The sequence below is a fragment of the Apodemus sylvaticus genome, chromosome X (genome assembly GCF_947179515.1).
Source record: "Apodemus sylvaticus chromosome X, mApoSyl1.1, whole genome shotgun sequence".
NCBI lineage: Eukaryota > Metazoa > Chordata > Mammalia > Rodentia > Muridae > Apodemus > Apodemus sylvaticus.
Window position 1 is genome coordinate 106,563,678 of NC_067495.1, and position 72,089 is coordinate 106,635,766.

At 37.8% G+C, this 72,089-nt stretch overlaps 1 pseudogene; it reads left to right on the forward strand.

The window, feature by feature from the left end:
- Nucleotides 1–3,052: 3,052 nt before the first annotated feature.
- LOC127674636 (prohibitin 1-like) lies at nucleotides 3,053–58,494 on the forward strand (annotated as a pseudogene).
- Nucleotides 58,495–72,089: the final 13,595 nt, after the last annotated feature.

The window sequence follows — 72,089 nt, forward strand, 5'->3', positions numbered from 1 at the left end:
AGAAAATTGCTTGCTTTGACTGAGGCAAAGCTCATTTTGATGAGACCATATCTTTGAACTCATTATGACTGATACTCATTGTGTATTTAAGAATTCCCATAAACTTCTTTTTATGCCTATAAAGGCATTACTTATTATTCATTTTCTTTTACCACTATTTGAGCATCGATAGTCTGTTTTAGTTTACCTTTCTCCTACTGATAAATAATTCAAAGAGAAATTTATTTATTGTAAATAGAGGAAAATATAAATAACATGTCAGGAAGACTATAACTTTTCTAATACCACAGTGGAAGGGAAATCTTGTCCTTAAACCTTACTGGATCATTGATCATAAAGGTGCCTTCTGGTTTTCTTCAGGTTAGGCATATTGAAATTGGTCCATTATTCTTGCTTGAATGTTTTTGACAGAATTCATATTTTGTTATATCATTTCAAATAACAGCACAACAAAAATGATTACAAATGTTAGTATTACACTCTAGCATTTATTTTTAGCTGCACATTTTGTGTTTACTTTTTTAAGCAAATTTATTTTAAGCAAATGAAAGAGCAAATCCTTTTAACTATAATTTCTTAAGTGAGGTTTCCATGGTTAGAGCTGTTAGCATTGCAGCTACATGAATGGTGTGTAAAGAACAGCAAAGATGTGGTACATGCCATTTGAGGCAAATAAATTCGGCCTTTCAGTTTTTCTTAGCCTTTCAGACTTTTCATTTTGTGGTATAGCATGAAAGTCTACCTTATGAGTAGCCATGGAAACTGTAATTTAGCTAAAAAGTAGATCTGATTTAGTTAAGTCTTTCTTAAAAGTGTTGTAATCCTGGCTGATGTTTTGTTGTTGTTGTTGTTGTTTTGTTTTCTTCAAGTTCTATTGATCTAATTCTGTCTCAGCCTTTCTTTACCATTTGATGTTGGGTTCTCTGTCCAGTTAATAGAATGAATGAGAACAACGTCTGGAGTTACAAAGTGATGTGTGTTTAAAAATCTGTGTATGAGGGTGAAGATGATCCAGTTTCTCTGTCTGATCTTCCTGTGTTGCCAAAACATAATTTTTGAGTACAAAGCATGCTATGTGGAGGCATATTTTGTCTAGAACCAGAGTCTATAGAAAAGAGTCAATGTAAAAATTGTTACAATGAGCTTATGAATCACGTTTCCATGATTTTCATCATTGTATCAAGTAGCTACATTTTACCAATTCTACCTATTCTCTAGACATTATAAGATTTCTTATGCTTTTGATGTTTACATTCTGCATTAAAAGATTAGTTTTTAAATTTTTCATAAAATGTACTTTAATAAAATTTTATTTCTCCCAAGCCCTCGCAGATTCCCCCCACATACCTATATAGGATGAAGATATTGGTACTGGACAATGAATAAACAAACAAACAAAACTATAAAACTGAGACAATAAAATGAACCCTAATGATATTCTGCTATACTCATGGATCAGTGGCTTATGCAACTATCATCAGAGAGGCTTCCTCCTGTAGCACACTGGAACACATACAGAGAGCCACAGCCAGATATTACACTGAGGGAGACCTTGAAACATCACTTGAAATGGATGTCTCCATCCAATACTTCCCTTTGGCATTCAGAGAACTCTGCAGAAGAGTTGAAAAGAGTATGAGAGCCAGAGGGGATGGAGGACACCAGAAGAACAAATCCCTCTAAAGCAAGTGAGCAAAGCTCATATGAACTCACAGAGACTGGAACAGCAAGCAAGGGCCTACGTAGGTGTGCACCAGATTTTCTGTGCATATATTATGACTTCTAACTAAGTATTACTATGGGATTTCAGGCTCAATGAGTGGATCTCTTACTGCTTGTGCCTTCTCTTGGAGCTCTTCCCTCCTTTCGGAACTCCACGTCCAACTTTGATATGATAATTTTTGCTTCGTCTGAGTATAGTTTGTCCTGTTTAGTTGTTATCTCTTAGAAGCCTGTTCTTTTCTAATGAGAGACAGAAACAGAATGGATCCAGATGGGAGAGGAGGTGTTCAGGAACTTGGAGGTATAGAGGAAAAGGAAACTGTAATCAGGATATTATGAGATGCTATGAGAAAAGAATCTATTTTTAATTAAAGGAGAAAAAAGCTGTTTATACTGGAAACATGTTACAAATGTTAAGCCTGGTTATATTTTGATCTAAATATACACAAAGAGATCATTATTATGGGAAGAATTCTTATAAACACACAGAATGTGGCAAAAACTCTGAGTTATTTCTCAAAGAAATTCAAGGTCAAAGATAGAGCAGACTGAGCGAATGGCTGACCAGTGACTGGCCCATTTTGAGACCCATCCCAGGCACAATCCCTGGCACAATTAATCATGCTATGTTGTTCTTGTAGACAGGAGTCTAGCATGGCTGTACTCTGAGAGGCCCTACCCAGCAGCTGACTGAGATAGATGCAGATACTTACAGCTAACCACTGGACTGAGGTTAGGAACCCTATGGAAGAGTTAGGGGAAAGATTGAAGGAATTGAAGTGGATGGCAACCCCATAGGAAGAACAATAGACTCAATTAACCTGGATTTCTGGGCGCTCCCAGAGACTAAGACACCAATGGAAGAGCATACACAGGCTGGTTCAAGGCACCTGGCACTATGTAACAGAGGGCTGTTTTGTTTGGCCTCAATGGAAGAGGATGCATCTAATTGTTGGACAAAACCCTGTGGCTATCAGTCACATAGGGCCATGCCTCAGGTCCCTAGTGTTCTGCCTGGACTCCACCTCCACAGTCACCTGGCTACAGTCAAGTTTGCCCCGCCCCACAGTTACCTGGCAATAGCTAGGTAGCCTGGCCCACTATAAAAGGGGCTGCATGGCCCCTCCTCGCTCTCTTTCCCTCTCTCTTGTCCTTCTTTCTTGCTCTCTTCTCTCGCTTCCTTTCTCTTTCTCTATTCTCTTCCCCTTCTTTCCACATGGTCATGGGAAGCTTTTACCTCTCTACCTCCCCTATCTCACTTTATTTCTCTACAATAAAGCTTTAAAATCATGAGCTGTTTATTCCTATCTAAACCCACCATATTGGAGCAATGGAACAGGCCTCTCAGTGTTCCAAGCCCACAGGACTCTCCCACCTGGCCAAGCTTCCACCACAGGTACATGGACCTGCATCAGAATGGGCCCACACCTAATCCTGCAGAAACTTGATGCAGGAGGGTGGGGAGATCACACCTCTCTAGAGGTGATGGGAAGGGGGATGGGGGAGGAACGCTGTGACAGGGGACTGGGAGGGGAGCAGCATTTGGGATGTAAATAAATAAATAAATAAATTTTAAAAAGACTATAGGTTTGTTATAAATTCTACTTTATTAAATCATGTCACCACTAAAAATATTATATGAGACAGCTTCCTGAGTCACCTTAGCCTGTACTGTGAAATACTATACAGAAACTCTATATTGTAAAGGAACTCTGTTTTAGTAAATTAAATTTCCTCAAAGTTATTGTCAACTTAAGCAAAACTTACTGGCAAAATTTAAAGCAAAAGTGGACCTTTTCTGAATATTTTATGACATCATTTGTAAATTACAAAATCTCACTGGCCCTATGTGCTTAGGAGCGAACTAATAAAAACCTTGCAACTATAACTGTGTTCAAACTGTTCACCTAGCATTTGTTTATAAAAAGCCAAGAATAACAATGATACATCAAATAGAAAATCAACTGTATCAGGACTGTGAAATACTCTAATTATATGTCCAGCACATTGTTAGCAGGACAGAAAGACATATGGGTGGTAATTTGTCTCAAAGAGGATTTCTTAGGTTTCTGTTACTATGATAAAACACCTGACATAAATCAAGTCAAAGGAAACAAGACTTTCCCCCCACAACTGTGTTTTTATTTGTATAGAGATATTTCGGCTGGAGAGATGGCTCATTTGTTAAGAGCACTGACTGCTCTTCCAGAGGTTCTGAGTTCAATTCCCAGAAAACACATGGTAGCTCAAAACTGTCTGTAGTGGGATCTAATGCACTCTTCTGGTGTCTGAATATAGTGATAGTGTACCCACATACCAAAAAAAAAAAAAAAAAACTAAAAAGAATCATTAAAAAAAGAAATAATGGTCTGTGATACTTCATTTTTCTCCTTTATTGAAAACAGATTCTCTTCTCATGTAGCTGATCCTGATTACAGGTTCTCCTCCCTCTCCTGGTCCTAGTCCATCCCCACCTTCCCTCTCACCCCCTCTCCTGGTCCTAGTCCATCCCCACCTTCCCTCTCACCCACATCCACTCCTTTTCTGTCTTCCATTATCCAGAAACAAGCTTCTAAGAGATAATAACCAAATAAACCTAAAATATAATAAGAGCAATTTAAAACATCTCATCAAAGTTGAACAAGGCAACCCAACAGAAGGAAAGGAGTCCAAGAGAAGGCAAAAGAATCAGAGACTCACTTGTTCACACACATAGGAGTCCCATAAAAAGCTAAACTGAATGCCATGATATACACAGAGGACTTATTGGAGATCCTTGCAGGCCCTGTGCCTACTGCTCTGTCCCTGAGTTCAGAGGAGCTTTGTTCATGCTGATTACAGGGCCTTGATCTCCTGGTGTTCTCCATTCCCTCTGCCTCTTACATTCTTTCTGCTTCCTCTTCCATGGAATTCCCTGCGCTTTAAGGGGAAGAATTCCATGTATATATCCCATCTAGAACTGAGTATTTCAAGATCATGCGCTCTCTCTCTCTCTCTCTCTCTCTCTCTCTGTATAATGTCTGCTGTGGGTCTCTTTGATAATGTCTGAATGAAGCATCAATCCATGACTATAGTAGAATATACTCATTTTTATCACTACTTTGCTTTTTAAGACCTGTTGTATTTGGTTTTATCTTAGGACTCTGAGCTATCTACTCCCATGAGCTTTGTGTCACTATTGCCTTAGCATAGTTTGTGAGCAGAGAAGCATAGATCAAAGGTTTTGTGGCTCAGCTGACTATTATGTTTCTAGTACCTTCCTATACAAACTAGTAGCTAGGACTGAAGGTACTATACAGGAACCAACTTGACCTCTCCATGGTCAATGAGTTGTGTGGGCATTTGCCTTCAGCAATGGGAACTTGATATCAGTATTTGGAGAGCAAATTATTATCATGGCACCAGCCTGGGTTATTTGGGAATTTCCACAGGACCCATTTGCCCAACAATTCAAATGGATATAACCCAGTCCGATTACTGAAGTCTTCATTTGGTGACAAGTGATGGCCAGATGGAACTCTATCTCCCCCATTTTTGGAGATTTCATTAGGATTACCTAAGTTATTGTCAACTTAAGCAAAACTTACTGGCAAATTTCAGAAAGTTTTCACTGCATTAGGTTTTCATGCTACTACTCAATTGCCTCTCAGTTTTAACTGCCTCTCCCCACATTCCCTCCTATTCCCCATCTGATCTTCTTGGTGCAGTCTTTCCCATCCCAAGTCCACTGATAAAATATATTCTATTTCCTTCTCCCAGGGAGATCCATGTTTTCCCCCTAGTACCTTCTTGTATATACAATCTCTCTTGGTCTATGGATTATAGCTTGCTTATCATTTAATGAATAGCTAATATCTTCATACAAACAAATGTAGACCACATCTATTTTTCCAGGTTTGTGTTTCCTCACTCAGTGTGATTCTTTTTCTTTAGGTCCACAAAGGAAGGAAGAATAATTTTGATGCAGTATTTATTCCAATGGTTATTGCCTATGGTCATTTGCCTTGGTTGCTCCTGTGCTGCATGTACTGAGGCTCAACATTCTGCCAGATATATTTGCAATTTTTCTGTAGCTTTCACAAAACACCATGACTGTGACAACTTATCGAAGAGTTTATTTGGGTTTACAGTACCAGAAAAATAAATGTGCATTATGGCAGGAAGTCATGCAGCAAGGGGCTGGCAAGATGGCAGGAGCAGGAAGCTAGGAGCACTAAACAGAAAGTAAAACAGAAGTGGGTCAAATCTTGAATTTTTTGAAGTGGCATATTCCCCCCATTACAGCTGCACATCCCCACAAGCTTTCTAAACAGTGTTACCAACTAGGGATCAAGTTTTCGAATGCCTGAGTATATAAGGTGAGAGTTATCACTCAAATCTTCACAACATGAAAGCTTTCATAGAACAAAACTCATATTATGACTTTTTGTGTGCAGACGGTGGGGGGTTGTGAAAAAGGAAGGAAGGTACATGGGAGAAAGATAAATAGGAGGGAGTGATCTCAGTATACCATTTAAGGAAATGCCATCAATGACCTACTTCCTCACTTGGTCACGCCTTCTGCTGTTTCTATCACTTCATACTAGTGCAATTACCTTGACATCACTAAAGTATCACAAGAGAACTAGAGGTAGGTCTAACTAGATTTATGGGTAGGAATGATGAAGCATGCTGTGTATCAGCATAATAACATGTGCTTGTCTTATGAGTTGTAAAATACCTAGTGAATGACAAGATAAACACAAGCTAGAACAATTAGAAAATTATTTCTCAGCATAGAGAGTAATGTTAGGGTATAAAGAGATGAAATGTGAGAAAAACACTGGCATCTTAAGTTCAAAGTACAGTAAAGAGGCATGCTAGGAATAAGGACTTTCATGAGTTTCAGAAATAGAATTTTTACTCCTAGTAGTGATAGTTAATTACTAGTTCATTTTGGATGAATTTAGCAAATTTGAACAAATGATTTAAAGTAAGGATTCTGAATGACTAGAGATTGGTAGGTGAGAAAGAGGGACACACAGAAACACACACACACATACACACACACACAAAGAGAGAGAGAGAGAGAGAGAGAGAGAGAGAGAGAGAGGGGAGAGTTTGTAGAGGCCAAAGGTCTTTAATCACTTTCATTCATATTCTTTCTTTTTATAAATTTTAATTTATTTAATTTTCAAGTGTTATCCCCTCACCTGGTTTCTCCCTCTCCCAGAAACACTTTCTCTTATCCCTTGCCCCCCTACTTCTGTGAGGGTGTTCCTCCACCCATCCACCCATTCCCACCTCCCTGCCCTTGATTCTCCTACACTGGGGCATCTAACAAACGTTCATAGGACCAAGAACTTCTCCTCCCATTGATGCCTGACAAGGCTGTCCTCTGCTATATATGCAGCCAGAGCCATATGTACTCCTTGGTTGGTGACTTAGTCTCTGGGATCTCTGAGGGTACTGGTTGCTTGATATTGCTGTTCTTCTTATGGGATTGCAAACCCCTTCAGTTCCTTCAGTCCTTTCTCTAACTCCTCCATTGGGGACCCCTCACACAGTGCAATAGATGGCTGAGAGCATCAGCATCTGTATTTCTAAGGCTGTGGCAGGGCCTCTCAGGAGACAGCTGTATCAGGCTCCTTTCAGCAAGTCTTTCTTAGCATCCACAATAGTGTTGGAGTTTGGTGATTACATCTGGGATGAATCTCCAGATGAAGAAGTCTCTGGATGGCCATTCCTTCCATCTCTGCTCTGTACTTTGTCTCCATATTTGCCACCCCCTGTGTAATTGTTCTATAATGGATACACCTATGATCCATAGAGACACTTCTCTTAACCCTCACACCATTAGAGGTTAATATACACAATAAAAAAGGGTGAAAACATTGCATTTGGCAGCAAAAATCATTAATAGCTCTCTATGGATCATAGATGATTATCTAATAGGTTCTGGAACATAAAGAAAAACATGGTTTCCCACTGTCTTATAGTTTATCACATTTACTATCCATTCTAATAATTCACTTGACTAAAATTAGCCTTAATATGCTTCCCACTCCAAAATGCGTTTAAAAAATCCATGAACAATTACTCTTACTTCTGTCTCTTCACTGAAATCAGAAGCCCTTCTAGTGTAAATAAACAAACTAACTCACCGAGCACTGAGTTATTTCTTTTCTTCTCCCAACTTTTGATAATAACATTGATTTAGCCAAACCTACACAAGAGGATAAAAGTTTAGTTGTGTGAGATGCAGACTATAAGATTGTTGCTCCATTTTGCTCTTGACTGTTTTTGGCTGCTTCTAGGTTAACAGAATCTAGCTATTATATTAACTAGCCAGTTTTCCTCTTTAGGTATTTTTATTTGTACCAGGGAAGAAATGATGTATGCAAAAACTTTGCATATATGTCCACTAAGAATAAAATATCTTCAGTGGGGTTTGTAAAAAATGAAGGCAAGTAGATAAATATTTCAGTTCTGCTAAGTGCTTATCTTTTATCTGGAGCAATGCAATGGCAGCAATATTTTTCCCTGAAGCACTTATCAATACTTTTCATCTGTATCCATTATAAATACTTTAAATACTTTTGTAAGTGGAATCAAAGGGTCCTTCTTACATTAAAAAAATTGAAACTATCCTGGGTAGATATTTTTTTCAGTTATAATACAATTATATGAGTAGACAGTAAGATTTTTCTCCCCATAATTCTAATACAATTTTAAGTCTTGACTAATCATTCCAAAACAATTTCCAAGAAATTATTCTTAGTTTCTTAATTACAAGAACAATGAGGTACCAGGATTTTTCTAAACACTCACAGGAGAGCATTTTTTTTCTTTATAAGAGACAATAAAGTCACTTTTTCCTTTCATTCCACCATCAGATTATTTGTCACCTTCAAAGACCATCTGGAATTGCCCATCATGGTACATTTGAAAATTTTAGAAGGGATAATAATAATAATAATAATAATTCACAGTTTGTTTCATTCTTTATGGTATGAGACTACATAATTTTATTATCTATTTCAACTTTTCTCTTGAATCCTGTTGCCTTTGTAGTTGAAGGAACTAAATAAACTACTTAAAAGAAACATATTTACAAATATATTAGCATCACTCATATGAACCAAGCTTTCTAAATCAAAAATATGTAGAAAGAGAAAACTGAATCCATAATGCTGTCTTCTCATAAATCAATAAATAAACAAACATCTAAAATGATAAAAATGCATTTTAGCTATCCAAATGTAATTCTGTATGTAAAGTTATTATTTATTAATAATTTGATATTTATTGAGTTGATAACCATTAGTATTAGAATTTGGAAAAAAATTTTTTGTTAATAATTTCTATTTCACTTTCTTATTTGGCAGTATGCAATGTACTGTGATAGATATTGAAGGCTCAAGAGTTGGTAATACATGTACAGTATGTAATCTTACAGAGTTTACATTTACTGGTGAAACCCAGCAATACACATATGCTTGTAATAGTATAGACGGTGATTATAAAACTAGGAGAATGTCAGGATGCTATGGGTTTGCATAGTCAGCATCTTCCAGACTCTAGAGCAGCAGTTCTCAGGGTATGGGTTGTGACCCATTTATGGGTCTAATAACCCTTTCAGAGGCATCATCTAAGACCATCAGAAAACACAGATATTTCACAACAGGAGTAAAATTACAGTTTTGAAGTAGCAAAGAAAATAATTTTATGTTTGAGGATCACCACAGCATGAGGAATTGCACTGAAGGGTCACAGGACTAGGAAGGTTGTCAAAAGATTAGTCATGGTATGCACTCACTGATAAGCAGATATTAGCCTAGAAACTTGGAATACCCAAGACATAATCCACATATCAAATGAGGTACAAGAAGTACGGAGGAGTGGTCCCTGGTTCTGGAAAGACTCGGTGTAGCAGTATAGGGCAATACCAGAACAGGGAAGTGGGAAGGGGTGAGTGGGAGAACAGGGGGAGGGAAGGGGGCTTATGGGACTTTCGGGGAGTGGGGACCCAGAAAAGGGGAAATCATTTGAAATGTTAATGAAAAATACATTGAATTAAAAAAAAAAGAACCACTGCTTTAACTACTTACTTTATAGTATCTGAAGATAAAGCATGGCCAAAAGAACATCGAAGTTGTAAGAATGACTGTTAGAAACCTTTAGGTAAGAGAGACAATGGCTGTCTGTGAGTTGAAATTCTGTATGTGTTTCTAGTGCAGACTGTCATGTAAAAAAAAACAAAGATATTGCTCATTATCAAAGAATAAGTATTAACAAGTAATGACAAATGTCTAACAAAGGGGATATTCTTTTATACTAATGGTAGGAAAGTAAATTGGTATAAGAATTATGAAAAAACATGGATTTCATTCAAAAATGTGAAATATAATTGCCATATGACTCAGAAGTTTCTGTTCCTAGTCTGTATCTGTAGGGTATGAAATCAGTACTTTTTAGAGATGTTTGGATACCTATGTGTATAACAGCACCATTCGCCAGGGCTGAGAATTGAAATTTCTGGGCAGAAAATCATCTTCATGGGGTTGTTCTCAGCTGTCATGCTTTGAAGGGAGTCAAATATGGCATAAACAAAATTAGTTCTTTATCCTCAAGTTCTATGCTCCAAACTCTGAAGTATATTTTTTTCCTAGTACACAAGAACATTGACAATATCAATGTCAATATTTAAAAAACTATTTATATTTCTGATTTCTGAAGTGTTCTAACACATAGTAGGTGCTCAAATGCTTTTTTTAGGGACTAGAAAATTATATTTATTTTATTTATAGGGAAAATAACACATTCAAAATCGACTAACACATTCAAAATCCAGAGATTGCCCCACATGGGGATCCATCCCACATACAGTCACCAAATTCAGACACTATTGTGGATGCCAAAAGTGCTCACTGACAGGAGCCTGATGAAGCTGTTTCCTCATAGGCTCTGGCAGAGTATGACAAATGCAGCGGCAGATGCTCACATATCTAAATTTATGGGAAACAATGAAAGCACTACCAAGTGGTAAGTTCATAGCACTAAGTAAGTGCCCTCATAAAGATATTGGTGAGTTCCCATACTCCGGAATTAAAAGTACATCTGAAGGTTCTAGGAAAAGAAAAGCAAACATATCCAGGAGGAGTAGATGGCAGGAAATAAGCAAACTCAGATGTGAAATCAATCAACTAGAAACAAAGAAAACAGTGCAAAGAATCAATGAAACAAAGAGCTGGTTCTTTGAGAAAGTCAACAAGATAAACAAACTCTTAGCTGAAATAACAAAAAGGCAGAGAGATGATACCCAGGTACCCTAATTAACAAAATCAGAAATGAATTTGATTGGTTAACTTCTTTTGGGTTTGATGAAAGGTTACTATCTTGCTTTTTCCAGGGTGAAGTTTCCCTCCTTGTATTGGTGTTTTCCTCCTATTAACCTTTGTAGGGCTGGATCCGGGAAAGGGGAAATCATTTGGAATGTAAACAAAGAATATAGAAAATAAAAATATTAAAAAAATAAATAAAAATAAAAAATAAATGAAAATGGAGACATAACAATGGACACAGAGGAAATTCAATGAGTCAATAGGTCTTAATTTAAAAGACTTTACCCCACAAGATCTGAAAATCTAAATGAAATGGATGTTTTCCTTGACAGATATCAATTAACAAAGCTGAATCAAGGTCAGCACAGAAGGAGATACAGAGACAAAGTGTGAAGCAGAGTCTGAGGGAAAGATCAGAGACTACCCCACCTAGTGATCCATCCTATATATGGTTACAAAACCCAGACACAATTGTGGATGCTAACAAGTGCTGGCAGAACAGAGCTGGATCTAGCTGTCACCTGGGAGGCTCTCCTAGTGCTTGACAAACACAGAGAGGAACACTTTTAGCCAGCAATTGAACTGAGCACAGGGTCCCCAATGGAGGAGCTAAAGAAACGAAACATTGATGTAAAAATACTCAATAAAATACTCACAAAGAGAATGCAAGAACACATCAAAGACATCATCCATCAAGATCATGTAAGCTTATTGCCAGGGAAGAAGGAATGGTTAAATATATGAAAATCCATCAAAGTAATATACCATATAAACAAACCCAAAACAAAATGATCAGCCCACTAGATGCCTTAAAAACATTTGACAAAATCCAACACCCTTTATATTAAAAGTCTTGGAGAGAACAGGGATGCAAGGTGCGTGCCTAAACACAATAAAGGCAATATTGAGCAAGCCAAGAGCCAACATCAAATTCAATGGAGAGAAATATAAAGCATTTCCACTAAAGTTAGGGACATGACAAAGATGTCTACTCTTCCCTTATTTCTTCAATATAGTATTTGAATTTCTAGCTAGAACAATAAAACAACTAAAGAAGATCAAGCCATTCAAATGTGTAAAGGAAGAAGTCAAAGTATTGCTATTTGTAGAAGATATGATAGTATACATAAGTGACCCCAAAATTCTACCAGAGAACTACTATAGCTGATAAACACCATCAGCAAAAGGGCTGGATACAAAATTACCTCTAAGAAATTAATAGCATTCCTCTACACAAGTGATAAACAGGTTGAGAAAGAAGTTAGCTAGATAGTACCCTTCATAATAGCCACAAATAATATAAAATAATTTGGTGTAACTCCAACCAAGGAAGTCAAAGAGCTGTATAACAAGAGCTTCAAGGCTCTGAAAAATGAAATTGAGGATGCTATCAGAAGATGGAAAGATCTCCCATGTCATGGATCCATAGGATTTACATAAGTAAATATGGCCATCTTACCAAGCAATCTATAGATTCAATGCAATCCCCATCAGAATTTCAACACATGTCTTTACAGACTTTGAAAGAACAATTGTCCACTCCATGTGGAAAAACAAACCCAGGATAGTTAAAACAATGCTGAAGAGTAAAGGAGCTTCTGCAGGTATCAGCATCCCTGACTTCAAACTGTACTTTAGAGCAATAGTAATAAAAACTTCATGGTACTGCTATAGAAACAGACAAGTGGATCAATCAAATTTGAATCAAAGACCCAGAAATCAACCCACACACATACAGACACTTGATTTTTGACTAAGAAGACAAAATTATACAATGGAAAATAGCATCTTCAACAAATGGTATTGGTCTAAGTGGATGTCTACATGTAGAAGACTGTAATTATTATTAATAATAATATTTATTATAATATTTATTATCTTGCACAAAACTCAAGTATAAATGGATCAAAAATGTCAATGTAAAACAGATGGACTAAATCTAATTGAACAGAAAGTGGGAAACAGCCTTGAGATCTTTGGTACAGGAGATAGCTTCCTGACTACCCCCTCCCCCCCCAAAAAAAAACCCATCAATAACTCAGGCACAAAGGTCAAGAAAAATGGGACCACATGAAACTGGAAAGCTATGGTAAGTCAAAGGATACCATCATTAAGATAAAATTTCAGCTTCATATTCGAAAAAGATCTTCACTAGCCCTCATCTGACAGAGGGCTAATACCTAAAATTTATAAACACTCAAGAAATTAGACGACAGCCATCCAAACAACCCATGTACTAAATCGATACAGAGCTAAACAGAGAATTCACAATAAAGGAATCTCAAATGTCTGAGAAGCACATAAAGAAATGTTCAAAGTCTTTAGCCATCACAGAAATGCAAATCATAACAACTCTGAGATTCTGCCTTACACCCATCAGAATGGTCAATATTAAAAGTTCAAATGATAGCACATGCTGGCAAGGTTGTGGAGCAAGGGAAACACTCCTCCATTGCAAACTTTGTAAGCCTCTCTTCAAATTGATTTGGCAGTTACTCAAAAGATTAGTAATAGTTGTACCTCAAGACCCAGTTATACCATTTCTGGGCATATACACAAAACATGACCTACCATCCCACAGTGATACTTGCCAACTATGTTCATATCAGCTTTATTCATAATAGCCAGAAACTGAAAAACAACATAGATGTTCATCAATAGAAGAATGGATAAAGAAAATGTGATTCATTTACAAAACAGAATACTACTCAGCCATTAAAACCAAAGAACGTCATGAATTCCACAGAAAAATGACTGAATCTTGAGAATATTATCCAGGGTGAGGTAACCCTAGATAATAGGAAAAGGACACGCATGGTAAGTACTCACTTATAACTGGTATTAGTCATAAAGTACAAGATAACCGTGCTAACAAAGATAATCAATAGATCCATAGAAACCAGATAACAAGGAGGACCCAAGGGAGGATTGTTTAATGTTTCTCAGAAGGGAAAAAAAACATAGATGTTGGAGGTCGATGAAAGGATGAAACTGGGTGGAAGAGGGAATAGGGACGAGAGCAGATCAGAGGAGGTGATATCATATGGAGCAGAGTAGGGGAGAGAGAGGGGAGATCAGAATTGGGGGGCAATCTCTAGGACGTGCCAGAGACCTGGGTTGGACGAGGCCCCAGAGGATCTTAAAATTGTGACTCTGAGATGCCTAGCAGTGGGGGATATGGATTCTGAATGTGTCACTTCCTGTAGCCAGGCAGGACGACCAATAGAGGGATAAGGACAACAACACACCCACAAAACATTCCGTCCAAAATGTGTCTTGCCTATAAGATGTGCAGGGACAAAGATAGAGCAGAGACTGAGTTTATGGCCTACCAATTACTGGCCCAAATTGAGACCCATCCTACAGGCAAGAACTAATATTCACATTAATAATGATACTCTGTTATGCTTTCAGATAGGAACCTACCCTAACTGTCCTCTGAAAGACTCTATCCAGCAGCAAATGGACAGAGATGCAGAGACTGACAAGCAAACACTAGCTCAGGAGTCTTATGGTAGGTCACTCGGGAGAAGGAATGAGTGGCCTGAAGAGGACAGGCACTCCACATGAAGATCAACAGAGTCAACTAACCTGAACCCTTTGAAGCTCCCAGAGTCTGAATCACCAACCAAAGAGTAAGCATTAGCTGGACCTAGTCCTCCTGGGTGTATGTAGATGATGAGTAGCTTTGGTTTCATGTGAGTCCCCCAACAGCTGGAGCATGGGCTGTCACTGAGCCTGATGTCTGTGGATGCCAGGCCCTTAATTGGACCATTTGATTTGGTCTCTGTGGGAGTAGATGTGCCTAGTCCTGCAGCAAGTTGTTGTATGGTGGTTGGGTGAGGGCATGATATCTAGGGGGAAGGTGGAATGGGAAGGACTTGTGAGAAGTGTAACTAGGAGGAGAAGTGGGGGCTATTATTGGGTTGTAAAGTGAATTAATTAATTAATTAAAAATAGGTTATTAGAATTATTTCTAAGAAAATTCAGATTTTGACTTTACTGTTTAAAAGTAATAAATGGGGTATATATGTCCAAATACCTAAAAAGAAACTCTCTCTCTCTCTCTCTCTCTCTCTCTCTCTCTGTGTGTGTGTGTGTGTGTGTGTGAAGTATGAAAATAATGGCTCACTAAAATGAGAATGTAACAAGAACTTGCAAATTCTTTAAAAGTCAGAAACATTAGGACATAAACATACGGTAGTTGGGGTCTAGCACAGTGCAAGCTTCTTAGTTTGTGCCCTAGTTGCACTCCCAATAGAAAAGACAAAAGGAATATATAATAAGGAAAAATCATTAGAGTTGTGTATATTGGTCTTTCCATGCTGATAGATAAAAGCTTACAAACTGGATGGATTAAAAATCATTTATTTTTTGCAAGCCCGGAGGCACCAAGCCTGAAGTTAAGCTGCCATTAAAATCTGTTTCTCCCGAGATTTCTGTCCTGGCACAAATTTCAGTCTTTAAATCTTTAGAACCTACAAGTCTTTGCACAAATTCTGTGTGCGACAGTGTAGTCATGTATACATGTAGTTACGTAGATTGTCAAAAATATGCTAAAACTTTTCAGTGAGCTCATGAAATTGTAATTTCATTATTTTAAATTTTCTCACTAGCTGCTTGCTTCAACTGTTATCTCTGCTTTAGACAGAAAATTTAAGCAATAGGCACTGATGGTTTTCAGTAAATACCCTAGGAAAATGAAAGTTATTAACAGGCGACTTCAAGACAAGTCAAGTGAAGAAAAACCCTTTAAGCAAGGTTTCTAAGTAACTTTCAGACAGGTCCAATCATGCTCAGTAATGGGAAAGTAATCAAAGGTCGAAATGCTATTCTGACTGTTCCTGTGGCTTCTAAAGGGAAAGCAAAAGGATTAAGGGAAGTAAAATTGGCACAGATTTGTCATGTCTCTTGTTTTGAAGAAACACCACTGAGATGTGCAGGTTTTGTTAATTTCAAATTTTGTTAATTTTAAAAATGTTGATGTTCAAAGTTTCTTAATATAATCTTATTGATTTCATAGGTAGGGGAAGGTAATTTCAGTGTCGCTACTTTCTCATAATCTCCGGACATTATCAATCTGATGACATTATTACTTTCTGAATTCTGGTTTAGGATAGCTGTGATTGTACAAGCAATTTTTTTATTCTTTTTTCGATGTATTTTATTTTATTCGATATATTTTTTATTTACATTTCAAATGATTTCCCCTTTACTGGTCCCCCACTCCCTGGAAGTCACATAAGCCCCCTTCCCTCCCCCTGTTCTCCCACCCACCCCTTCCCACTTCCCTGTTCTGGTTTTGCCTTGTACTGCTAGACTGAGTCTTTCCAGAACCAGGGGCCACTCCTCCATTCTTCTTGTACCTCATTTGATGTGTGGATTATGTTTTGGGTATTCCAGTTTCCCAGGCTAATATCCATTTATTAGTGAGAGCATACCATGATTGATCTTTTGAGACTGGGTTACCTCACTTAGTATTATGTTCTCCAGCTCCATCCATTTGCCTAAGAATTTCATGAATTCATTGTTTCTAATGGCTGAATAGTACTCCATTGTGTATATATACCACATTTTTTCATCCATTCTTCTGTTAAGGGACATCTGGGTTCTTTCCAGCTTCTGGCTATTATAAATAGGGCTACTATGAACATAGTGGAGCACATATCCTTATTACATGCTGGGGAATCCTCTGGGTATATGCCAAGGAGTGGTATAGCAGGATCTTTTGGAAGTGACATGCCCAGTTTTTGGAGGAACTGCCAGACTGATTTCCAGAGTGGTTGTACCAATTTGCAACCCCACCAGCAGTGGAGGAGTGTTCCTCTTTCTCCACGTCCTCACCAACACCTGCTGTCTCCTGAATTTTTAATCTTAGCCATTCTGACTGGTGTAAGGTGAAATCTCAGGGTTGTTTTGATTTGCATTTCCCTAATGACTAATGAAGTTGAGCATTTTTTAAGATGCTTCTCCGCCATCGAAGTTCTTCAGGTGAGAATTCTTTGTTTAAATCTGTACCCCATTTTTAATAGGGTTGTTTGGTTTTCTGGAGTCTAACTTCTTGAGTTCTTTATATATATTCGATATTAGCCCTCTATCTGATGTAGGATTGGTGAAGATCTTTTCCCAATTTGTTGGTTGCTGATTTGTCCTTTTGATGGTGTCCTTTGCCTTACAGAAACTTTGTAATTTTATGAGGTCCCATTTGTCAACTCTTGATCTTAGAGCATAAGCTATTGGTGTTCTGTTCAGAAACTTTCCCCCGGTACCGATGTCCTCAAGGGTCTTTCCCAGCTCCTTTTCTATTAGCTTCAGAGTGTCTGGCTTTATGTGGAGGTCCTTGATCCATTGGATTTGAGCTTAGTACAAGGAGACAAGGATGGATCAATTTGCATTCTTCTGCATGCTGACCTCCAGTTGAACCAGCACTATTTGTTGAAAAGGCTATCTTTTTTCCATCGAATGTTTTCAGCCCCTTTGTCAAGGATCAAGTGGCCATAGGTGTGTGGGTTCATTTCTGGATTTTCAATCCTGTTCCATTGATCTGCCTGCCTGTCACTGTACCAATACCATGCAGTTTTTAACACTATTGCTCTGTAGTATTGCTTGAGGTCAGGGATACTGACTCCCCCAGAATTTCTTTTGTTGTTGAGAATAGTTTTAGCTATCCTGGGTTTTTTTTTTTTTTTTTTTTTGTTATTCCAGATGAATTTGATAATTGCTCTTTCTAACTCTATGAAGAACTGAGTTGGGATTTTGATGGGTATTGTATTGAATCTGTATATTGCTTTTGGCAAAATGGCCATTTTAATTATATTAATCCTGCAGATCTATGAGCATGGGAGGTTTTTCCATTTTTTGAGGTCTTCTTCTATTTCCTTCTTCAGAGTCTTGAAGTTCTTGTCATACAGACCTTTCACATGTTTGGTAAGAGTCAACCCAAGGTATTTTATACTGTTTGTGGCTATTGTGAAGGGGGTCATTTCCCTAATTTCTTTCTCAGCCTGCTTATCCTTTGAGTATAAGAAACTACTGATTTGCTTGAGTTGATTTTATAACCAGCTGTAGGAGTTCTCTAGTGGAGTTTTTTGGGTCACTTAGGTAGACTACCATATCTGCAAATAATGATAGTTTGACTTCTTCCTTTCCAATTTCTATCCCTTTGACCTCCTTATGTTGTCTAATTGCCTGAGCTAGTACCTCAAGTACGATATTGAAAAGATAAGGAGAAAGGGGGCAGCCCTGTCTAGTCCCTGATTTTAGTGGGATTGCTTCAAGTTTCTCTCCATTTAGTTTGATGCTGGCTACCGGTTTGCTGTATATTGTTTTTACTATGTTTAGGTATGGGCCTTGAATTCCTGTTCTTTCCAAGACTTTACGCATGAAAGCATGCTACATTTTGTCAGATGCTTTTTCAGCATCCAATGAAATGACCATATGGTTTTTTTTCTTTGAATTTGTTTATGTAGTGGATTGCATTGATGGATTTCCATATATTGAACCAAACCTGCATCCCTGGAATAAAGCCTACTTGATCATGGTGGATGATCATTTTGATGTGTTCTTGGATTCGGTTGACAATAATTTTATTGAGTATTTTTGCATCGATGTTCATAAGGGCAATTGGTCTGAAGTTCTCTTTCTTTGTTGGATCTTTGTGTGGTTGTGGTATCAGCGTAATTGTGGCTTCATAGAAGGAATTGGGTAGTGTTCCTTCTGTTTCTATTTTGTGGAATAGTTTGAAGAGTATTGATGTTAGGTCTTCGTTGAACGTCTGATAGAATTCTGCACTGAAAGCATCTGGTCCTGTGCTTTTTTTGGTTGGAAGACTTTCTATGAGCCCTTCTATTTCTTTAGGGGTTATGGGACTGTTTAGATGATCTATTTGGCTCTGATTTAATTTTGGTATTTGGTATCAGTCTAAGAAATTGTCCATTTCCTCCAGATTCTCCAGTTGTGTTGAGTATAGGCTTTTGTAGTAGTATCTGATGATTTTTCGAATTTCCTCAGTTTCTGTTGTTATATCCCCCTTTTCATTTCTAAGTTTGTTAATTTGGATACTTTCTCTGTGCCCTTTGGTCAGTCTGGCTAAGGGTTTATCTATCTTGCTGATTTTCTCAAAAAACCAGCTCCTGGATTCGTTGATTCTTTATATAGTTCTCTTTGTTTTCACTTGAATGATTTCAGCCCTGAGTTTGATGATTTCCTGTCTTCTACTCCTCCTGGGTGAATTGGCTTCTTTTTGTTCCAGGGCTTTCAGGTGTGTTATTAAGCTGCTAGTGTATGCACTCTCCATTTTCTTTTTGGAGGCACTCCGGGCTATGAGTTTTCCTCTTAGCACTGCTTTCATTGTGTCCCAAAGATTTGGGTATGTTGTGCCTTCATTTTCATTAAAGTCTAAAAAGTCTCTGATTTCTTTATTTATTTCTTCTTTGGCCAAGGTGTCATTGAGTAGAGTATTGTTCAGCCTCCAGGTGTATGTGGGCTTTCTGTTGGTTTTGTTGCTATTGAAGACCACTTTTACTCCATAGTGATCTGATAGGAGGCATGGGATTAGTTCGATCTTTATATATTTGTTGAGGTTTGTCTTGTGACCAATTATATGGTCGATTTTGGAGAAGGTACCATGAGGTGCTGAGAAAAAGGTATATTCTTTTGTTTTAGGGTGAAATGTTCTATAAATATCAGTCAAGTCCAATTGGTCCAAAGCTTCAATTAGTTTGATTGTGTCCCTGGCTTGTTTCCTGAGACCATTGGCTTGTAAAATTGTCTTCCAGCCTTTTACTCTAAGGTAGGTTTTGTCTTTGAGATTGATGTGTGTTTCCTGTATGCAGCAAAATGTAGGGTCCTGTTTCCTTATCCAGTCTGTTAGTCTATGTCTTTTTATTTGGGAGTTGATTCCATTGATGTTAAGAGATATTAAGGAATAGTGATTATTACTTCCGGTCATTTTCGATGTTATTTTTATATTTGAGTGGTTATCTTCTTTTGGGTTTGATGAAAGAAGGTAACTATCTTGCTTTTTCCAGGGTGTCATTTCCCTCCTTGTATTGGAGTTTTCCTCCTATTATTCTTTGTAGAGCTGGGTTTGTAGAAAGATATTGTATAAATTTGGTTTTGTCATGGAATATCTTGGTTTCTCCATCTATTGTGATTGAGAGTTTTGCTGGGTATAGTAGTCTTGGCTGACATTTATGCTCTCTTAGAGTCTACATGAGATCTGCTCAGGATCTTCTAGCTGTCATGGTCTCTGGTGAGAAGTCTGGTGTGATTCTTATAGGTCTTCCTTTATATTTTACTTGGCCTTTTTCTCTTACTGCCTTTAATATTCTTTCTTTGTTTAGTACATTTGGGGTTTTGATTGTTATGTGACAGGAGGTATTTCTGCTCAGGTCCAGACTGTTTGGAGTTCTGTAGGCTTCTTGTATATTCATGGGCATCTCTCTCTTTAAGCTAGGAAAGTTTTCTTCCATAATTTTATTGAAGATATTTGCTGGCCCTTTCAGCTGTAAATCTTCATTCTCATGTATACCTATAATCCTTAGGTTTGGTCTTTTCATTGTGTCCTGGATTTCCTGGATGTTCTGGGATACAAGCTTCTTGTATTTTGCATTTTCTTTGACTGTTGAGTCAATGGTTTCTATGGTATCTTCGGTAACTGAGAGTTCTTTCATCTCTTGTATTATGTTGTTGATATTTGCATCTATGGCCCCTGATTTCTTCTCAAGGTTTTCTATCTCCAAAGTTGTCCCCCTTTGTGATTTCTTAGTTGTTTCTACTTCTGATTTTAGATCCTGGATGGTTTTATTTAGCTCATTCACTTGCTTGTTTGTGTTTTCCTGTAATTCTTTAAGAGAATTTTGTGTTTCCTCTTTCATGACTTCTGCTGTTTGACTCACTTTCTCTTGCATTTCTTTAAGTTTGTGTGTGTGTGTGTGTGTGTGTGTGTGTGTGTGTGTTGCTTCTTTGTTGGCTTCTATCTCTTGAGCCTTATTCTCCTGCATTTCTTTAAGTGATTTTTGTGTTTCCATTATAGGGGTTTCTAGCTTATTCATGTTCCCCTGTATTTCTTTAATAGATTCATATATGTCTTTTTTTGTGTTCTTCTAGCCGCATCATGAATAGTGATTTTAAATTCAAATCTTGTTTTCTGGTGTGTTTGTGTAACCAGGACTTGCTGATGTTGGAGAGTTTGGTTCAGACGCTGCCATATTGCCTATATTTCTGTTAGTAGCGTTCCTGCATTTGCCCTTTGCCATCTTGTTATTTCTGGTATTAGTTGGTCTTGTCTCTGTCTGGTATTTGTGCCTCCTGTGAGGCTGTAGGGCTATTTCTGCAACACTGGATGGCTGGGTTTCCCCTGTTACAGATTGCTCATGTGCTGTCCTCCTCTTGTGTACCCTTGCAGCCCTAGAGTGCCTTGCCCCAGGCTGTCTGTATGAACCAGGTGGTGCCCGTTTGCTCCTTCAGTGAGTGCTGATGGTTTATGCTGTTGGACCTTTCCTGAGTGCTGGTCACTCTGCTGGGCAGCTGATCTCCCAACCGAGTTGGTGCACACAAGGCTAGCCTAGCTGCTGAGGCCCTGAGTCTAGGCAAAAGCCTGGCAGTCTAAGGCCTGAGCAAAGTTCCCCTCAGGCTATGACTGTTAATTGGTTCTGTCAGGGGGCCAGGATGGCAGACTGTGTACATGCTCCCTGGAAGTGCTGGGAGAGTCTGCTAGGCTAACAACCTGCTAGCTGGGTTGGCACACAGATGGCCCACTGAGCAGCCCATGGCCTGGGGTCAGTCCAAGACCTGTCCGGCTTAGACCCCCCGCTATGTTAGCCTTGGGCTATGACTCTTAGGTGACTTTGCCTGCTAGAATTCTCTGGAGTCCTGTAGTCAAAATGGTGGCCAGCGCCGGGCTGGGCAAACAACCTCCTGGCCGGGTTTGCACACCGATGGCCCCCGAACAGCCCAGGGCCTGGGTGCATGCAAACACCAGTCGGTCTTAGACCCCTGAGATGTTGTCCTTGGGTTATATTTGCGAACCTCACTCTGTCTGATTTCTCTGGCGCCCAAGATCCAAGATGCAGGAGAGACTCTCATAACTGACTGGCGGGCGGCAGAATTCTGATGTAGCTTCTGTGGGGTGAAAGGAGCTGTAAATCCGCCACTGCTTGCAGCCCGGCTGGCCAGCAAAGGTCAGTGGTAGTGGGCGCAAGGCCTGCCTGGACCCTGTCACCTTGGTTCCATTGCTGATAGCCCTTCTGCTGGACCAGTTGCTGCTGCTGCTGCTGCCTCTGCTGCTGCCTATAATTTGTACAAGCAATTTTTTATGTCAGGAAGTTAGTAACATTAATGTACACATTATTATATGATAATTTTGGTGAATATATTGTAGAATTCATTTTTGGTTTGGTTTTGGTTTGTCTTGGGTTTTTGGTCATTTTAAATACATTTTCGTTCAAATAAAATTATATCAAAAAATAAAATAAAATTATATCACTTTCTCTTCTCTCTTCCCTACAAACCCACCAATGCTTCTCATGGTATCCCAACTCTCAAACTGATCGCCAAATTTTCGTGTGTGTGTGTGTGTGTGTCTAAAAATATAAATATGGCCTACTGAGTTTGCTTCTTCCGTGTGTGTGTGTGTGTGTGTATACAAAACTAATAATAATGTCAAGTCTACTTCCCACTCCTGATGCTCCATCAGTAAGTATCTTCCTCATTTTCAGAGAGGAAAGGGGCACTGTGAGTCACTATCTCTTCCATGAAGAAAGCAAGGCTTCTGTACCATGACCACTATGCTCCCTGCATTCCACCTTCTACCTCTCACTCCCAGCAGCTAGGAAATATCTTCGGCTCCCTCTTTAGTGATGTTCCCTAGGTCTTAAAGGGGGTGGCATAGATGTTCCATTTAGGACTGAAAATTAAGCGTGCATTCATTCTCTTTATGCTGACCGCATTTGAGTCTCTGGCAAGTGCTTCACAGTATAAAAATGGCTCACTGAGCAAAGCAGTCCTAATCTATGTGAATCACTGAAATATTTAGAATACGTTTTGATAGACACAGCATGCTCATTAATCAAAACAACAGTTTTATCTTTCCTATTATTTTTTTTCATTTGGGCAACATGGTCTTGAGGATCTCAAACTCGTTCATGATCCTCCTACATTTTTTGCAGCAATTTCTAATGTTCAGTTGGTGTCAAATAGATCAAGTTTATTTATATTATTATGGAAATAAAAATATTCTAGACCTTAAAAATTTATTTGCTATATCACTTTATTAACAGGACTACACAAATCCTTTTGATTTTAGATTCATCAAGTGTTTCGGTTTGGATTTATGCTTCTTTTTTTTTAAATGAAGACTGCAATTATTTTATCAGTAAAAATAATTAATTAAATAATTTATTAAGCAAGTAAGTAAGTCTGAGAAATGAAAAGTTTCTAACACGGAGCTTTTTCTTTTCTACATCTGTTGCTCATTCTTTTCTGGATGGCACCATGAGTTGGCTGTGGAAATTAAGAGGGGGGAACAAGCAAGGGTCTTCAATGCCTAAAGGTACATTCTTTTTTGGTATACACTGTCTTATAACTCCTATTATATCTACCCACACTCCTTCTTTACATTTCTTTATATCAAAAAAGAAACAAAAATTTCAACAAACCAAAACCTACAGCCTAAAAGTTAACACACACACACACACACACATGGTCTTGAGGATCTCAAACTCGTTCATGATCCTCCTACATTTTTTGCAGCAATTTCTAATGTTCAGTTGGTGTCAAATAGATCAAGTTTATTTATATTATTATGGAAATAAAAATATTCTAGACCTTAAAAATTTATTTGCTATATCACTTTATTAACAGGACTACACAAATCCTACTCAAAAAAAAAAAAAAACAAATGGAATTCATACATATTGTTTTGGCCAGCTCTTCTCAGACAAAGGCCTAACTTATTTAGTATGACATGTCATATATCAAGTTACACTCTATTGGACAAAACTAATTTCTCTTTACCTAGAAGCTACTAATTACAAATGGGTTCTTTGAATTCATTCATGCATATGAATATATAGATACATTATTTAAACATAGATGTGCAGTGTATGTTCTAAAAGAAAGCATACTAGCTGCATCGTGCCTTCAAAATGATACTTTCCCATTCTATTTAAATCTCAGCTAGGTATTTGAAGCAACTGTATAATTTTATTTTTTTAAACTTTATTAGGTGTTTTCTTCATTTACATTTCATATGTTATCCCCTTTCCTCATTTCCTCTCAGAAAACCCCCTATCCTATCCCCATCCCCCTGTTCACTAACCCAACCACATATGCTTCCCTGTACTGGCATTCCCCTACACTGGGGCAACTGGCCTTCACAGGCCTCTCCTCTCATTGATGTCCTACAAGGCCATCCTCTGCTACATATATGACTGGAGACAAAGGTTCCTCCATGTGTACTCTTTAGTTGTTGGTTTAGTCCATGGTAGCTCTGGGAGTACTTGTTAGTTCATATTGTTGTTCCTCCTATGGGGCTGCAAACCCCTTCAGATCTTTGGGTCCTTTCTCTTGCTCCTCCATTGTGGATCCTATGCTCAGTTCAATGGATGGCTGAGAGTGTCCCCCTCTTCATTTGTCAAGTATTGGCAGACCCTCTTAGGAGACAGTTATATTAGCTTCCTGTCAGCAAGCACTTGTTGGCCTCCACAATAGTGTCTGGGTTTGGTAACTGTATATGGGATAGATCCCCAGGTGGGGCTGGCATTGGATAGCCTTTCCTTCAGTCTCTGCTCCACACATTGTCTCTGTATCTCCTCTCATTGATATTTTGTTCCCCCTTCTAAGAAGGACTGAAGTATCCACACTTTGGTCCCCCTTCTTGAGCTTCAAGTGGTCTGTGAAGTATATCTTTGGTACTCCTAGCTACTAGGCTAATAGCCACTTACCAGTGAGTGCATACCACCTGTGTTCTTTTGTGATTGGGTTACCTCACTCAGGATGATATTTTCTAGTTCCATCCATTTGCCTAAGAATTTCATGAATTCATTGTTTTTAATAGCTGAGAAGCACAACTTGTACTTAGCATGTAAAAGAATAAATTCCATTCTTCTTTCCTTGTACAAGGCTCAAGTCCAAGTGTATCAAAAACCTCTACATAAAACCAGATACACTGGAAGTAATAGAAAAGAAAGTGGTGAAGAGCCTCGAGCACATGGGCACAGGAGGAAAGTTCCTGAACCACTAATAGCTTATGCTTTAAGATCAAGAATTGACAAATGAAACCTCTTAAAATTGCAAAGTTTCTGTAAGACAAAGGACACTGTTGATAGGACAAAACAGCAGCCAACAGATCGTGAAAAGATCTTTATCAATCCTACATCTGATAGAGTGCTAATATTCAATATATACAAAGAACTCAAGAAGTTAGACTCCAGAGAACCATAACCCTATATAAAAATGGAGTTCAGAGCTAAACAAAGAATCTCAACTGAGGAATACTGAATGGGTGAGAAACACCTGAAGAAATGTTCAACATCCTTAGTCATCAGGGAAGTGCAAATCAAAACAACCCTGAGATTTCACCTCACACCTGTCAGAATGGCTAAGATAAAAAAATCTCAGGAGACAGCAGGTGCTGGTGAGGCTGTGGGGAAAGAGGAACACTCCTCTACTACTAGTGGGATTGCAAGCTGATAAAACCACTCTGGAAATCAGTTTGGCAGTTCCTCAGAAAATTAGACAGATATACCACTCCTGGGCATATACCCAGAAGATTCTCCAACATGTAATAAGGACACATGCTCCACTATGCTCATAGCTGCCTCATTTATAATAGCCAGAAGCTAGAAAGAACCCAGATGTCCCTCAACAGAGGAATGGATACAGATGTATATTCACACAATTGAGTACTACTCGCTTCATGTTTCTTGAAGAAGCCTTGTTTTTTATTTGGTACACACAGAGAGAATTCTATTTTCTTGATAGTTTAAGTGATGCCATTATGAAGTGTACAATTTTATATTGAAAATGATATTTTCAGTGTAATTTGTCTGCTAATTACTTAGCATGCTGGCTTTGTTTTGCTTGATGCTTGTCTTATAAATTCTCTTTTATTTTTGCACTGCTTGTGGCTTCAGATTTGAAGACTGTATTTGTTAGCATGCAGAGTTGTGGTCTCCCATTTTGTAAAGTCTGACATTCTACTTTCAGTCACACAGCTTAATTCATATACATCTGAATCATCTGTTTGTTCCTCAGCATTTTCTCAGAACTGTTTATTCCTTGTGAGTTTCTTCCTTTGCTCCCTTGATATTCGTCAATGCTTTAAAGAGTATTTTATTGTTCCTTTTCTCCTAACTAAATTGAGCAATTTTGTATTATTTTGTATTAGCTAGAATGACTATATAGCATTCAGCTTTAATTTATTGAAGATCTTATCAAATAATTTTTTACAATTTGATAAAAAATTCAGATAGCTTTCAACAGAAAACCTTCATGTAGCTCCTATTTCTGTTCTCAAAGACATGCATTTTGAAAATTTTATTTATTCATTCTCTTGAGGTAAGGCCCCAATACACAGATTATTTTCCCTCTTATCAAATGAACAATCTTTATAAAGTAAAGCAATACATATAGCACAGAAAAAAACTTACAAATATCTTTTGTAATTCTCCATATGTTTACCCTTTTAGTTGCTTTGCAGTCCTTCATGCAGCCCTGGGTTTCCATCAGATTTAATCCTTATTAAGTACTGCTTTTAGTATTGCCTATATGGTCTGGTAAAGATGAGTTACCCAAGCTTTTGTCTACATAAATGTATTTATTTTGGTGTACTATGTGAACGACAATTGTGCTGAATATGGAATTTTTCTTGTCCAGTAGTGTTTTCACCCAGAGAATTTGAAAAAATGTGGGTGCTTTGTTTTTTGCTTGGTCATTTTTATCAAGAAATAAGCTAGAACCCTGGTCTAGCTATCAAAATAGAGGAGACACATTGTAATTACTTCTTGCTAACAACTCAGTATAATTTTAACATAGATTTTCTCTGTTTGGTTTGAAACAGATGAAACAGGGATTGCCTAATTATGTGCTTTGTTTTTTGAACATATCTTTCCTGTGAGTTACTGTGGCTTAGTACCAGTCACTATTTAATTTTTCAACAATTAATTATTTTTAAAAGATTCTCAGGTATATTGCCCTGAGATTCCTCTCTCTCTCTTGTCCTGGATTCTCGAATTATGGGTATATGATGTGACGCTATTCTAGCAGATCTCATTTACTTTTGTTTTTGTTTTCCCTTTGTTGCATTACCTTGGCAATTTCCTCCATTGTATTACATCTGTTGAAGGCCTATATGATCAGATTCCACACTAATCTTACAGTCTTTAGTGCACCGTTTCTACATTTATGTTGTGTTGTTCTTCTATACATTTATCTAAGGAAATATACCTTCTTGTATAGCATGCTACTTGTTCTTTGTTGTGTAGTTTTTGACACAAACTTATCTCAGAAATATTTTGTGTTCATTTCACTCTATGTCTATAATTTAGCTTGCTAATAATTTATTATTTATTTTTTTATTTTTATTTTCTTTGTCTTTTGATGCAGGGCTTCTCTTTGTAGTACTGGCTATCCAGGAACTCACTCTGTAGACCAGGCTGGCCTTGACCTCACAGATAATCTGCCTGCCTCTTCCTCCGGAGTGCTGGAATTAAAAAGCCAAGCAGCACTGCTGCCTTGCTTGTTTGCCATTCTTAACAGCTTATCTTGTTCAAGCACCAATTGTTCCTATGCCTTTTTAGTTTGATTTCATTTCTTCTAGGTTACTGTGCATTGTAACGTCCAAAATTATAAATTACTAAACTAAGTAATAAGCAGATAGGAGGGGCAGGTCTATTCATTTTTGTTGGAGTGCTTGGTACTTAGGTTTTGCTTCAGATTCAGTTTGTAAAAATCATGTCTATATTCTGAGAACTGTTGGAAATCTGAGTACTGGTGTGACCCTGCCAGGTCCCTGCCCCCCAAACACATTTTAGCTTTCCGAAACGATTTTTTGAGCCTGTGTAACACTTTCTTTGCCACATTCATTTTTATGGGGATCTTGAGTTGTCTGTTCTGCTCTCAGCCTTCACTTCAGTACATTCACTGATATCCAGTATGCATCAAAGTGATTTCTGCCTCCTTGTTTTGATGCCTGCTGTTAACCCAGTTCACCTGTGCAATCAGTGAAGACCCATTATAAAGACTCGGTGGGTGAATTGGTAATGATTGCAAGTTAGTTCTGTAATATTTGCATCTCTTTACAAGAGATTATATACAGATTATGTCTCTTAGAGTGTAAGTTTTTTCTCATTTGGGAGAGGCTTTCATTGCTGTCCTAAACTCTGGATAGTGCTTGCAATTATTAATTCCCAGGAGATTTGGTTTCATTTTATTGTTATGATGGTAACAATGCCATTTTTTATCTTATGCATTTTATTTATGCATTTTTCTTAAATGTATGAAAACCATGTCAATTATAAAAATACATGGGGTGGGGCTGGAGAGATGGCTCAGCGGTTAAGAGCACTGATTATTCTTCAGAAGGTCCTGAGTTCAAATCCCAGCAACCACATGGTGGCTCACAACCATCTATAACAAGATCTGATGCCCTCTTCTGGTGTGTCTAAAGACAGCTACACTGTACTTACATATAATAAATAAATCTTAAAAAAAAATAATACATGGGGCAAACTAATGCCAAAGAATACACTAAGGTAGACCTAATATTGAGCTCAGCTCTGCTCATTTTAATTTATTTCATAAATTCCACATGTGTTATATTGTGTTGTTTGTTTGTTTGTTTGAGAAGGGTTCTCATTACATATTTCTGGTGTGCCTGATATTTCTTATGTAGACCATGCTGTCCTTGAATTTGAGGATGGTCATATTGCTTCTGTGTGCCAAGTACTGAGTCTGTAGGCTTGAGCCATCATGCCAAAATCTTAGATACAGACTCAAGAATGGAATGTATTAAGTAATTATTAATAATATTATCATATATTTAAATGCAATAAAAATCTCATAATCTTCTAACTTTCTGATTTTTTGACAAAGCTTGCCACTAAAATTACTGTCAAACTAAATTTGTCTCCTCCTAATTATTCTCAAGTATAAAATCACAAAATCGCAACTTTATCCTCTAATTGGAGCCCCTTCTTTTTTTTTGTTATTCGATGTATTCTTAATTTACACTTCAAATGATTACCCTTTTTCTGGGTCCCCACTCCCCGCAAGTCCCATAAGCCCTCTTCCCTCCCCCTGTGCCTCCATTTACTCCTTCCCAATTCCCTGTTCTGGTATTCCCCTATACTGTTGCACTGAGTCTTTCCAGAGCCAGGGGCCACTCCTCCGTTCTTTTTGGACATCATTTAATATGTGGATTATTTCTTGGGTATTCCAAGGTTCTAGGTTAATATCCACTTATCAGTGAGTGCATACCATGATTGATCTTTTGAGACTGGGTTACCTCACTTAGTATGATGTTCTCCAGCCCCATCCATTTGTCTACGAATTTCATGAATTCATTGTTTCTAATGGCTGAATAGTACTCCATTGTGTAAATATACGACATTTTTGTATCCATTCCTCCATTGAGGGATACCTGGGTTCTTTCCAGCTTCTGGCTACTACAAATAGGGCTGCTATGAACATAGTGGAGCATGTGTCCTTATTACATGCTGGGGAATCCTCTGGGTATATGCCCAGGAGTGGTATAGCAGAGCCCTCAGGAAGTGCCATGCCCAGTTTCCTGAGGAACCTCCAGACTGATTTCCAAAGTGGTTGCACCATCTTACAATCCCACCAGCAGTGGAGGAGTGTCCCTCTTTCTCCACATCCTCGCCAGCACCTGCTGTCTCCTGAGTTTTTGACCTTAGCCATTCTGATTGGTGTGAGGTGAAATCTTACGATTGTTTTGATTTGCATTTCCCTAATGATTAATGATGTTGAACATTTCTTAAGATATTTCTCAGCCCTCCGAAGTTCTTCATGTGAAAATTTTTTGTTTAGCTCATTACCCCACTTTTTAATGGGGTTATTTGGTGCTCTGGGTTCAAACTTCTTGAGTTCTTTGTATGTATTAGATATTAGCCCTCTGTCAGATTTAGGATTGGTGAAGGTCCTTTCCCAATCTGTTGGTTGACATTTTGTCCTTTTGACAGTGTCCTTTGCCTTACAGAAACTTTGTAGTTTTATGAGGTCCCATTTGTCAATTCTTGATCTTAGAGCATAAGCTATTGGTGTTCTGTTCAGGAACTTTTCCCCTGTGCCCATGTCCTCAAGGGTCTTCCCCAGTTTCTTTTCTATTAGTTTCTGTGTGTCAGGTTTTATGTGGAGGTCCTTGATCCATTTTGAGTTGAGCTTAGTACAAGGAGATAAGAATGGATTGATTCGCATTCTTCTGCATGCTGACCTCCAATTGAACCAGCTCCATTTGTTAAAAAGACTATCTTTTTTCCCCTGGATGCTTTCACCTCCTTTGTCAAAGATCAAGTGACCCTAGGTATGTGGGTTCATTTCTGGGTCTTCAATCCTATTCCATTGATCTGCTTTGCTGACCCTGTACCAATACCATGCAGTTTTTATCACTATTGCTCTGTAGTAGAGTTTAAAATCTGGGATACTGAATCCCCCTGAAGTTCTTTTACTGTTGAGAATAGTTTTAGCTATTCTGGGTTTTTTGTTATTCCAGATGAATTTGAGCATTGCTTTTTCCAGCTCTATGAAGAACTGGGTTGGAATTTTGGTGGGGATTGCACTGAATCTGTAGATTGCCTTTGGCAAGATGGCCATTTAACTAAATTAATCCTGCCAATCCATTAGCATGAAAGACCTTTCCATTTTCTGAGTTCTTCTTCGATTTCCTTCTTCAGAGATCTGAAGTTCTTGTCATATAAGCCTTTCACTTGTTTGGATAGAGTCACACCAAGATACTTTATGCTCTTTGTGGCTATTGTGAAGGGTGTCATTTCCCTAATTTCTTTCTCAGTCTGCTTATCCTTTGAATATATAAAGGCTACTGATTTTCTTGAGTTGATTTTCTAGCCAGCCACTTTGCTGAAGTTGTTTATCAGCTGTAGGAGTTCTCTAGTAGACTTTTTTTGGTCACTTAAGTACACTATCATATCATTTGCAAATAGTGATAGTTTGACTTCTTCCTTTCCAGTTTGTATCCCTTTGACCTCCTTATGTTGTCTAATTGCTCTAGCTAGGACTTCAAGAACTATATTGAAAAGATATGGAGAAAGGGGGCAGCCCTGTCTAGTCCCTGATTTTAGTGGGATTGCTTCTAGTTTCTCTCCATTTAGTTTGATGTTGGCTACCGATTTGCTGTATATTGCTTTTACTATGTTTAGATATGGGCCTTGGATTCCTGTCCTTTCCAAGACTTTTAGCATGAAAGGATGCTGAATTTTGTCAAATGCTTTTTCAGCATCTAATGAAATGATCATGTGGTTTTTTTCTTTGAGTTTGTTTATGTAGTGGCTTACATTGATGGATTTCCTTATATTGAACCATCCCTGCGTCCCTGGGATGAAGCCTACTTGATCATGGTGGATGATGTTTTGATGTGTTCTTGGATTCGGTGGGCAAGAATTTTATTGAGTATTTTTGCATCGATATTCATAAGGGAAACTGGCCTGAAATTCTCTTTTTTAGTTGGATCTTTGTGTGTTTTTGGTATCAGCGTAATTGTGGCTTCATAGAAGGAGTTGGGTAGTGTTCCTTCTGTTTCTATCTGGTGGAATAGTTTGAAGAGTATTGGTGTTAAGTCTTCTTTGAAAGTCTGATAGAATTCTGCACTGAAACCATCTGGTCCTGTGCTTTATTTTTTATTGGAAGGCTATCTATGACCCCTTCTATTTCTTTAGGGTTTATGGGTCTGTTTAGATGATCTCTTTGATCCTGGTTTAATTTTGGTATTTGGTATCTATCTAAGAAATTGTCCATTTCCTCCAGATTCTCCAGTTGTGTTGAGTACAAGCTTTTGTAGTAGGATCTTTTGATTTTTTTAATTTCCTCAATTTCTGTTGTAATATCTCCCTTTTTTATTCTGTTGTAATATCCCTCCATTTCTAATTTTATTAATTTGGATACTTTCTCTGTGCCCTTTGGTTAGCCTGGCTAAGGGTTTATCTACCTTGTTGATTTTTTCAAAGAACCAGCTCCTGGTTTTGTTGATTCTTTGTATGGTTCTCTTGGTTTCTACTTGATTGATTTCAGCTCTGAGTTTGATGATTTCCTGTCTTCTCCTCCTGGGTGAATTAGCTTCTTTTTGTTCCAGGGCTTCCAGTTGTTCCATTAATCTTCTAGTGTATTCTCTCTTGAATTTCTTTTTGGAGGGACTCAAAGCTATGAATTTTCCCTTTTAGCACTTCTTTCATTGTATCCCATAGATTTGTGTATGTTGTGCCTTCATTTTGGTTAAATTCTAAAAAATCTTGGATTTCTTTATTTCTTCCTTGACTACGGTATCATTGAGTAGAGTATTGTTCAGTTTCCATGTGTATGTGGGCTTTCTGTTGTTTTTATTGTTATTAAATACCACCTTTACTCCATAGTTATCTGATAGGAGGCATGGGATTATTTCAATCTTCTTATATTTGCTGAGGTCTGTCTTCTGATCAACTATATGATCGATTTTGGAGAAGGTACCATGACGTGCTGAGAAAAAGGTATATTCTTTTGCTTTGGGATGAAAAGTTATATATATATATATATATATATATATATATATATATATATATATATATATATACATGTTAAATCCAATTGGTCCAAAGCTTCAATTAGGTTCACTGTCTCCCTGTTTAGTTTCTGTTTTCCTGATCAGTCCATTGATGAGAGTGGAGTATTGAAGTCACCCACAATTATTGTGTTAGGTGCAATGTGTGCTTTGAGCTTTGGTAAAGTTTCTTTTATGAATGAGGGTGCCCTTGTATTTGGAGCATAGATGTTCAGGATTGAGAGTTCTTCTTGTTGGATTTTTCCTTTGACCAGCAAGAAGTAACCTTCCATGTCTCTCTTGATGACATTAGGTTGAAAGTCAATTTTATCTGATATTAGAATGGCAACTCCTGCTTATTTCCCGAGACCATTTGCTTGTAGAATTGTCTTCCAGCCTTTTACTCTAAGGTAGTTTTTGTTTTTGACACTGATGTGTGTTTCCTGTATGCAGCAAAATGTAGGGTCCTGTTTATGTAACCAGCCTGTTTGTCTATGTCTCTTTATTTGGGAATTGTGTCCATTCATGTTAAGAGATATTAAGGAGTAGTGGTTATTGCTTCCTATCTTTTTTGATGTTAATTTTATACTTGTGTGGTTATCTTCTTTTGGGTTTGATTAAAGAAGCTTAATATCCTGCTTTTTCCAGGGTATACTTTCCCTCGTTGTAATTCTGTTTTCCCCCTATTATCCTTTGTAGGACTGGGTTTCTGGAAAGATATTGTGTAAATTTGGTTTTTTCATAGAATATCTTGGTTTCTCCATCTATAGTGATTTAAAGTTTAGCTGGTTATAGTAGTCTGGGCTGACATTTGTGTTCTCTTAGAGTCTGCATGAGCTCTGCCCAGGATCTTTTAGCTTTCATGGTCTCTGGTGAGAAGTCTGGTGTAATTCTGATAGGTCTTCCTTTATATGTTACTTGCCCTTTTTATCTTACTGCCCTAAGTATTCTCTCTTTGTTTAGTACATTTGGGGTTTTGATCATTATGTGACAGGAGGTAGTTCTGTTCTGGTCCAGTCTGTTTGGAGTTCTGTAGGCTTCTTGTATATTTATGGGCATCTTTCTCTTTAGGTTAGGGAAGTTTTCTTCCATAATTTTGTTGAAGATATTTGCTGGCCCTTCAAGTTGTAAAGTTTCACTCTCATCAATACCTATAATCCTTAGATTTGGCTTTCTCATTGTGTCCTGGATTTCCTGGATGTTTTGGGTTGCAAGCTTTTTGCATTTTGCATTTTCTTTGAGTGTTGAGTCCATGGTTTCTATGGTATCTTCAGCATCTGAGATTATTTCTTCTATCTCTTGTATTCTGTTGTTGATATTTGCATCTATGGTCCCTGATTTCTTCCCAAGGTTTTCTATCTCCAAAGATGTCTCCCTTTGTGCTTTCTTAGTTGTTTCTACTTCTGTTTTCAGATCCTGGAAGTTTTTGCTCAGTTCTGTTATTTGCTTGTTTGTGTTTTCCTCTAATTCTTTGAGAGATTTTTGTGTTTCCTCTTTCATGACTTCTGCCTGTTGATCAAAGTTCTCTTGTATTTTTTAAGTGATTTTTGCATTTCCTTCTCATTGGCTACAAATTTCTGACCCATATTGTCCTGAATTTCTTTAAGTGATTTTTGTGTTTCCCTTGTAACGGCTTCTAGCTTTTGATAATTTTTCTCCTGAATTTCTTTAAGAGATTTATTTATGTCCTTCCTGTGTTCCTCTAACAGCATCCTTACCAGTGCTTTTAAATCCAGTTCTTGTTTTTCTGATGTATTGGGGTATCCAGGACTTGCTATTGTTAGAGAATTGGGTTCAGATGCTGCCATAATGCCTTGGTTTCTGTTAGTAATGTTCCTATACTTGCCTTTAGCCATCTGGTTTGGAGTTCTGTAGGCTTCTTGTATATTAATGGACATCTTTCTCTTTAGGTTAGGGAAGTTTTCTTCTATAATTTCTCACTGGTGTTAGATGGTCTTATTGTCACTGGCTGGTGCTTCAACCCATTGTGGATCTTTAGGGCTATTTCTGCTACACTGGATGACTGGGTTTCCTCTGGCACAGATTGCTGATATGCTGCTTTCCTCTTTTGTGCCTTTGGAGCCCTGTTCAGTCTTGCCTCAAGCAATGTTATACTTGGGTTGTCAAGGGGAACCAGGTGTTCTCAGACTGCTCTGTTATCGAGCAAAGATGGTGTGTGTGGGGTCACTCCCTCTGTTGATTCTCACGTAGGACACAGGCCCCACGACCGACCTGCTTGCAGATAAACCGCCTATGTTCTCAGGTCCTGAGAGCAGGCAGACCCCTGGAGATTTGTACCCCACAGAGATCTTTTTTTTTTCTTTTTTTTATTGTTATTTTTTTTATTCGATATAATTTATTTACATTTCAAATGATTTCCCCTTTTCTAGCCCCCCCCCCACTCCCCGAAAGTCCCGTAAGCCCCCTTCTCTTCCCCTGTCCTCTCTCCCACCCCTTCCCAGTTCCCCGTTCTGGTTTTGCCAAATACTGTTTCACTGAGTCTTTCCAGAACCAGGGACCACTCTTGCTTTCTTCTTGTATCTCATTTGATGTGTGGATTATGTTTTGGGTATTCCAGTTTTCTAGGTTAATAACCACTTATTAGTGAGTGCATACCATGATTCACCTTTTGAGTCTGGGTTACCTCACTTAGTATGATGTTTTCTAGCTCCATCCATTAGGATAATACAGTACCTAGTGATATTTTTCTGCCCTGGTAGGCCAAGAAGACGGCCATGGGGAGTTGCTCCCTCTGCTGTTCTCCATGCAGGATACAGGCCCCAAGACCTACCAGCTGGGAGATGAACCACCTGTGTGCTCAGGTCCTGGGCGCAGGCAGACCTCTGGCAGTTTGCACCCCCAGAGATCTAAAGCACGGGGTGATACAATACCTAGTGAAGCTCTTCTGCTCTGGCAGGCAGCGAATATGGCCGCGGAGATTCTCTCCCTCTGCTGGTCTCCAGCAGACAAACTGCCTATGTGCTCAGTTCTTGAGTGCAGGCAGATCCCTGGTGGTTTGCACCCCCAGAGATCTAAAGCTTGGGGTGATACAGTACCTAGTGATGTTCTTCTGCTCCGGCAGGCAGCCAATATGACTGCAATGATTCTCTCCTTCTGCTGCTCTCTAGGCAGGACACAGGCCCCATGCCCGGAAGTCTGGCAGATGAACCGCCTATGTGCTCCTTTTTTTTTTTTAATTTTTTTATTCGATATAATTTATTTACATTTCAAATGATTTCTCCTTTTCTAGCCCCCCCCACTCCCCGAAAGTCCCGTAAGCCCCCTTCTCTTCCCCTGTCCTCCCTCCCACCCCTTCCCAGTTCCCCATTCTGGTTTTGCCGAATACTGTTTCACTGAGTCTTTCCAGAACCAGGGACCGCTCCTCCTTTCTTCTTGTATCTCATTTGATGTGTGGATTATGTTTTGGGTATTCCAGTTTTCTAGGTTAATAACCACTTATTAGTGAGTGCATACCATGATTCACCTTTTGAGTCTGGGTTACCTCACTTAGTATGATGTTCTCTAGCTCCATCCATTTGCCTAAGAATTTCATGAATTCGTTGTTTCTAATGGCTGAATAGTACTCCATTGTGTAGATATACCACATTTTTTGCATCCACTCTTCTGTTGAGGGATACCTGGGTTCTTTCCAGCATCTGGCAATTATAAATAGGGCTGCTATGAACATAGTAGAGCATGTATCCTTATTACATGGTGGGGAATCCTCTGGGTATATGCCCAGGAGTGGTATAGCAGGATCTTCTGGAAGTGAGGTGCCCAGTTTTCAGAGGAACCGCCAGACTGATTTCCAGAGTGGTTGTACCAATTTGCAACCCCACCAGCAGTGGAGGGGTGTTCCTCTTTCTCCACACCCTCTCCAACACCTGCTGTCTCCTGAATTTTAATCTTAGCCATTCTGACTGGTGTAAGATGAAATCTTAGTGTTGTTTTGATTTGCATTTCCCTAATGACTAATGAAGTTGAGCATTTTTTAAGATGCTTCTCCGCCATCCGAAGTTCTTCAGGTGAGAATTCTTTGTTTAACTCTGTACCCCAATACTGTTTCACTGAGTCTTTCCAGAACCAGCTGGGCTTCTGGGTGGCCAGCTGAGAGAAATCAGTGTGCTCCAGTGAATCCAGCGGGCCCCAGCGGGAGCCTTCGGGTGCCTGCTTTGGGATCTGAACAGCCTGGGCAGCAGCACCCTGTCTACAAGCAGTGCAGGAGGTAAGCTGTGCACCAGAGGCCAACTGGGAAGGGGCAGCTTGCACTGGTGAGTCCAGCACTGACAAGACAAACTAACACCAGTGAGAACTAGATGGCAAAAGGCAAACGCAGGAACGTCACTAACAGAAATCAAGGCAATATGGCAACATCTGAACCCAATTCTCCTCTACCAGCATGTCCTGGATACCCCATCACACCAGTAAAACAAGATTTGGATTTAAAATCACTGGTCATGATGCTGGTACAGGAACACATGAAGGACATACTTAAAGAAATTCAGGAGAAAATGGATCAAAAGTTAGAAGCCCTTGCAAGGAAAACACAAAAATCATTGAAAGAAATCCAGGAGAATACAAAAGCCAACAAGGAGGAAATGCAAAAAACACTTAAAGAAATACAGGAGAACTTTGGTCAACAGGCTGAGGTCATAAAAGACGAAACACAAAAATCTCTTAAAGAAATACAGGAGAACTTTGGTCAACAGGCTGAGGTCATGAAAGAGGAAACACAAAAATCTCTTAAAGAATTACAGGAAAGCACAAACAAGTAAGTGAAGGAGCTAAGCAAAACCATCCAGGATCTAAAATCAGAAGTAGAAACAACTAAGAAAACTCAAAGGGAGACAACTTTGGAGATAGAAAGCCTTGGGAAGAAATCAGGGGACAGAGATGCAAATATCAACAACAGAATACAAGAAATAGAAGAAAGAATCTCAGATGCTGAAGATTCCATAGAAACCATGGACTCAACAGTTAAAGAAAATGCAAAATGCAAAAAGCTTGTAACCCAAAATATCCAGGAAATCCAGGACACAATGAGAAGACCAAACCTAAGGATTATATGCATAGATGAGAGTGAAGATTTACAACTTAAAGGGCCAGCAAATATCTTCAATAAAATTATGGAAGAAAACTTCCCTAACCTAAAGAGAGAGATGCCCATGAATATACAAGAAGCCTACAGAACTCCAAACAGACTGGACCAGAACAGAAATACTTCCCGTCACATAATAATCAAAACAACAAATGTTCTAAACAAAGAAAGAATATTAAAGGCAGTAAGAGAAAAAGGCCAAGTAACATATAAAGGAAGACCTATCAGAATCACAGCAGACTTTTCACCTGAGACTATGAAGGCTAGAAGGTCCTGGGCAGATCTCATGCAGACTCTAAGAGAACACAAATGCCAACCAAAACTACTATATCCAGCAAAACTCTCAATCACCATAGATGGAGAAACTAAGATATTTCACGACAAAACCAAGTTTACCCAATATCTATCCACAAACCCAGCCCTACAAAGGATAATAGGAGGACAACACCAATACAAGGAGGGAAACTTCACCCTGGAAAAAGCAAGATAGTAACCTTTCATCAAACCCAAAAGAAGTTAAGCAATCAAATTTTGAAAATAACGTCAAAAATGATAGGAAGTAACAATCACTATTCCTTAATATCTCTTAACATCAATGGACTTAATGCCCCAATAAAAAGACACAGACTAACTGACTGGATATGTAAACAGGACCCTACATTTTGCTGCTTACAGGAAACACACCTCAGGGTCAAAGACAAACACTACCTTAGAGTCAAAGGCTGGAAAACAATTTTACAAGCAAATGGTCTCAGGAAACAAGCTGGAGTAGCCATTTTAATATCAGATAAAATTGACTTTCAACCCAAAGTCATCAAAAGAGACTCTGAGGGACACTTCTTGCTGGTCAAAGGAAAAATACAACAAGAAGAACTATCAATCCTGAACATCTATGCTCCAAATGCAAGGGCACCCTCTTTCATAAAAGAAACTTTATTAAAACCCAAAGCACACATTGCACCTAACACAATAATTGTGGGTGACTTCAACACTGCACTTTCCTCAATGGACCGATCAGGAAAACAGAAACTAAACAAGGACACAATGAAACTAATTGAAGCTTTGGACCAATTAAATTTAACAGATATATATATAGAACATTCTATCCTAAAACAAAAGAATATACCTTTTTTTCAGCACCTCATGGTACCTTCTCCAAAATTGACCATATAATTGGTCACAAGACAGACCTCAACAAATATAAGAAGATCGAACTAATCCCATGCCTCCTATCTGATCACTACGGAGTAAAAGTGGTCTTCAATAGCAACAGAAACAATAGAAAACCCACATACACGTGGAAATTGAACAATACTCTACTCAATGATACCTTGGTCAAGGAAGAAATAAAGAAAGAAATTAAAGACTTTTTAGAACACAATGAAAATGAAAACACAACATACCCAAATCTATGGGACACAATGAAAGCAGTGCTAAGAGGAATACTCATAGCCCTGAGTGCCTCCAAAAAGAAAACGGAGAGAGCATACATTACCAGCTTAATGACACACCTGAAAGCCCTAGAACAAAAAGAAGCTATTTCACCCAGGAGGAGTAGAAGGCAGGAAATCATCAAACTCAGGGCCGAAATCAATCAAGTAGAAACAAAGAGAACCATACAAAAAATCAACAAAACCAGGAGCTGGTTCTTTGAGAAAATCAACAAGATAGATAAACCCTTAGCCAGACTGACCAAAGGGCACAGAGAAAGTATCCAAATTAACAAACTTAGAAATGAAAAGGGAGACATAACAACGGAAACTGAGGAAATCCAAAAAATCATCAGATCCTACTACAAGAGCCTGTACTCAACACAACTGGAGAATCTGGAGGAAATGGACAATTTCCTTGACAGATACCAAATACCAAAATTAAATCAGGACCAACTAGACCATCTAAACAGTCCCATAAAGCCTAAAGAAATAGAAGGAGTCATAGAAAGTCTTCCAACCAAAAAAAGCACAGGATCAGATGGTTTCAGTGCAGAATTCTACCAGACCTTCAAAGAAGAATTAACACCAATACTCTTGAAACTATGTGCTCCTTCTAATGTGACCTGAAGTCCTCTCCTTACATGGGAAAGTAACAGCATCTCAGGATTTTAATTAAGAACTCTTCAAAAATAAAGCCAATGATGTTTTACTTTTGTCTCCAAATGTAAAAGTTTTAACTATAAAAATCTAACCATTTAAAATGATTACATAGCTTTTTCATTTAATTTCATATATTTGTTTGCATATCCGAGAAAAGCAGCCACCTTCATTGATTGCTTTTCACTTAACAAAATCTTGCCATTTTCTGAAACTTCCACATGACCTTGAGCTACGAAAATTTATTTATCTGTAGTCTATTATTCAGTTTGCTAGATATCACTACTCTTTCAGAAATTCACTGTGGAATTTTTTTTCTTCCAAAAAGAGGCCCTGGTCTATCTGTCCACTTACAAACACACAATTAAAATCTTACCAATTAAACATATTGTAATCACAGATTTTGGAAAAAAGAATTCATGGAGTTCTGTGAGCAAATAACACACTTCTTAAAAATTTCATAACAAGAACTTCTACTCTACCATTACATTAGTCAGATGCATTGTTAATTTTAACAAATTAAGAATATGTCGGAAATTTCATTTACCTCCCTAATAAATTTCTTTGAGTTACAATTGTTAATGTTTCAATGACATCAAATCGATTCTTAGGATAAATATTTACAATTGCTTCACCTTTCTTTAGTTTGAATATTGAAATGGGCTGCTGTGTTAGGTTTTAATGGTTTTAAACAAACATATGAAAACAAATATAAGGAGGAATTATGTTATAGTTTCCTCTGTGTCATTTTTAGAATTAATATGTGCTAAATTGAAAACTTTAGATGTTTTTCCTTCTTATGTTGACATTATGATCTTGTGTGACTTGTGGGGTTTTTTGGTTGCTATAGAAACAGAGTGCTTACTAGATCTCTTCTGTTTGATTTTGAGTTTGGTTTGATAGAAAAAGGTCAGAAAGTAGAAATTATTTTATGTGTTAGGAAAAGACATTAGATTTGTAAACGACTGTTATACATTCTTCCTAAGGTATTGGTTTCACTCTCATGTATGCTAAATAAAATAAACTAAAGTGATTATGGTGAGTGCTGCTAAGAGAAGGTCTTTATAGAGGAGGTACTTGCATAATATCTCAAGTTCTAGAAATTAGAAGAGTTATGTTTTCCCCTAAAGAGCAACAAGTTCCTCACCTAAACTAGCTTGAATTGTAAAGGAAAACTGAATCATGTCACCTGTCTTGTTTGATAAAAGTTATTTGGATGGATTCAGTTACTACTGTATTGTTCAGACAATCAGTGGCTGGATAAATATATACATTCTGTCTGAAGATTCTCTCCCTGGTATCTCCTCACCAGGCTTCTACAGCTTCTTCCAGAAGTAATTCAAAAGCTTATTAAGGGCAAAGTGAAGAGACTCTTTTTTGTCTTTGAGATTCTGTAGGTCAGGGCTTGGGGTGAGAATTACCTTTATCTTCTGTAAAGAGATAATTTTGCAAGGCTGATTGTTCTTATCACACAGAAAGTTGGAATTAATTAGAAAAGGCATCAGCCCTAGCTGACTTTCTACTTTATAACAATAGAAGAAGAAAGTCAGTTGTAATAAAAAGTCTTAAATAAGACTTTTTGAATTCCCCACTTGATGGAAATTAGATCAATTAAATTAGGTTTGTTCCAGATACTTTATCTTGGTACCTCATTGAGTTTCCTTCCACGAAATCTTACAAAATGGTACAGAGCAGTGTAGCAATGTCCTAGAATTAAAAACGTGGAAGAATTACATTATGAGGCCATTCCTTATTGTAATTTATATCCTGCTCTCCTTTCACTCTATGACTGGACGATTAGTATCTAAACTTTAATTTTAATGCTATCAGTACTGGAAGCCATTAGTAAATGCATATGCAGTTTTCAAAGGGGTCTAAAAATTCTCAAATAATTTCCCTGACCTTACTGGTTTCCAGGGCAGTATAAGTTGCAAGTTTTTCAAGTGACCAGAAGCAGTAATTTCTGATGAAGAAATTCATAGCCTTCCTAAAATAGTTGTCTTAGGCTAAGAAACTGTCTGAGGCGTTTGCTTTGCTGAATGATAAGCTGATGGCTACAGAAAATCACTAAGACAGGCAATCAAAAGGAATTTCTGTATGAGAATTGGATCTTAGGGGAGATGAAAAGACATATTGCATTTTATGATAGTAGCCCATGCTTCTGGATTCTTATAACTGACTTAAATTACTTTGGGTTTGACAACTCTGCTACAATTCTGTGAAGATAAAGTTCTATTGGTACCATATATTTTTATTTTTAAAATTAAAATATAATTAAAATTTTCTAACCTCCCCTTTTCTCAATCCAACCTGACCCATGTACCTCTCATGATCTTTCAAATTTGTGTCTTCTATCTTTTAATTGTTTCTCTTTCTCTTTGTCGCTCTCCTCCTTTCTCCACTAAATGTAAAAATAACACCTGATTATCCAGTATACTGTTGTTTGTAAGTGTATGATTCAGGACTGACTACTTGGTATTGTATAACAAATTTGTGGGCTCCTCCTTGATGCAGACTATTTCTTACTCTTTCAGCATTTATTAGTTACCTAAAATTGTCCTTTACTGAACCAGCATAATCCATAACTATATTCTAAATATCTGTCCTTATACAACATGTAAGTATATGACTAACCTTATCAAAGAAATATGCACTTTGCAATAGAGAGACTATTGGGAAAAGAAACACAACTCATCAAAATAATCACAAGAGTATACTTGTGATTCTCAGTCCTAATAAGTATGTACATCTGTAGCACAATTCATGCAACTAAGACTCAAGAATCATAGTGGAAGAGAAAACAGAAAGATAGTAACATGAGTAACAGATGTTTGCTATAAGACTGTACCTCCTAAAATATTAGAGAAGCTACACCCATGAAATCTTGTCAACATGGCTGCCTAAACATGATCTGAACAAAGGCATCAATAAAGATGTTAACCTGGAAGGGAAAAAATTCTCATAGAACTTTAAATAAATAGACAAAGTACTATAGGCAACTATGTTAGCATATATCTTAACAACAGACCAGTGAATATCTAATTATCAATTATGACGTTTTTAGCGTTGGGAATTAAACTCAACCTTGTCATCCAAGGGAAGTATTCATTCAGTGGTGAACTCATGAGGTACATGGTAAGCATCAGGGAAAGCATATGTAGTTTTAGCAATTACAAGACATTTAATTAGGTCACATTTTCTCTGAATGGAGAATACTAATTCATCTTGATTTTGGCAGAAACAGCTAAGGCACTTGCATAGAACTATTCTCCCCTTGATCTTAGTCAAAGCCACAGAGGTGATTACAGAACTGCAGAACAATTCGAATGTTCCTTTTAAGAAAAGTAATTTTAACAGTTCTGATGAAATTTATATCAAGTCAGCCATTAAGAGTAATTTTTGTGTTTTTTTGTTGTTGTTGCTGTTACTGCTCTTTTGATAAGGGTTCTCATTGTGTTGCATGTAGCCTTGTCTGGTCTGGAGCTCCCTATCTAGGTCAGAGTAGTTTGGCACTTTCAGTGATCCTCCTCTCAGTGCCTTCCAAATGCTAGATAACAGGCATGTGCCATAACATTTAGAGTACTTTCATTTACATTACACATCTTAAAGATTTATCTGGGGACTACTAAACAAAGAATGCCTATAAAGTGCAGCACTAAAGAAATAGCACATGCTGAAACGTCTGAAGGGTTTACTTCACAGGGCCCAGACAGGATGGAATGCCATATATCTCTCACACACAATGAGAGATTATTGCAGGCATAAATTCTTGAAAACCTACTTTTAAAAGGGGTTCAACCTTTTTTTTCTAGCCCACCACCAAGCAGAGGTAGTAGAACAGAAAAGTTGTTAGGATATGGGGAAAGTGGACCTGTTCAGTAGTAGTGCTATGGGGGGAGAGTCCAATCTTCTTGGGCAGCAGTTCAGTCCCATAGCAAACACCAAATACGACCTAGCAGCTCCAGACCAGTCCTCTAGGCAGGCAGACACCATGCCTGAACCAGCAGCTATAGTCCAGTCCTCTTAGCAAACAGACACCATACAGATTTTCTTTAATCCTGTAGAAACCACCAGGCTAGCCAACTGGCCTGAGGCAAGGCCACTGTGGCAGCAAGCTGCTATAGGAACCTCAGAAGCAGTTCTTAGCGAGTTTCTCTCAACGGCACCTATACTACAAGTTGAGCTCGATAACACTGTGTAAGGTAAACCAATACATACATGTCTTTGGTGAAGAATAGTGAGGCTGGGCAAATCATACCAAAGCTCAGTGCTTACCTCCCACTACCTATGGGCTCATATTTATACTCCTTCATCAAACATTTTTTCATGTGTCTGCTATATCCAAACATTCTTTCTCCAGCTTCTACTTCAGGAACAGTCTTTCACTTGTTTTCTTTAGCAAGCCATCCTTTTACCAGTGTGCCTTAACAAAACTACATTTGAAATAACTGACATTCCAAAGAAAGTAGAAGTTTCCACTTTAGATTATGTACCTTCAATTTAGGGACTGGGAAAACTTTCAAAGCAATAGCTAGTTTTAGAACTTATTGGAATCTACTTCAATTTCTCATATTATAGTATGGAAATAGCCACAGACAATGCAAAAACAAATGGATGTGACTGTGTTTGAGTGAGACTTTGCTCATAAAAACAACTTGTAATGAAATTTGGGCCAGGCTGTAGCTAACTAACTTCTTGTATAGAAGTAATAATTTGTAGTAAGCAAGCGAGGATATATTCAGCAGGCTATCTGGTTTTGCCACTTCCTTCAGAAAGTCATCTATTTTATTTTCTCTGCCGTCACAACCTCATTTGCTTTGTGCCGAATACAAATTTTAGATAGTTTCATAGAATATTTGGTTCTAGTGGAGACATGCATGGTTGTATCACTTTTGATTTCCTGGAGTGGCATGATTAAATGAAGGCTTAAGCATACATTGGATATCTCTGCTACAAAAGCAACCTCATCTGTTATCAGTGACTTGGAGTAGCATGTTATTCCAAAATCAAGTAAGCCTCAGGGATGCCCATGAGGTTTTATAACAACTTTTGAGTGCTTCTATTTCAACTTGATTTATGCTCCACTGTCTTTCCTGAGTTATGAGACCTTGAAACAAGGATTTCAGTTCTAAAACACAAGACTTGATTACATAAGCTTTAAGTAGTTTGTGTTCCAGTTTCTCTTCTCTAAATGTGAATAATTAGGTTGAAATAAGAAAATTGTTGTAAGAATTAATATGAAGCTTGTGAAGTACATAAATCTCAATATGTATGTGGCATATTTACAATAGTATTAGCTAAAGGTATCATATACATATACTGATTTATATAATATACTACATATGTAATGATATATGTTATATATTAAATATTTATTTGATAATATGTAACAAATAATTTTCAAACAAGTATGAGTTAGTTTTTTCATGTATATAAATTCATGAGGAATTAGTTCAGAAATCTTTTCTAAGATATATTTTACTCTATTGTATTTGTGAGTGTGTATCTTTGCTTTCATGCCTATTTGTTTATGAATATATATGGTGTTTGTGCCTGCTAGCCCAAATTACAGGTAAAAATCTCTTGAGGCTTAAGTTATGGGTATTAATGAGCTGTGTGATATAGGTGTTAGAATTTGAGGTACAGTTTTCACAATTAAACAATTATGACCTTGACTTTGACCACCGAACTATTTCAGTCCCCCAGAAGTCTGCTTTATAATCCTGTTTATCTTTATTGTCTTTAACAATTAGTAATTACTCTGAAAACAAAACTTCTAGGATATTAATTAAACTAACTTGGTATTAATGTTACTCTATACTTCTGAAGCAGTAGGTCAAATTAATATGCAAATGGTGCCTAACTGGGGGCAATTGTCTAGACCAGGGCTGGTCATATAACAGGTATGTCCCTGTAATCTTGATGTCTCAAATGAGTTTTCCAGATCAAAAATGTTCCTTTAATTTTCCTGCAGTTTTCAGCTCATGAGAAAACAATATGTATAATCTCCACAGTGGGAGAATAAAAAAATCTAATTTTTTATCTTTCTACACATTGTCAGTGGATATATTTTTGCTGTTGCTATTGTACCATATCCTTTGCTGTAATAAATCTTGGTCAAGAAGATAAGCTTATATTGTGTCATAGAAACTTTGCTGTGAATCATTAAATTTGTGCTTGTGTTTAGAAACAACAAAAATGTTCAATTTATGTAATAAGTATGTATCTATCTATGTATCTAATTATCTATCATCTATCTACCCACCTATCTCTAATATTTATCTGTCTGTGTCTCTGTTTGTCCTTTTGTCCATCCATATGATCATCTATCTGTCTGTCTATCTGTCTTAGGGTTTTGTCCCTGTGAAGACACACCATGAGGCAAATTTTTAATTAATTAATTAATTTTTTACACTCCATATTTTATCCCCCCCCAATTCATCCTCTGACTGTTCCACATCCCACACCTCCTCCCTGACTCCTGTCCACGTGGATGTCCCCAACACCCACCTCACCTGACCTCTAAACTCACTGGGGCCTCCAGTCTTTTGAGGGTTAGGTACATCATCTCTGAATGAACACAGACTCAACAGTCCTCTGCTGTATGTGTGTTGGGAGCCTTATATGAGCTGCTGTATGCTGTATGGTTGGTAGTCCAGTGTTTGAGTGATCGGGGTTCAGATTAATTGAGACTGCTGGTCCTCCTACAAGGTTGCCCTTCTCAGCTTCTTTCAGCCTTTCCTAATTCAACAACAGAGGTCAGCAGATTCTGTCCATTGCTTGGGTGCAAATATTTGCATCTGACTCTTTCTGTTGCTTCTTGGTTCCAGAGTACTGTCATGCTAGGTCCCGTTTTGTGAGTGTTCCATTGCTTCAGTAATAGTGTCAGACCTTGGGAACCTCCCCTTGAGCTGGATCGCATTTTGGGCCTGTTGCTGAACCTTCTTTTCCTCAGGCTCCTCTCCATTTTCATCCCTGTAATTCTTTCAGACAGGAACAATTATGGACTAGAGTTGTGAGTGTGGGATGGCCCCTCTTCCCTCATTTGATGCCGACTTCCTGCTGGAGGTGGGATCTATGAGTCCCTCTCCCTACTGTCTGGCATTTCATCTAAGGTCCCTCCCTTTGAGTTCTGAGAGTCTCTCACCTCTCAGGTCTCTGTTGCATTCTGGAGGGTGTCTCCAAGCTCCTAAGACCTGAGGTTGACTGTTTCCATTCATTCTGCTGGCCCTCAGTGATTCACTTCTTTTCCTGCACTGAATCCCAGATCAGGTTCCCTTCTCCACACCTCACTTCCCCCACATTTCCCTCCCAGATCCTTCCATCACTACTTGTGATTGCTTTCTTCTCCCTCCCTCCCAAGTGGGACTAAAGTGACTTTACTTGGCACTTTGGCTTGTTGACCTTTTTGAGTTATGTGGACTGTATCTTGGGTATTCTGTATTTTAGGGGGCTAATAAAAATAAAACTTTTACTTGGGTCTGGCTTACAGTTTCAGAGGTTCACTTCATTATCATCATGACAAAAAGCATGGTAGCCTGCTGGAGAAGGAGCTGAGAGTTTTACACTTGAATTGAAGGCAGTCAAAGGAAACTGCCCTCTGGAGGCAGCCAGGAGGAGGCTGCCTTCCATACTGTCTGGAACTTGAGCAATATGAGGCATTTAATCCTACCTATACAATGACACACTAACTCCCACAATGCAAAATGTATCCCAACAAGACCACACACCCTGATAGTGTTACTTCCATGGGGCAAGCATATTCAAACCATTAATCTATCTATTTATATATCTATCCATCTATCTATCACTTATCTATACTTCTTTTACCTATCAGCTATCCATTTATTTATTTGTTTTATTATTCACAAATGTCTGTTCTATTCTTTTGTTTTATATTGTTTTTTTTTGCTCAGAAAATGCATAACATGTATATGTAGAAACCTATTCTTTCCAGAACAATAATCAACTGAAGATCTACAAGGATTTCAAGCAGCTATTTGTGTGTTTTGTCTACTACATACAGAAATAATATGAATAGAGCAAGAATGAGAATATACAGACTTTACTATTATGTAAGCAATTATGAGATGATGGCATAAAACCAAAAAAATAAGCAAAGGATAATTCTGTGTACTCCATGAAAATGGATTTCAAAAGTTTTGGATATAAAGAAAGTATTATGTCATGACTAGAACACCATAAAAGACATAGCTCACTCCAAAAGTATAGCAAATTCCAAAACCTCTAAATTTTTCCACAGTGAGAAGGGCAAAACAAGATAATTGAGGTTTATCCAAGAGAACATGAAAATAACAAATGGATTGACATTAGTTGTGACAGTACTTAATAAAGAAAATGTTTAATGACCACATGCATTTTAAGGAGGATTAAAGTTCGATTAAGCTAAGACCAGAAAATCAGCCATTTCTATGTTCACAGATGGAAGATGAAATGATAAGTCTTCCTGCATGAGATAGATTGCATGATCTTAGTTGATACCTGAGAAGGAATCTTGACTGACATCTTTGTCATCTTCATTGAGGCAAATGTTCTGCAAACTTTAAAGTGTGTAGTACACATAAGAAAAAGGTTATTATTAATTTTTGAAAGAAAAGTGAAAGAAAATTTTCTGTAAATAGAGTTTCTACAAACATTAGGTATGAGGAAATACAAATAAGAGAAATGTTACAAATAGTTTGTGTGTTGCTACACAGAAAGCAGTATGAATGTGAGCCCTGTTCATGACCAGGGAATCTCTATAAGTAGCACTTGTATCCTATCCTGTCTGGAGAACATTAGGTATCCATTCTAGCTTCATTTTTTTTTCTGAGGTGACAAAATATTTTTCTTCCTATTCTATTGTTGATACAACCTTGGTTTCCATTGTTCTAACATTCTCAGAATTTTTCTAAATTCTGAGAATACTGTAGCAACCAAGGAATACCATGTGTCCTCCTTATACAAAATATTTCATTGCAGGGGGAAAATGAAAATATGTGAGAAAGAAATTTGTTTGCATTTTCATATTATATTAAATATCACAATCAATTAAATTAAATAAATAAATGAAATTCTATCTTGGGAAGATAGAATTTGAGTAGAAAGTCAAGACAATAAATATATGAAGATATAGGAGAAATCACAAATGTGCAGATCAAGGTTGGAAATAAACTTGGCATTAATGAAACAGAAATAGAGCCAGTAATTGATGCCTAATAAATTCTAATAATAGTGCATGGAGCTTAAAGATGAAGCAAATTAGTGACTATATAACCAAGAGCCTTGAAGACCACACAGTGTAGGTTTTATTACTGTGTTTTATGAAGGTGTTGGGAAAAAGATATTTAAGTGACAATTACAGTTCTTATATGGAAAAGAATTATGAGGGAGTACACAAGCAAAGATAGGTAGATCAATATTGAAATCTCTCTTTTCTAATTCTGATACAAACTGTGAATTATTAGCTATGTAGTGTAGAGTGATTTTGATCTTAATTTGGAAATTGAGCTAGAAGGCTGTATTAGTTACTTTTCTGTTTCTCTGTTTCTGTGTTAAAAAAAATACAGAAAGAAACTGACAGAAGAAAGTTTAGTTTGTTATATTTTTTTAGAGAGTGGTGAGTCCTTAATGGTAGGAATGGCCTAGCATTGTGGCCAGAATACAAAGCTTAGCGATCACATTTTCACCCACACATATGAAGTAAAAATAGTGAACCGAAAGTGGAAAAAAGTTTAGAAAAATCTCAAAGTCTACCTACAGAGATATACTTCCTCTAGAATGATTTCATATTATAAGGGCTATGTAATGTCCCCAGATAGTGCCACTGTCTTACTAACAATTCTCTTTTTGTGATGAAACACTATGGCCAACACTATTAATAAAAGAAAGTTTATAAAGGGATTACAGTTTCAGAGGGTGAGTCTATAACGATCATAAAGGAGAACATGAGAGCTCACAGGCAGGCATGGCGCACAAACAATAGCTGAGAGCTCACATGCCATCATCTATCAGCACAAAAGGAGTGCTAACTGGTAATACCATGGCTTTTGAAAGCTGCAAATCATTGAATGGTGTCATACCTCCTCCAACAAGGCCATAAATTCTAATCCTTTCCAAATAGTTCTTTCAACCAGGGACCAAGCATTCAAAGATCTCATGGAAGCCATTCTTATTTGAACCACCACAGACAACAAGTGTTCAAGTCCATGACCCTATGGAGGACATCTCTCATTAATTTGAAGGATGATATGAGATATCAAAGATAATGACTTACAAGGATTATGAGGAAAGAAAGAGTCTGGGAGGATAAAATAAATGTTATCATTGGATATCGTTCTGTCCAGTATGACTTTGAATTCTGTTGGTTTAATGTTTCAAAGATGATTAGTCTGGCAGTAACAACTTGACAGGTTTTAGAGATATGATAAGTAATTACTCCTGGCTTCTCCTGTGAGAAAGCTTTCAAAGAACTGGTCTCATTGGTTTCCAATCTGTACTTGGAAATGCAACCTGAATGTAGGTTACTACCATCTGTTCTAGTTTGCTTTTCTGTTGCTACTATTAATCAGTCTGATCAAAAGCAACTTGTAGAGAAAGGAACTTGTTTTATCTTACACTTCCTGCTTATATGCCAGAAAATTCAGGGCAGGGCTTCAAGGCTGGAACGTTGAACAAAAACTATGGATGAGCATCACTGGCTATCTTGCCTGCTTGTTCATGCTTAGGCTTCTTACCAAACCCAGGATCCCCACCTACAACTCCACAGTGAACTGGGCCTTCCCACAAAAACATCTGACAAGATAACGCTCACAGGCTCACAGGATAATGTGATCAAAACAATTTTGTGCCTGAAGCTCCCTCTTCCCAGGTGACTCAAAGCTGCATCAAATTGGCACTAAAGAATAACCAGTACAAGATCCAGTCACTGGAGCATCTGAATAGAAAAGACAAGAAGAATGATAGTCTACTCTAATTTTCATTTTTTGTCTTTCTCTCTATTTCTGCAGTTTGTATGATTTCTGATGGTGCCATTTCCCTCCAATATCAGATTCCTCCTGCCTCAGAGTTTGAAATTTGTTATTTCTACCTTCAGCTCTCCAGAGCAATTAAGACCTTTGACCTTTAAGGGCTGCTTCAATGGTTTCCCTGGTTCTGATGATTGTAGCTTCTAAGACTGACCTGTGCTATCAGTAGTTGTCATGGCACATTTTAGATGCTGAATTGGGCTAATCAATCCGTTAAATCTTGACTATGCCTTTGTTGCTCTTTCTTTTTTTCTGGGATTATTTATTTATTCATTTTTATTGTGAATAACTGATACTCATTCTCAAAATAGAGGAACTTGAATCCAGCAACATGGTTAATCCCAAACAATGAAGGGGGCAGAATGCAAAATCAGAAGCAGAGAAGATTTAATAGGATGTGTCAGAGAAAAGACATGCCCAGCTCTCACAAGAATAGACAGGAAAGAGGGGCCACTTAAAAAGGTGAGGAAGAGAGGAATTGGGTTTAGTTTAGGGCAGTTGAATGCAGTTAAGTTCACTGAAGTCCAGCTGAATGCAGTTGAGTTCAGTCGCGCTTGTGCGGTCCTGTTCAATTCCTTTCTGTTAATGAAGTCAGTTCAGTCAGTGCAGTTCGGTTTGTTGTGTTCAGAGGAAGTTTTTTTCCAAGAGAGCAATTCAGTCAGAAGTCAATTTGAATCAGTCAGCTTGTAGAGGAGTTTGAGCCAGAAGAGCTGAGTTCAGTCTTCCAGCTAGAGTTCAGAAAGACCTAGAAAGAGTGAGTTTATTCAGTAATATCAGCTGCTGAAACATTCTAGGTCTAGGTTAGGCAATGAGGTTTGGAAGCTGAAAGCTTCGAGGTCTGGGATGGTAGAAGATCGGATTATATGGAGTCTAGAAGCTTCCATGGCTAGGCTTAGGGATAGTTAGCTGTGTTTTGGGCTCAGCCCATGCTATGTATTCATATAGCTTAGGTATGGCTCTCCTCTCAAACCTTCTTCTCCGGAAATGAAACTAACATTTATACTTAGTACTCTTTTCAAAAAAATTTCATTCTTTACAATTTACAATTTGAGACATGACATAAAAGTCCAAGAATAAGATGTTTTCCCCTCTCTGTGCTAACATAATTATTTCTATGAAGCTCTACCATGTAAACACTAAGATAGTAAGGCCAGTTCTTGGAAAAGCTCATATATTCAATTATATCATGGACTCTTGATGTAGATAATACTCCAGTCTTCAGCTCTAACTACTATGGCCACATATTTGAATTTCCCAAGTGAAGTTTGAGATAGGCATACTGTTGAAAAATGACAATTGGTGGAAAAGCATATATATATATATATATATATATATATACATATATATATATATATATGCTGAAGAGTTTATATTTGCTTCAGAATTAGGGTAGTAACAGTGTTTAAATTTGAAGTTATATAATTTAGTTTTCCAAAAGTCATACATCAATAATGGAAGTAATAAATTACTGTGACTACTATATTACTGTGATTGATATATTAAATTCCATTAATGTTTTGGAGTCAATTGGTTTTACAGAAACTATTTCTTTTGACCAACTTTTAATGCATTTTGTTCAATGGCAATATCACACACAACTCATGGAGTTTAAATGAGGTCCAATTATTCCTGATTGAAAATTTTAGAGTGATGAAGTTTCCTACATCATGTTAATTATTTTCTATAACACAATTATGCGTTTTGTTATAGGACTCGTAATGAATGTTTGAAAGTTATATGTGACTTGGGAGTACATTTAGCTATGTAGATTTCAAGGTCTTCTTTGGAAGTCTAAGATGCTGAAGAAGCATTTGAAAGATAGCATTCTGGGAAGCAGGCCTTGTAAGCTTGTTCTCCTAGGATATGTTTTTCCTATTCTTCTACACTAAATTTTCACAGGTTTCCATTTTCTCATCTGTTAATGGGGTTGGATTTTCAGAGACAGTTACAATTTCAAATAGTCGAACACCTTGACAAGACATTTATTTTAATTTGGGACTCACACATTTTCATAAAGTGCCTGCTGCATAAGTGAGATCTTAAGAACCTAGAAGCTTCAGTTCAGTGTAGATTTTGTTTTTTTTTTTTCCTGCAAAATTGCAGTTCTCTTTACCTGTATGGTTTTATGCATTAAACCATGACATTTAAACCTTCAGCAGTTCATGTCCCATAGTTAACCTTTATTTTGTCATTCCTTTTACAGTTTTTCTGAAAATCATGTGACAGCTTTCAATTTTCACAGTCTGAAGTGATGCTGGAGGAATCAGGTTTACAGATCAATTTAAGCGTTGGAGAGACCAAGCCTCATTTTCAGTTGAAAGAAAAGAAATCCCAAAAGGATTCATTACAGCTACTATCTGACAGTGTATTCTTAAAGCTTAGTCTCACATCAGGATAGTACTTATCCCAACAAAATGCACTCAGTCATTATAAAACTTCATAAACTTCTATGGCTGCAAGATATAAAATAGCTTTAATTGATGTGGTAAGCTGAAGGATAATAGTCAAAAGTGTGTGTGTGTGTGTGTGTGTGTGTGTGTGTGTGTGTATTTGCAGGGTTAAGTCCAATCTTAGAAAATTAGGTCTAACTATTAACTCAGGGATACTGCATTAGTATTAAATGGCAGTACATAGAAGCTTCTAATTTAAATAAACCTGAATAATGAAATTGTTTGGTTTCACAATATAATTCAGGAAGTAAATTAAATTTTTCTATGCTTTCTGCGACTTGCATTTTGTCCTAATATGAGGTTTACTCTGAAGAAAGTCCCATAGGCTTATGAGAAGATGTGGTGTTCAGTGTTTGACTGGAATATTCTATAGATAGGCTCTTCTGATTTAATATATTCTTTAACTCTAACACTTCTGTTTTTATTTTTTTCTGGAAGACTACTCCTGTGTTTTGTGCATATGTGTTTCAGATTGGAACATACATATGGTGGGATTTTCCTTCAACAAGTATATATTATCTGGCATTATTTCAGATGACTATCCATAATTTTAAAATTATTGTAATTCCTTATTATTATACAGATAGATTAATGAATGAATCTTTCTTCTTTCATCAATGAAAATTCTAATTGCAGTAGATGGTGATTAATAGAGAGACCTACAGCTATCCAAGGTACAGAGAGTAAGAGATGGAAGAATGTTCAGCATTAAATGCAAGATATATACAGCAATCCCCTTCCAAAATTCAGGGATAATGATGAAAGAGGAGTCATAATGTGGGTAAGATACAGAGGTGGTAGACTAAAAAGAAACTTTTTCTGACACAATGTGGTACCTGTATATATGAACACTCAGTGGATTGTGACACTGTGCATAAGACCTATACAATCTCAAGCAAAACCAGTTAATTTAGTTAATCAGAGTAGAGACTGGAGGTAAGCAAAAAGTCCCAAATCTTATTCAAGGAACTTTTGGGAAAGGAGTCTGTTTTCCTTAAAAATGTCTATCTCCGGAAAGTGAACCACTCTCCAGTAGAATGACACACAGTCCAGAGTATAGGAGCAGCACATGTTGGACTTGATGGGCTAACAAATTTGGATGCTGAGGGAGGTGGCTGCATCGGGAAGGAATTATGTGGCTATGAGTAATGTTAAAAACCATAAAAAATTCTCAAAGAACTAATAACAAATACCACAGTCATATGCCCTTGAACTTTTCAAAAATAAGCAGAAAAAAATTATGATTCACTTGCAATTACCTTTTTGCCTTTGAAAACAAACCTAAGCTCTAACAAGATGACTAAGTTAAAGATACACAGGAAGTTTTCTTTGACATTTTGGACAGCAGGTATCCCAGAAATTCTGGATTTCAAAGATAAGTCACACTATTTTCTTATCTCAAAAATGTGAGAGCTACTGATTCATTAGGTTTTTAAATTTCCTTTACATCCCACTCACTGCCTCATGTCTCCTCCTCCCACACTCTTTCCCTCCATACCCCTCCCTTTCTTCTCTGAGAGGCTGAGGCCCTCTTAGCATTCTGCCAGCCTGGCACATCAAAACTCTGTAGGGTTAGGCTCATCCTCTACCACTGAGGCCAGACAAAGCAGCCCAGTTAGAAGAACATATCTTATAAACAGGCAACAGCTTTTGGGACAGCCCCACTCCAGTTGTTTGGGACTCACATGAAGACCAAGCTGCACATTTGCTACATAGGTGCTAGGAGGCCTAGGTCTAGCCCCCGTTTGCTCTTTTGTTGGTGGTTCAAGTTCTGAAAGACCCAAGGTTCCAGGCAAGTTGACTCTGTTGGTTTTCCTGTAGAGTTTTTATCAACTTAAGGGCACCAAATTCTTCTCCCCACTCTTCCACGAGGGTCCCCAAGCTCCATCCACTGTTTCCATGTGGGTGTCTGCATCTGTCTGAGTCAGCTGCTGGGTAGAGCCTCTCAGAGGACAGCCATGCTTGGCTTCTGTCTGCAAACATAACCGTAGTATCATTAAAAGTGTCAGATATTGGTGAGGTCTCAGGTTGGGCTGGTTGTTGGTTGGCCATTTCCTCAGTCTCTGCTCCATCCCCAGTGCCTACATTTCTTGTAGACAGGATAATTTTGTTATAGAAGGTTTTAAGGGTGGGTTGGTGTCTCTATAGCTGCACTGGGATTCCTGCTTGGCTATAGGAGATTGCAACTTTATGTTCTAAAATATCCAATGTAGTAAGCCAAAGCCATGGCCATTCCCCTCCATTAGTTCTTTGGTGCTTCCCTTATCCAAGGCCTTTGCTCATCCTGGAGATGTTCCCCCCACCTCCCCACCCCTATCAGTTGCAGATTTTTATGGCCATTTTCATCTAGCCATTTCTCCTTTACTTCCCTATACCTGACCCTGAACCACCAGTTCCCTCCCTCCATTTGCATTTTATGACTATCTTATTCCCCTTTCTGAGATTCAAGCTTTCTCGCTTGGACTTTACTTCTTGTTTTGCTTCTTTTTTGTCTATGGAGTTTAGAATGGTACCTGTATTTTATGGCTAATATCTACTTATAAGTGAGTATATACCATTTATGTCTTTTGGGACTGGGTTTCCATAGTCAGGATGATAGTCTTGTGTTCCATCCATTTGCCTGCAAAATTCATGATGTCTTTGTTCTTAATAGCTGAAAGCATCCCATTGTGTAGATGTACTGCATTTTCTTTATCCATTCTTCAGTTGAGGGACATCTATGTTGTTTCCAGTTTCTGGCTATTATCAATAAATCTTCTATGAACATAGATGAGCAAGTGTTTTTGTGGTGTGGTAGGGCATCTTTTGGGCATATGCCCAGCTGTGGTAGAGCTGAATCTTGAGGTAGAAGTATTCCAAGTTTTCTGAGAAACTGACAAATTGGTTTCCAAACTAGTTGTACAAGTTTGAACTCCCACCAGCAAGGAGGAAGTATGCTGCTTGCTCCATATTCTTGCCTGAATGTGCTATCTCTTGAGTTTTTTATCTGATGGTTGTAACATGTTACCTCAGAATTGTTTTGATTTACATTTCCCTGATGAATAAGGACTTTGTACATTTCTTTAAGTTCTTGGACATTTAAGATTTCCTTTGTTGAGAATTCTCTGTTTATCTCTATATCCCAATTTTATTTTTTATTTATTTTTTAAATGTTACATTTTTATTAGATGTTTTCTTTATTTACATTTTAAAGGTTATCCCCTTTCCTTGTTTCCCCTCAGAGAACCCAGTATCTTATCACCCCTCCCTCTGATCACCAACCTACCCAATCCCTCTTCCCTGCCCTGGCAATTTCCCTTACACTGGGCCTACATCAAGCCTTCATAGGACCAAGGACTTCTCCTCTTACTGATGTCTGACAAGACCTCTGCTACATATGTGGCTGGAACCATGAGTCACTCCATGTATACTCTTTGGTTGGTGCATTGGTTGGTTCATATTGTTGTTCCTCCTATGGGGTTGCAAATTTTTATCCCATTTTTAAACTGGGTTATTTCAGTTGTTGGTATCTAACTTCTTGAGTTCTTTATAAATTTTCATTATTAGCCCTCTGTCAGATGGACAGTTGGTAAAGATCCGTTTCCAATCGGTAGGCTGCCATTTTGTTCTATTAACAATGTCCTTTGCCTTCCAGAAGCTTTTCAGTTTTAAGAGGACCCCCTTATCAATTGTTGATCTTAGAGCCTGAGTCACTGCTTTTCTCTTCAGGCGTTTGTCTCTAGCATCAATGTGATCATGGGTATTTCCCCACATTCTCTTCTATGTTTCATGTTGACTTCCTTGATCTACATAAACTTGAGTTTTGTGCAGGGTAGTTAATATGGATCTATTTTCATTCTTCCACATGTAGACACCCAGTTATACCAGCACCATTTGTTGAAGATGCTTTCTTGTTTCAATTGTATGATTTTGGATTGTTTATCAAAAATCAAGCATCTGTAGGTCTATGTGATTTTTCTGGGTTTTTGATCAATTTTATCCATAAATGTGATTATGTACAAATACCATCCATATTTTGTCAGTATTGCTCTGTAGTACAGCTTGAGGTTAGGGATGGTGATTCCTCCCAAAATTGTTCTCTTTTTCAGGATTGTTTGGCTATTCTGTTGTTTGTTTTTCCACAGGAATTTGAGAACTGCTCTTTCAATGTCTATTAAATTTTTGGAGTGGAATTCATGTGGAGATCAGAGTGAAAATGGGTGTGAGTGGATGCAGAAGGCGTCATCGGAACTGCCAACGTGTTTGAGTCCATCGGAAAGCTCATCCTGGCGTTAGCAGTTTCATGAGGTGTGGGGAACTCTGCTTTATGTAAGGTGGATACTGGACACAGAACTGCCATCTTTAACTGATTCCATGGAGTGCAGAACATTGTGGTAGGGAAGAGACTCACTTTCTCAACCCTTGAGTACAGAAACCAGTTATCTTTGACTGCCGCTCGTGACCACGGAATGTGCAGGTACTGGAAGCAAAGACTTGCGGAATGTCCACAGCACAGTGCGCATCCTCTTCCAGCGCGTGGCCAGCCAGCTTCCTCAAATCTATACCAGCATCAGCGAGGACTGTGGTGAGCAGGGCTGCCATCTGTCACCACAGAGGTCCTCGAGTCCGTGGTGGCTCACTTGGATGCTGGAGAGTTGATGACTCGGGGAGAGCTGGTCTCCAGGCGACTGAGTGATGGCAGCGCAGCGCGAGCAGCAACAGTTGGACTCATCCTGGATGAAGGGTCCCTGACACATCTGACCTCTGGGAAGGAGTTCACGGAGGCGGGAAGCAGAGAGAGCCAGACTGAGGTGGAAAAGGCTGAGCAGCAGCAGGAGGCAGCCACCATCTCTGCTGAGGGTGACTCCAAGGCAGCTGAGCTGATCGCCAACTTGCTGGCCACAGCAGGGGGATGGCCTGATTGAGCTGTGAAAGCTGGAGGCAGCTGAGGTCAGAGCATACCAGCTCTCCTGCCCTCAGAACATCACCTTTCCCCCAGTGCCAGTGGGCAGTTTGTGCTCCTCTTGCTTCCCCAGTGAGGCCAATGGGGCGTGACCTCCATCATTCTGAATGATGCCTTCCTCCTGCCCCGCCCCAGAAATCATCGTGAAATTCAATGAGTGGTTTAAGGTGAAGGACATAAAAGTAAAATCACTTCAGATCTCTAAAATAAAATAAAGTAAAATATTTTTTGTTGGAATTTTGATGGGGATTGCATTGAATTTCTTTATTGTTTTTGGTAAGATGGCCATTTTAACTGTTAATCCCAGCTGTTCATAACCATGGGAGATCTTTCCATCTTCCAAAATCTTCTTCAATTTATTTCTTCAGGGACTTGAAGATCAAATCTTTCACATGCTTGCTTAGAGTTACACCAAGATTTTTTTTATTATTCATGGCTATTGTAGAGAGTGTTGTTTCCCTAATTTCTTTCTTGGCATGTTTATCATTTGTATTATGGAGAGCTACTGTTTCATTCAGTTAATTTTTTTATCCAGCCGCTTTGCTAAAGGTGTTTATCAGCTATAGGAGTTCTCTTGTAGAATTTTTGAGTTGTTTGTGTATAATATTGTATCATTCACAAACAGCAATAGTTTGAATTCTTCTTTTCTAGTTTGTATGCACTTGATCTCCTTTAGTTGTTCTATTGCTTTGACTAGAACTTCAAGTACTATATTGGATAGGGAGAATGTGGGCAGCCTTATCTTGTCCCTGATTTTAGTAGAATTGCTTTAATTTTTCACTTTTTAGTTTGATGTTCCTATTGTCTTGCTGAAAATTGTTTTTATTATGTTTTGGTATGTGCCTGGAACTCCTGATCTCTCTACTACTTTTAACATGAAAGGGTATTGGATTTTGTTAAATGCTTTTTTTACCATCTAATGTGATGATCATGTGGTTTTTCTTTTAGTTTGGCTATATGGTCTATTATGTTGATGGGTTTTTGTATATTGAGCCATCCATGCATCCCTGCAAGTAGAATGAAGCCTACTTGATCATGGTCAATGATGTTTTTGATGTGTTTCTGTATTCAATTTGTGACTATTTTATTGAGTATTTTTTGCATAAATGTTCTTAAAAGAAATTGGTCTGAAATTCTCTGTTGAGCCTTTGTATGTTTTAACTGTCAGGGTGACTATGACAAATCAAATGAGTTTGGTGATGTTCAATCTATTTCTGTTTTGTGGAAGAGTTTGAGGAGTATTGATATTAGCTCTTTTTGAAAGTCTTGTAAAATTCTACACTAAAATGATCTGATTCTGGACTTTTTTGATTTGGAGCATTTTAATGGCCACTTCTATTTCTTTAGGGGTTTTAGGGCTGCTTACATAGTTTACCTGATTTTGATTTAACTTAGGTAAATAGTATTTGTGTAGAAAACCATCCATTTTGTCAAGAGTTTCCAATTTTGTGGAACACGGGTTGTATTTCTTTAATGGGTTTATTAATTTCATCTTTAAATGCCACTATCATCTTTATAAGATTAAATTTAATGTCATTTTCTTGTGCTTTGGTTGTGTTTGGGTATCTAGAGCTTGATGTCTTGGGGTAGCTGTGCTTTGAAGGTGTCACATTACCCTTGCTTTTGTTGATTGTGTTCTTCAGATGGCTTTTAGCCATCTGGATGGATTTAGTCCCTGAATATTCCTGTTGTAGTAGGTATTGGGAGGGGGTTAACTTTGATGGTCCTGGTGTGGCAGACCTATGGTGGGTATTCTTTTGCTGTATGGTTCCAAATATGAAGTCTATATGGTGTAGACTCTGCTGGTCTGATGCAGGTGGGAAGAGAGGTGGCAGGAGAGTGGAGGTCCACTTGGGAGAGCCATCTGCTGAGGGAAGCTTGGGATATTCCAGATAAACTCAGTGAGCAAGGGAATTGAGTGCAATAGAAGCTGACCTGCATGGTTCAGACTCTGCAGGTCTGATGAAGGTGAGCAGAAAAGGTGGGGAGAATGGAGGTATGCCAGGGGTATCATGCTACTCAGCACAGCTTTAGGTTTTACAGAAATGAAAAATCAAAGTGCATTCTGTTTGTCTTTTTGCTGCAGGAATCTCTTGGGTTAAAATATTTTGGCTCTTTGTAATAATGGTTGTTTACCTTGCAGTAGTCAGATTTGCTTCAATGTTTCTTTCATTGATTTTGAATCTCAGTTCACCTTCTATTTGAATTGAGAAATAAATTACAGTACTTATTCTGCACCAAAATGGACAGCGATAGCAATCTGATTTATTTACACAAGTCTGTTTCTATTGACAAAACAAATAGAACCAGAGGGCTGGAAGAAAACTTGGATGTTATCAAATTCACTCTAACCACACTTTATAACTATTCAAAACATGGATGAATTTATAGCCACTTTTCATTCTATGAATAATTTACAATTCTCTTTTGGTATCTGTGTCCAAAGTTTGTTAGTACTTCAGTAATTATGTACCTTGCTTAAAGATAGAAATGCAATGTTTATCTTTCATTGTGGCAGTATCATTTATGTAAACGAGAAACAGTACTAACATATACCAAACTACCATTTTTGAAGATTCTTTTTGAATTTGCAATCCTGAGCAGAATGATTATAGTCCTTAATAACCAATGGTTGGCTTCAGGCTATGACATAACAGGCTATGACATAACAGTGTCTTTAAATTTATGTCAGAATGATCAATTCTTCACCATATGTTATGTAGTTAAGAAGACTGTAATCAAAGGACTAATCAAAAAGATATAGTCAGCAATTGGATCATTAAGAAAATTGCTTAAGAAAAGAATTTAGAACATAAAAAAATGTGATCAGAATGTAAACATATGAAAGGCATACTCTTAAGGAAAAGTTAACATAAATCCAGATGTACAGAACTAGTTGCCAGTATAGAGATTAAGATTTCAAAGGTGCTGATAGTAGAGGTAGTGGTTAAGTTATTTGCTGTATCCTGGTCACATATTAAATTTACTCTGGAATACTGAAGAATACATAAGTAGCTTTTCTTGTGGTAAAAGTGAAGTACAATTCAATGTAGCCAAGTTTATGATTTCTAATCACAAATTATGGTGAACTATAAGCTCTCACATGGTTTGATACTACTCTCTGAACTTATCCAAGTCTATGCTCTATGTCTATGATATCATAAACAGTGAAGGTTTATCTAATTATTTGCACATTCACATTATGCAATACATGCATCTGAATTGGATACTAGGAGATATGATCAGCAAATCAAACACAATTTGCTATATCAAAACCATAGAAATTGAAAGTGTTTCTATCTCCAAGTAGAAAGATGATGCTGATTCTATTTCTAAATTGATACTAAAATGTAGAGCAGAATGTTGTCAGTTTGTCAGTAGATTAAAAACTTTGAACTCAAAGGTCAACAATGCCCCTCACAGTGAGTTGTGCTTTGATGCTTTTGTTTATTTCATGCTTATGCATGCATATGCCTGTGTGAATCTATGTGCACCATGTACCTGCAGGGCCCATAGAAGCCAGAAGTGGTATATTCTTTGGAACAGGATTTTCATACAGTTGTGAGCTACCTAACATGGATTCTGAGAACCAAGTTAGGATCTTGAGAAAGAGCAGAGTGGACTCTTAAAACATTGAGACACCTCTTTATCATTTCTCTGTTTAGAAAGGAATTTTGTGGGTTCTTTTCTTTTAAAAAAATTATTGTATTTTTTTCTTTGTTTACATTTCAAATGTTATCCCCTTTACTGGTTCCCTGTGAAACCCCCCATCTCCTCCCCTTCCCCCTGCTTTTATGTGGGTGCTCCCCAACCCACCCACCCACTTCTGTCTCCCTGACATCGAATTCTCCTACACTGGTACATCCATCTAGCTTTCACAGGACCAAGGGCTTCTCCTCCCATTGATGCCTGACTAGTCCACTCCTTCGTTGGGGTCTTAGTAGTGGTTGCAGGTCTGTTATCAACAGTGAGGCCTCACCCAGAAACTGATGGGAGAAAATGCAGAAACCCATAGCCAAACTTTAGGTGATGCTGTGGGAAATCACTAAGAGAAGGAGGGAGGATTATAGGAGCCAGTGGCCTGAAGGATACCATAAAAACACAGCTAATGGAATCAACTAACCAGGGCTCATAGGGGCTCACGGAGACTGACAGGACAATGATGGAGCCCACATTGGTCTGTGCTAGGTCCTTTGCATATAAGCTTTTTTTTTATTAGATATATTCTTTATTTACATTTCAAATGATTTCCCCTTTCCTGGTTTCCCTCCCCTGAAAGTCCCATAAGCCATCTCCCCAAGTGGGAAGGGGATTTTTTTTTTTGGCTTGGGATTTTTGTGGGACCCCCTAACAGTTGGAGTGAGCTGTTTCTGACTCCTGTGCCTATTTTTAGGACCATTTTCCTCCTACTGGGTTGCTGCAATGAGCCTTGCTATGAGGGTTTGTGTTTACATTTAGTGGAACTTGTTATGGCATGTTTGGTGGATATCCCTGGGAAGCTTGCTCTTTTCTGAAGTGAAATGGAAGAGGAGTTGATCTAGAAGAGAGAGGCAGTATGGGGACGCAGTTAGGAGAAGAGCAAGGATGGGAAGCTGGATGGGAGGTTTTGTATGAGAGAAGAGTAAATAAAAAGAAAACTAAATTAGTAGAGGCTGGTACAAGATATGTGTGTATATACATAAATGAACATAATTGTGTAAAATATTGGCCAAACATCTTTGATGTTTGTTGATATTTTTTCTTCCTACGGGGTATTCACTTATTCTTATCACTCTGAATTGGTAGAAATCATTTTATTAACTACTACTCACTGAAATAAGAAGTTTCTCTTACAAAGGGTAGCACCAATGTATGGTCATAAATACAAATATACAGAAGGCACCATGTCTATTTAGCAAAACAGGAGAAAGACCTTTTATATGTCTTTCCGTGGATTCTTGACAAGGTATAAAATACCAGGCATGCAAAGCTCCTAGTAGAGTAGGCCTCAAATTCAATCAGGAAGTGGTTGGTTACCCCTACAAAAGTCATAATCAGTGTTTCATAAGTGAATACTGGTTAGATCTGTAGTGTTTAGTATGTACCACTGGCTAAGATTAGTAATGATAAATTTATCGAATTGACATCAGGGAAGATATTCCTAGCTTGATTCCAGCTTGATTTCTCTATACGACTAAAGATTTTTGTGTTAGTTAGGTATTCTCAGATTTCCTATCAAATATTAATGTTTCTCCGTATTTTTGGCTGTTCCCGTTTTATTCTGGTCTTTTTTGAGAGACAAATGAAGGTTGTGGAGTTGGAGTGGTCAGAAGAGAGTTCACTGTACTACATAGGCTATGAAGCTCAAAGCTTACCAGGACCACAAATAATTTGCAGCTATTTTTACTTACAATTTTTGCATTTTTATTGTCTTTATAATCTCAATTTAAAAAAAAACGCATATGTGAATTGGTTGGTCCACAGTCATACAGCTAAAGTAAGGATCCAGTACTGAGGCTCTATCATGTATAGTCAATAGTCTTATAATGCAACATGACATTTACATCTAAAAAGTTCATGCTTGAGAATGATTCAAAGGAGTTACAAAAGTCTTTTCAAAACTTTCACCACATTTTAATAAAATTTGCATTTCTTACTGAGTTGCTTTCAGAGCAGTTTATGGCCCCAGACAGCTACATGGTACGCATGAACCAGAGGCTGGAAATAACTCTATTCTCTAATCTAGAGAATGTACTTAAACACATATATCATATTATTTAACTTTAGAAATATGTACAATATTACATGTGTAGTTGAAAATTAAATGGTATTTTAATGGGGGAATAAAGTGTATAATTTATAATAGTAATGTGCTTATTTTTGTCAAACAATAACGTGATTATATATTGAACTATCAAGTAAAAAGTAAGGTGAGTACAGACTTTAGGTTCTTAAAATTGTTTATAATCATGTCACTAACTTAGGAATTAGGCTGTCTAAAAAGAAAGATAAGTCATTTCACATATTCTGACATAAATTAACTCCTGGGATAGCTCTGAAAATATAATTTTTCAGGTTTCTTAGATTCTGAAAAATTTTTGAGGGAGACATAATGGATGGTGCATAATCTTTGTGTAGGATAATTGTCTAATTATATTCCCATATGGTCAATATCTTGATTTATACATTTAATTTTAAGATAAAAACACTTGCTTTTTCTTGAACCTCAAAATTTAAGTATGTCTTAAATCCTATTCTTTCAATAGTTAGATAAATATTGGTTGTTTTTTGGGTAGGAAATATTGTGGTATTTATTGAATATTACAAACTTAAATCATGTTTTTTGTGTTTATTGTGGAAATATCACTATGGAAAATATTAAAGAAAAGTTCAGTGAGTTTTGCTTCATTAGACTTGCATGAAATTCTAGGCCAATTAATTGAATATTAATGGAATAGTGAGTGGTTGTCACTATTTTATTTGGGTCTTTGGAAATAATGTACAATTGACATTTTTTATCATTTTTCAATCTTTGGACACATTTGAATATAAACATGCATAAACCTATAGTAATTATATACTTGCCATATTTCAACTGAAGAAATACATAATTATAAATAAACCATGCGGGATTTGGTAAGCCTCTTTAATTTGTGTGTGTGTGTTTCACTCACCACAAAAGGAAGTACTTTTGAATACACAAAGATAATTTGCATATTTACTCAGAGTACTAAATTTACTGGTACAAGAGGCAATGAGGCATAAACAGGAAATAATTAAATAATGAATGGAGCTTGGAGAGTTTAGAGATCAATTTTGAGTCATTAACACATGAAAGGTCACTGACCTACAAATCCTGAGCAGAAGAGGTTAGCTGAAAGATCATAGATTAGATTTCTCCTGAAAAAAAAAAATCTCTTTAATATTATCCCAGCTTGTGCCTTGTTATCTTAGAAAATCTTGCTCTGTCTTCTCTACTTATAAAGGCTAAAATGTTTGGGGGAAATTTTATAGTAATAGATAATTATGTTGATCATTTCACTCAACAAATCTTGATTTGTCTTTAATTAGCTGGTTGAACAAGAGTGAAGAAGAGATGTTAGTAGAGAAGAGATGAGGAGAGCAACATATGAAATTTGTCACATATTTATTTGTAAACAATACTTAGTTCTCTAACAGATTCATGAGATCTGTGTGAAGATTGTCATTCCTATTGTCTATATCATTTTGTTTAAGGAGTTTGCAACTAAGAACCATACTGCAAGATGTCTTAAAAATGATTTTGTGCTGCTTCTTACATCTTTATCTTTGCAACCATTTACATTTGGTAAAAATCAAGAATAGTGTGAAGGAATCAAAGCATTCTTACATGCTATTTTATATGTTCTTTAAAAACACTCCTTGCAGTGTCTGAGAGAAAGACCATCCAGAGACTATCCCACCCAGGGATGCATCCTATATATAGTTACAAAACCCAGACACAATTGTGGATGACCACAAGAGCTGGCTGACCAGAGCCGGATATAGCTATCACCTGGGAGGCTCTCCTAGTTCAGGACAAATACAGAGGGGGACACTCTCAGCCAGCCATTGAACTGAGCACAGGGTCCCCACTGGGGGAGCTAGAGAAAGGACCCAAGGAGCTGAAGGAGTTTCCAGCACCACAGGAGGAACAGCATTAGTTGCCCAGTATTCCCAGAGACCCCAGAGATAAAACCATCAACCAAAGAGTAAACATGGTGTTACCCATTGCTATGGATGGTCCCAGCCTGGAACTATCAGATGCAAGGGGTAACTCTGGATATGAGGAGAGGAACAGGTTCCAGAGAGTGACAGACACAACCACAGAGGCAGTTTGAATCTGAATGTATTTTTCTGTTTTGAGGCATGAGCCTTTAAGCATGAGGGGTTGACATTTACATATCAAAAGATGTATCCAGTAAAGCAGGCCCAAGGAACAATTAGCATAACCATTAGGCACAAGGAAGTGTAAAATGAACCAGGTAAAAAACGTTTTCCCCTATAACAAATTTAGAAGCTCGAACACAGACAACAACAATATTCTTAATATAAACCTTTAAAGATAATCTCTAACCTTCCTTAAGGCATAAACTATTGCCTGACTTCCTCATTCTGTACTTCCCCATTCCATGTGTAATTTGTCCTCCACCCCTTGCGTTGTTTGTGATTTTTGTCCTCCATCACTTGCCTTGTGATTTTTCCCCTTTAAATACCCCTGACTTTAGTTGCACGGGGTCCCACAGCCCTCTACCTCTGCATGGTGTATGACTGTGGACCCCAGAGCTCTGGAATAAAAAATCTTCTTGCTATTGCATCGAGACCATTTCTTGCAAGTGATATGGGTGTCACCTTCTGAGGCATGGGGCGCTGGGGCACCCTCGTTTTTTGAGTCTCACAGTGGATTCTTTTACGTCCTAATTTGCTTGGTTGTTCTTATTTCAGCTACTAGAAAGGAGGAGAGCTTATAAGTAAAGTAAATTGCCAAGTGAGATTTTTGGCTTCTAAATAGGGGTGTTTGGAAAAGTCCCAAGAGACATTTCTTGCCTCAGTCTGTAAAATTTCGTTTTACAGATCTCACTGGGGCTACTGTGACACCCATGGCTCCAGACACATTGGCAGCAGAGGACAGTCTTGTTAGACACCAAAGAGAGAAGAGACCCTTGATCCTGGAAAGACTTGATGCTGTAGTGTAGAGGAATACCAGGACAGGGAAGCGGGGAAGGGTTGATTGGGGAAAGGGAGATGGCTTATGGGATTTTCAGGGGAGAGGGGAACCAGGAAAGGGGCCAACATTTGAAACATAAATAAAGAATATACCTAATTAAAAAAACACATTCCTTGTGGCAAAGCAGCTGAGACAGGGTGCTTTGTGGGCTCCATCTGCACCCAGGATCTGGACATCTCCACAGCTGTGTGCCTGCTAGTTCTGCTCTGGGAGAACTGGTCTCCAGGGAGTGCTTTGGCTCCCAGATTTGGAGGGGAGACTGCCATTTTCTCTCCAGTGATTGTCCAGGGTGGGTACAGCCAGGAGCACAGAGAATACAGGAGTGGCAGAACAGCAAGGACAGGGTCCTTATAGGCTTCATCTGCACCCAGAAGCTGGGCTGAGCCACAGTCCTCTGTGCCAGGGGAGAACTGTTTTCCCAGCCATGCTGATACAAGCTTGCTGGCCAACAAGGGGGACAAGCTCCAGTCCAGTGACAGTGGGACCAGCTAACAAGAGACAACCAGATGGGAAAAGGCAAACGTAAGAACGTTACCAACAGAAACCAAGGCAACATGGCAACATCTGTACCCAGTTCTCCCACAACAGGAATTCCTGGGTATACCAATACACTGGAAAAGCACCATCTGGATTTACAGTCACAGCTCATGATGTTGATAGAGGACTTCAAGAAGGACATAAATAAATCCCTTAAAGAAATACAGGAAAACACAAACACACAGGTGAAGGAATTGAACAATACCATCCAGGATCTAAAAATGGAAATAGAAACAATAAAGAAATGATAAAGGGAAACAACTCTGGAAATAGAAAACCTAGGAAAGAAGTAAGGACACATATAAGAAAGCATCAACAATAAAATACAAGAGATAGAAGAAAGAATATGAGAGGCAGAAGATAACATAGAAAACATCAACACAACAGTCAAAGAAAACGCAAAATGCAAAAACTCCTAACCCAAAAGATCCAGGAAATTCAGGACACAATAAGAAGACCAAACCTAAAGATTATAGGTATAGAAGAGAGCAAAGATTTCCAGCTTAAAGGGCCAGTAAATATCTTCAACAAAATTATAGAAGAGAACTTCCCTAACCTAAAGAAAGAGATGTTCATGGATATACAAGAAACCTACAGAACTCCAAATAGATTTGACCAGAAAAGAAATTCCTCTCATCACATAATAATTAAAGCACCAAATGCACTAAACAAAGGAAGAATATTAAAAGCAGTAATGGAAATGGTCAAGTAACATATAAAGGCAGACCTATCATAATTACACCAGACTTCTTGCCAGAGACTATGAAAGCCAGAAGAGCCTGGGCAGATGTCATACAAACCCAAAGGGAACACAAATGTCAACCCAGGCTACTTCACTCAAAAACAAATTATACAATATCTTTCCAAAAATCCAGCCCTACAAAGGATAATGAATGGAAAACACCAACAAAAGGAGGGAAACCACACCATAAAAAAAGCAAGAAAACAATCATCTTTTAATAAACCAAGAAGAAGAAAGCCACATAAGCCTAACTCAACCACTAATAACAAAAATAACAGGAAGCAACAATCACTTTTCCTTAATATCTCTTAATATCAATGGACTTAATTCTCCAATAAAAAGACATAGACTAAGAGATTGGATAGGTAAGCAGGACACAACATTTTGCTGCCTACAGGAAAGTCACCTCAGGCATAAAGAAAGATACTATCTCAGAGGAAATATTTGAAGAACAAATTTCCAAGCAAATGGTGCCAAGAAACAAGCTGGAGTAGCCATTCTAATATCCAATAAAATAGACTTTCAATCTAAAGCTATCAAACAAGATAAGGAAGTTCACTTTATACTCATCAAATGTAAAATCTACCAAGATGAGCTCTCAATTCTCAACATCTATGCTCCAAATGCAAGGGTACCCACATTCATAAAATAAACTTTACTAAAGCTCAAAGCACAAATTGTACCTCACACAATAATAGTAGGAGACTTGAACACCCAACTCTCATTAATGGACAAATCATGGAAACAGAAAATAAACAGAGACACAGTGAAACTAACAGAAGTTATGAACCAAATTGATATAACATATGTATAGAACATTTCATCCTAAAACAGGAGACTATACCTTCTTCTCAGCACCTCGTGGTACCTTCTCCAAAACTGACCATATACTCGGTCACAAAACAGACCTCAACAGATATAAGAAGATTGAAATAATCCTATGCACCCTGTTAAATCACCATGGACTAAGGCTTATCTTCAATAACAGCAAAAACAACAGAAAGGGCACATACACATGGGAAATGAACAACATTTTACTCAATGATAACTTGGTCAAGGAAGAAATAAGTAAAGAAATCAAAGATGTTTTAGAATTTAATGAAAATGTAGATGCAACAAACCCAAACTTATGAGACACAATGAAAGCATTATCAAGAGGAAGACTCATAGCTCTGAGTGCCTCCAAAAAGAAACTGGAAAAAAGCATACACTAGCAGCTTAACAGCACATCTGAAGGCTCTAGAACTAAAAGAATCAAATACACCCAAGAGGAGTAGATGGCAGGAAATAATAAAATTTAGGGCTGAAATCAACCAAATAGAAAAAAAAAGAGAACTTTACAAAGAATCAACCAAACCAGGTGCTGGTTCTTTGAAGAAAACCAACAAAACAGATTAACCCTTAGCCAAATTAATCAGAGGGCACAGAGACTGTATCCAAACCAACAAAAACAGAAAAAAAAAAGGGATACATAACAACAGATACTGAGGAAATCCAACAAATCATGAGATCCTACTACAAAAGCCTATACTTAATAAAACTAGAAAATCTAGATGAAATGGACAATTTTCTAGATAGATACTAGGTACTAAAATTAAATCTGGATCAGATAAATGATCTAAATTGTCCCATAACCCCTAAAGAAATAGAAGCAGTCATTACGAGTCTCCCAACCAAAGAAAGCACAGGACAAAATGAGTTTAATGGAGGGTTCTATCAGACCTTCAAAGAAGACTTAAGACTAATACTCTTCATACTATTCCATAAAATACAAACAGAACGAACACTACCCAACTCATTCTATAAAGCCATGATTACTCTGATACCTAAAACAACACAAAGGAACACTCCTCCACTGCTGATGGGGTTGCAAATTGGTACAACCACTCTGGAAATCGGTCTGGCGATTCCTCAGAAACCTGGGCACCTCACTTCTGGAAGATCCTGATATACCACTCCTGGGCATATACCCAGAGGATTCCCCAGCATGTAATAAGGATATGTGTTCAACTATGTTCATAGCAGCCCTATTTATAATAGCCAGAAGCTGGAAAGAACCCAGGTATCCCTCAACAAAAGAATGGATACAAAAAATATGGTATATATACACAATGGAGTACTATTCAGCCATTAGAAACAATGAATTCATGAAATTCTTAGGCAAATGGATGGAGCTGGAGAACATCATACTAAGTGAGGTAACCCAGTCTTGGTAAGCACTCACTAATAAGTGGATATTAACCTAGAAAATGGGAATACCCAAAACATAATCCACACATCAAATGAGGTACAAGAAGAAAATAGGAGTGGTCCCTGGTTCTGGAAAGACTCAGTGTAGCAGTATAGGGCAAAACAAGAACAGGGAAGTAGGAAGGGGTGGGTGGAAGAACAGGGGGAGGGAAGGGGGCTTATGGGACTTTCAGGGAGTGGGGGGGGCAGAAAAGGGGAAATCATTTGAAATGTAAATAAAAAATATATCGAATAAAAAAAAGAAAAAAAAAGACCCAACAAAGAAAGAACTATAGACCAATTTCCCTTATGAATATCAATGCAAAAATACTCAATAAAATTCTTGCCAACTGAATCCAAGAACACGTCAATAGGATCATCCATCATGATAAAGTAGGCTTCATCCCAGGGATGTAGGGATGTTTCAATATATGGAAATCTACCAAAGTAATTTACTACATAAACAAACTCAAAGAAAATAAAACCACATGATCATTTCATTAGATGCCAAGAAAGCATTTGACAAAACCCAACACACCTTCATGATAAAAGTCTTGCAAAGATCTGGAATTCAAGGCCCATACCTAAACATATTAAAAGCAATATAGAGCAAACAAGTAGCCAACATCAAGCTAAATGAAGAGAAACTGGAAACAAATCCACTGAAATCAGGGACTATACAAGGCTGTCCATTCTCTCCCTACCTGTTCGATATACTACTCAAAGTCCTAGACAGAGTGATTAGACAAAAAAGGAGGTCAAATGTATACAAATTAGAAAGGAAGAAGTCAAAAATATCATTATTTGCAGATGATATGATCATATACTTAAATGACCCCAAAATTTGCACCAGAGAACTCCTAAAGCTGATGAACAACTTCAGAAAAGTGGTTGGATATAAAATTAACTCAATCAAATCAGTAGCCTTCCTATACACAAAGGATAAAGAGGCTGAGAAAGAAATTAGGGAAATAGCACCCTTCAGAATAGTCACAAATAATATAAAATACCTTGGTGTGACTTTAACCAAGCAAGTAAAACATCTGTTTGACAAGAACTTCTAGTCTCTGAAGTAAGAAATTGAAGAAGATCTCAGAAGATAGAAAGACCACCCATGCCCATGGATTGCCAGCATTAATATAGTATAAATGAGCATCTTTCATAAAGCGATCTACAGATTCAATACAATCCCCTCAAAATTCCAACTCAATTATTCATAGAGTTAGAAAGAGCAATTTCCAAAGTTTTCTGGAGTAATAAAAAGCTCAGGACAATGAAAACTTTTTCTCAACAATAAAAGAACCTCTGGTGGAATCACCATTCCTGACCTCAAGCTATACTAGATAGCAATAGTAATAAAAACTGCATGGTCATGGTACAATGACAGGCAGGTGGATCAATGGAATAGAATGAAGACCCAGACACACCTATGGTCACT